We start from the raw sequence: 72089 nt of genomic DNA, 5'->3' as shown, positions 1-72089 counted from the left end.
TATGGTAGGAAGGACCAATCTTCTTCAGAAGTATTTAAACATGAAATTGGATGTATATTTTCACCCGCAGATTTACTGGTGCACCCTGAAGAAAAAGTATAATGCAGATTTTCTATTGAAACTGATTCTTTGTCCTTCTAGAGTAGACCTCTGTTCTTCTAGACCGGTGTTTTTCAACCTCAGTTACTGGACTTCAACTCCTAGAATTCTCTTAAAGTTGCCGAGGTGAAGAAACACTGTTTTATTAAATTTAAGGTTTATTAAATTTATAGACCGCCCCCTCTCCCTGCAGGGACTCAGGGCGGTGTACAGACTGTTAATGGAATGTTCAGACGGTGTTCAGACTGTTGGTGGAATTCTGGGAGTTGAAGTCCACAAGCAATTCAAAGTTGCTGAGATTGAGAAACACAGGTGTAGATAAACTTGCCAATAACAAATTACCAGGATTACACATTGACTGGTGATGTAGGAGTGGACCGCAACATGGATGAAGGACTTCTAGGATAAGATGACATCCAAAACTTTCTAAAACACTCTAATAGCAGTAGACAGAACAATGAGGATAACTTTATCCCCATTGTGGGTTGGGCATAGCTTTATGTATAACTATAGGCTACAGTGGTGGGTTGCTCTTACTGTCGCTACTGGTACGTTGCTCGTGGTCTGGTCATGCAGGCACCGGACGTCTGCTGTGCATGTGCTGTGCATGCGCTGGATGTACACTGCATATGCATGCCACACCACCGCCCCTGCAACACCCAGCTGCTTGTCGGAGGTCGCGCAGGCACCGCAAGCTGTGCGTGCAGGCGCAATTGACCCATTCACTTCAAAAACAGGTATGGATCGTGGGTGGGCGGGTGGGCCAAACGAGCCACCGTACTGGTATGGTGGCCGCTGCTCCCAACTACGATCTGTATGGCCATACCGGGCTGTACCGGCTGAAACCCACCACTGATAGGCTAGCTTTAGCCCGACAATTCAATGATTTTTAAAATAAAATGATCACTGCAGTCATTAAAACACATTAAAAGATCAACAACATAAGGAATATGAAACCATAAGAGACATATTGGCGGTTATAACAATCTCAGTCCTATAAACATGCTAGTAGTCCTCAGCTTACAACAGTTTGTTTAGTGGCCGTTCAAAGTTACAGTGGCACTGAAAACAGTGACCTATGAGCATTTTTCACAGTGGCGAACTTTGCCACATCCCCATGGGCAGATGCTTGGCAACTGGTTCATAATTATGGCTGTTGTTGTGTCCCAATGTCACCTGATCCCATTTTGCAAGCTCCTGGCAAACAAAGTCAATGGGGAAGCCAAATTCACTTAACAGCCGGGTTACTAACTGCAGGGATTCATTTAACAACTGTAGCAAGAAAGGTTGTAAAATGGGGCAAAACCCACTTAACAAATGTCTCACTTCACAGAAATGTTGGGCTCAAAATTGTGGTCGCAAGTCGAGGGCTATCACCTGTATTATAATATCACTATGGCCCAGCTGGATAATTTTAGATTCAGGATTTAATAATTGTACTGTGAGCTACTTGAAGAAGCCCATATGTGCAACTCCGAAGACAAACGAAGAAATCACATTTCTTTCCTCTCTCCCTCCCCATTTGAGATGCTGTTTCTCAATTTTTAATGCTATATAAGGGAGGCATTATGAATAATGATTAATTATTCATAACTATAAATAATTCAAACATAAAGGAAATAAATGCGCATATAGTTTTGGTCTCATTCTACCTCTTCCAAGGCCATGCGACTCTGCTTACTGAATGCAAGACTTGACTCAGGAAAGCACTCCTATTGTGACCATCCCTACATTCTTGTAGGAAATAAGATACTCTGATTATCCCAGGATAATCCCTACTCTCACCCAGGGGTGGGCTTCAAAAATTGCAGCAACGGGTTCGCTGCTGGGTCGGAGTGGCCATGGTGGGCGTGGCCTAGCCGGCCTCCTGCACCATGGCGGTGGGGGGCATGTTCGCCCTTCCCAGGCTATGGAGGCTTTGCTTGAGAGTGAAAACCACTTCCCCTGGGCTCCAGAGTCTCTCCAGAGGCCGGAAATTTCTGGAAACTTCGGTAGGCTTATTTCCCCCTGCCCCCATCCCCGAGCCTCTATGTGGGCCCTGCACTTACCTGTCATGATGAATGGGCCGCGTGGAGACTCCTGGGATGGGAGGGGCAGGGTGGGTGTGGCCAGCCAGGAGTGGCATTTGGGGGTTCATCGAACTGGGCAGAATCCTAGCTAGAGGATTGCCCGAACCCGTGGGAGCACCCAGCAGCCCATCCCCGCTTCTCATCATGAACAAATTTTAATTTCTAATACTGCCATTCAATTGTAGTACTTAGTGGAAATAGTTCTTATGCAGTCAGAGGAAAGCCACCAGTTGTGAGATCATGGCCAAAACAAAAGATAGGTGAAAGCCAGATCTTCTGCCCAAAGAAATGGACCTCCAGCCTGTTGCACAGTTTGGGCAGGAGGAATAGGTGGAAAAGAACTTGAAGTGTTATTTCAGTGTATATAGGATTTGCATTTGATGCACACTAATTGCCGGAATTCTTAATGGCTTCTTAGCTTTTCACAATAACATTAATTACCAAATGTTCCCAGATTCTTTTGTGTTTATTTAAATCTTGCAGGAAGTCAGCACCCTACCCCACTAGAGAATGAAATATTTTTGGGGATATTAAAAGAAGCAGAATATTATATTTCCCCAAAGGAGAAATGGGGAAGCATATTCTTAGTTTAATTTATTGTCATTGCATGTGGTACAACAAAATTAAATGCCGTCTTCAGTGCATAAGCTTTTGTTCCCATAAAGGCCCAAACCTCCCCCTTTCCTCCGGCCCGACCCACCACTCCCGTCCTGCCGGTGAGCCACCCAGCTCTCCAGCTCAACAGCTGCACCCAGAATGAATGAATAAAGCCAAGTCTCTGTGATCAGCAAAACACAGCAGTTCCTGATGCACCCAGTTCCCACAACATGCAGCCCCAACTCATCCACCCTGTCAGTAAGAGATCCCCCACTGGCAAGAAACACAGAACTTAGAGGCAGAAAGCAGCTCCCAGTCTTAATAGCCCATTAAGCCCTACAGCAGATGCCCATTAAGAAATCCTGGACCAACCTGTTAGATGCGAACGAAAGGCGAGCCGAGCCGTGAGGAGAATTAACCAACTTTTATTAACAGGACAGTTCACAGTTAAATACAGGAGAGAATCAGTGCAGGGTTCATCTGACAGCTATTTATACGAAGCTGTCAGATGAACCAGCCAATCCCCAAGCCAGAGTTTCCCCGCTCTCAGCCAGGTCGCGTCTTAGCCAATCAGACGCGACCTGGCTGTTGCTAGCGCAGATGCCGGCAGACGGAGGGAACTCCCTGACGTCATCTGCCCGGACACAACACTCCTTCCCCCCCAGTGACTGCGCATGTGCAAGCGACGCACAAACGTAGTCACGTAAATATTCTGGGCGTGAGATGGGCGTGCCCTTATACGCCCCCAGCTGCCCATCAAACACATCAGAAAATCTGGCAAGGACGTCGGCCACGTCGGGAGGCGTGGCCACTACTTGTCTAATCCCGTGCACTGATAGGCCCAGTGCCGGACCCGCCCAGAACGCCTCAGTTCGGCAGGAGGCGTCGGAGAGGAAGGTGGTGTCCGTGGAAGCTCCTCCCGCAAGGGAGTGGAGCTCCGGGCGCCATCTTGGAGGCCCACCCCTGACGGAGGAAAACCAGGCCCAGGTAGGCAGGGCCGAGGGGGCGCGGCCGAAGGCGGGCTTGAGCTGGGCACTTGTTGGTAGGCCTGGCCTGACTCGGGGAAGGCCATTTGGAACCCCGGAGGGGGACGCCAAACGGGCGACACCCCCTCAACAATGGACGGCCGGCAGGCGGCGTCCGAGGACGGAAAAACTCTGGGCAGCTGAATCGGGCGGACGTTTTCTGGTGGAAGGGCACCAGGGAACAGAACGTTGGAGGGCTCAGGCGCAGCGACGTTGATGGTCGACCTTGCAGGGGTGTTGTCGCTGGTGTTGGGCAGGCGGCGCCTCAGTTGATCCAGGTGCCGCCGCCATTCGGTCCCATCATGTAGCTGGACCCTGTAAGAACAGGGGCCGGTTATGGCGGTGATGGTGGCAGGCACCCACCTAACCGCCCCTGAGAACGCCTGAGCCCAAACAGTATCGCCCAGGACGAACACGCGGGAAGGGGGCCCCAGGTTGCCAGGCTGTTCACTTGAATAGAGTGGGTGCAACCTATCCAAGGTGGTCCGTAGGCGCCGGCCCATCAGCAGCTCAGCTGGAGACTTCCCGGTCAGGGGGCAAGGAGTGGCATGCTGTACCAAGAGGTAAGCAGCCACCCTTGAAGGCCAGTCAGCCCCATCCATCCTGCCCAACGCCTCCTTGGCCGAGCGGACCGCCCTTTCCGCCCGGCCATTGCTAGCCGGATGGTATGGGGCGACTGGGGCATGGCGGATGCCCTGAGAGGCCAGGAACAGCTGGAACGCGGTGGATGCAAATTGAGGCCCGTTATCAGAGACAACGACGTCCGGCACGCCATGGGTGGCGAAAAGCCTAGTCAATTCTCTGATCGTGGCCTCGGCTGTGGTGGACCTCATGAGAATGAGCTCCACCCAGCGCGAATATGCATCCACCACCACCATGAAGACCTGGCCTCTGAAGGGGCCCGCGAAATCCACGTGAAGACGGGACCAAGGACCACGAGGCAATTCCCATTCCCTAGGACAGGCAGCCGGTGGCGCCGGTCGGGAATGTTGGCAGGAGGAGCAGCCGGCCACCCAGGCGGCTATCTCGTCATCAATGCGAGGCCACCAGACATAGCTGCGCGCCAGGCATTTCATGCGCACTATGCCCGGGTGGCCCTCATGAAGGCGAGATAGCACCTGATGGCGCAGGCTGGGTGGAATGACCACCCTGTCACCCCACAGGAGGCACCCACTGTGCAGTGACAGCTCCAACTGCCTGGCCCTGAAGGGACGAAGGTGCTCTGGCACCGGACCCTCAGGCCAGCCCCTTTGGACCCAAAGGATGACCTGAGAGAGGTCAGGGTCAGCCCTAGACTTTGAAGCCACCTCTCCGGAAGAGAGTGGCAGAGCCAAATCTGCTATGGCCAAAACCGACAGGCAAGGCACTGTCGGGGGGTCAGCAACGGGCAAGGGGCAGCGGCTAAGGGCATCAGCGTGCCCTAAATGCTTGCCCGGCCGGTAGAGCAGAGTATAGCTGTATGCAGCTAGGAACTCTGTCCACCTGGTCATGCGCGGTGACAGTATGGGAGGGGTCGGCTTGTTACCAGCCAAAAGCCCAAGGAGTGGCTTATGGTCGGTAAACAAAGTAAAGTGCCGACCATAGAGGTAGTCGTGGAACCTTTTAATCCCTGACACTGCAGCCAGAGCCTCCTTGTCGATCTGGCTGTAATTGCGTTCCGCAGAAGTCAGTGTCCGGGAATAAAAGGCTATGGGGGCCTCCGAGCCATTGGGCAGCACATGGCTCAGGACCGCCCCCAAACCCACGGGGGAGGCGTCACAAGCAAGAGTCAAAGGCAGCTTGTCCGAATACTGAACGAGGACTGCCTCTGACGTCAGCAAGTCTTTGACAGCCGCGAACGCATGCGCTTCGCGGCTGCCCCAGCGCCAGGCGGCCGATCGGTCGAGCAACCGATGCAGCGGCTCGGCTAGTGACGCCTTATGCGGCAGAAATGGCGCGTAGAAATTGAGCAAGCCAAGGAACGCCTGCAGCTCCGTCTTGGAGGCAGGCGTGGGGGCGTTCCTAATGGCTGCTACTTTTGAAGGAGTGGGGTGAATTCCCTGGGCGTCAATTGTGAATCCCAGGAAGTCAACCCGAGGCACAGCAAATGAGCATTTGCTGCGCTTTAACTTTAAACCCGAGCCCCTGAAACGCTCGAGGACCTTCACCAGTACTTCGATGAGGCCCGATCGGCTGCTAGCGGCGATCAGGACGTCATCGAAGTACGGAACCACGCCAGGGAGCCCATGGAGCAGCCGCTCCATGAGGCTCTGGAAGATCCCCGGGGCTACGGAAACGCCGAATTGCAAACGGCGGCAACGGAAAGCTCCACGGTGGGTGACGATGGTCTGCGCAGCCGCCGCCTCGTCATCCACCGGGAGCTGCTGGTAGGCCTGCGCCATATCCAGCTTCGCAAAGATGCAGCCCTGCCCCAAAGAGTGGAGCAAGTGCTGCACCACCGGAACTGGATAGGGGTTCGCTTGGAGGGCAAGGTTGATGGTGGATTTAAAGTCGGCGCAGAGGCGAATGGACCCATCCGCCTTAACTGGGATGACCAAAGGGGTCTCCCACTTGGAGTAATCCACCGGCTCCAAGACTCCCTGCGCGACAAGCTTGTCCAGCTCCGCATCAACCTTTGCCCTTAAAGCGAAAGGCACCCTACGGGCCTTCAGCCTAATGGGGGCAACCTGGGGGTCTAGGTTCAAGGAGATGGGCGTGCCCTTATACGCCCCCAGCTGCCCATCAAACACATCAGAAAATCTGGCAAGGACGTCGGCCACGTCGGGAGGCGTGGCCACTACTTGTCTAATCCCGTGCACTGATAGGCCCAGTGCCGGGAACCAGTCAAGGCCCAGTAGGGCCGGCAAAGGCTTTTCCACTACAAGTAGAGGAAGGCATCCCGAATAGTCCCCATATTCCACCCGCACCAGGTGACAACCCAGGGTAGGAATTAGAGTCCCCTGGTAGTCCCGTAGGGTTGCGTCTGGAGGGGCCAGCTGGGTCTTTGCGACGCCTGGACAGAGGCGGGAGAACTCTGTCCACGACAAAAGGGATCGGGACGACCCCGAGTCCACCTCCATGGTGCAGGGGGAGCCCTCAATGAGGAGCGACGCCTTGATGCGCTCCGCACCTGCACCCGTGTGGAAGGCCAACTCTGCGGGGTTGGCGTTGAAGTCCGCGTCCACGGCGTAGCAGCCTCCGCGCGAAGGCTGCTGCTGCTGCTGCTGCTGCTGTCGTCCAGCACGGCCTCCAGGTCGCTGTTTAACGGCGGCTGTGGTCGGGACGTCCTCTGCTCTCTGAGGCAAGGGGAACTGCGCTCGGCAGACCTGAGCCAAATGTCCCTTCTTCAGGCAGCGGCGGCAAACAGCGTTTTTAAAGGGGCACCCCGAGCGGTCGTGGTTGCCTCCACAGCCAAGGCAAGCGGGCACAGCTTCCCGGGCTCGCTGAGGAGCGCGTCTTCTGGCGGACTGGCCAATGCGCGCCACCGCTCCCTCCTCCGGATAGTCGCTTGGCAAGGGAACTAGTTCGTCTACCAAGCAAGTGCGGCCTGGCGGGGGCGGCAGATTGAACATCTCCGCCATTGACTCGTCGGAGAGTTCAGCCGCCCTTGCTTGCTCGATGGCCCCAGTCAGCGTGATGTCCGCCTGTGACAAGAGCCGCCGGCGGAGGCGCAGGTCTTTTACGCCGCTGACGAACTGTTCCGTCAGATTGCGATCTAGGTCGGCAAACTCGCACCTCATCGCCGCGGTGCGAAGCGACTGGAGGAATTGGCTCACCGACTCCTCCGGCTTCTGAACACAGCGCCGGAAAGCGTAGTGCCTCGCCACCCAGGACGGAGTGGGGGCGTAGTGGCGCTGCAGGCGTTCGGTTAGTGTCGCCCAGTCCAGAGAATGAACGGGCTGTGGGGCGGCTATTGAGCGAGCGGCACTAAACATTGGAGTGCCGCAACAGCTCAAGAAGAAACTGCACTTCTCGTCGTCTGGAGCGTCGCGACGACCGTTGGCTATGAGGTAACATTCGAAGCGCTCCATGAACGCTTCCCACGTCTCGCCGTCGCAGCCAAAAGGCACAAAGGTTGGCATTGCCGACATGACTCCTTCAGGAACGGAGAAAAGCCGGCCAGGAAGCAGGTCACCGGTGCGATGGTGACAAGAAGACACGCTCGGTGGCTTTCGGTGGGTTAGTGGCTGGATCCCACCTTCGTCGCCAGTGTTAGATGCGAACGAAAGGCGAGCCGAGCCGTGAGGAGAATTAACCAACTTTTATTAACAGGACAGTTCACAGTTAAATACAGGAGAGAATCAGTGCAGGGTTCATCTGACAGCTATTTATACGAAGCTGTCAGATGAACCAGCCAATCCCCAAGCCAGAGTTTCCCCGCTCTCAGCCAGGTCGCGTCTTAGCCAATCAGACGCGACCTGGCTGTTGCTAGCGCAGATGCCGGCAGACGGAGGGAACTCCCTGACGTCATCTGCCCGGACACAACACAACCTATTCACAAAATACCTTCCAGGTGTTGGGATTAAGGACAGGACAGGACCTTAACCCCATTCATTGAGAAAAGTGGAAACAATAGCTGTCCGTTTAGAAAGACAGCCTAGAGGTAATAGATAACAGGATAAAATCAACTACACATGCCTGACAGGATTAAGACTAAGGGCGTGATAAATAAGACTCATCTTAAGCCTTTGCGAAACAAATAAAACCAATCAAATGATAAAAACACACAAAGCAAGCCTCCAGATTACAAAATGCTGTAAAAAAAAACTGTATAAAAGCCCATGTAAAACCAAACCAATTGGTCAGCTGTCCCAGAACTGCATGCTGTGTGCATGTTGGTTCCAGGGGTGGGAACCAGGGATGACTCTCACTCTGGATGGCCCTTCTTTACCCTCCTATCATTGGGAAGGAGATATAGAAGCATAGCCAGCTGCACAAACAGGCTGAAGAACAGTTTTATCCATGGGCTGTCAGATTCCTGAATGCGAAATAATATCATAACTTCATAGTATGATGGACTTGCAGGGCCGGTGCAACTTGGAAAATGTTCACACTGGTACAATAGGACTGGGGGTTTGTTAATATGATTTATTGGATTAGGGATTTCCTGTCTTCACTGTGAGTTGTATTGTGTTGGGTGTGTGTGCAATGAGGAAGCTCAACCAATCTCATTGTACATATGTTGTGCACTGACAAACAATTGGTTTATTTATTGAATTTGCACTCGGTTCAATCATTGGGATATTTTCATTCTTATTACTAGGATTTCCAAGCTGAGTTTTGGGCTATAAAAACAAGTCTGATATCGGGGGGACTCTACAAATCAGAGTTCCCTGCTATATTAATTCTATTAAGTCCAGCATTTTCCCCCCAGTTTTTCCCTCAGTAATTCCCCAGAAGTGGTTTGAAAGGAACACGGAGAGGCTATATTCACAAAATAGGACCGTGTAGCTCAGGATTGGATTCCGGCTTCTGTTACTGCTGGTTTCCTCAGGGATGTGCCTCACGTGCACACTTAATGCGCACTATGCACGCATGTGCAGTAGTAAAAAAAATGTTTCTGCACATGCGCAAAAGCAAAAAACAAGATGGTGTTACCTATGGTGCGGCTGATAGAACCAGTTTGGGGGCATGGCCAGCCGAGTTACTACCTACTCGGCTGAACCGGTCCGAACCGGTAGGAACCCACGTTGGAACCCATATAGCTCCCCATCATCAATATTAAACCAGGGACTTTTCTGTGGAAGTTAGTTTTTTTAAGAACACTGCTGAATTCTTTCCAGCTTTTATATCCCTGTTCTTTCAAGATGTTGAGTGCCGTGAGTCTCCAAGCAAGAAAATTAATTTCCTTGTGAGATCCATTTTTTTTAAAAAAAAATCCAGTAAAATAAAAACTCCTTGGGAAATGCAATAAAAATAACACAATCACATCTTGGCTGTGAAAGAATATAAATTTACGCTTAATAATATTCATAATTTTGCTTCACAAAAACAAATGATTTAAAACAGAGAAATCCTATTACAAATCCCTTCAAGTTTTTTTTAAAACATCAGAATAAATATAACATTAAGCTGTAATGGGAATTGGAGGTGGATCCCTTCTTGTCTTGCCTTTATAGCTAGGATTTACGTTCTGACATCATGACCCATGTTTCATCTTTTTTTTTTGTCTTAATGGATGTAGCATACACTGGTGTTTCTTTTCAAAAATTCTTCAGCCGGATCTGTAGAGTATGTTAGTGATCCTGCTGTCCCACTGTTGTCCTAGTTGGTTAACAAAATGAAATGTTCTCATTACTGGAGCTGTAATGGCACTGTAGGAAGTTAATACCCACCCCTCTACTAGAAGATGAAATATATTGGGAAATATTAAAAGGGCAGAATATTTCCCCCTAAAAGGGAGGAAAAAACACAGCTCCCCCCTCCCTTTGTCAATGAGCCATTAAGACCTGAGCCAGTCTACTATACATAACAAAGGTAGGATGACCGCTCTACCTATCTCACCACATGGCACCTGGGAAGAAGCAATGCTCAACCAAACCTGGACTCAAAGCACAGCCTACAGAATTGCCCCTCCATGACCCCATGGGAGCCTGACAACCAATCAGAAATACAAGCTCGTGTTCAAGAGCTTGAAGAGCTCTGCCCTCCAGAGGGGGCATAAAACCAGGAACTTTCAGCATCTCTGCCCTTTTTCTTCTTCACCCAACACCTTGAAGCATGTGATTCTCCCTTTTCTTTTCAGGAGCTCAAGCCATGTGGTCCTGTCCACCATTAAAACCATCTTTCCAAGCAGCCTCCATGTTTCCAGTGTCTTTTCCCCCACTTGGAACTGAACCCAGAAGGACATTTCTTTCAACAGCACAGTGGTTAGAATGCAGTATTGCAGTCTGACTTTGCCCATTGCCAGCAGTTCACTGGCTCAAGGCTGGCTCCGCCTTCCATCCTTCCAAGGTCGGTAAAATGAGGACCCAGATTGCTGGGAGCAATATGCTGACTCTGTAAAACCGCTTAGAGAGGGCTCTTAAGCACTATGAAGCAATATATAAGTCTAAGTGCTATTGCTACTGACCAATGAGAATATTTTGAGGCCGCTGATCATAATTATATCAATTGTCCACCTCTTTTCCTGAGATACAAATGACTCTCCAAGGGACCCTACAATGACTGATCAAAGATAGATTGGCATATGTACATGTAGCCCAGAAAGTATGCATTTTGTACATCATATCTTCTTGGCACCTTAAGCAAGAATAATTGTTTAGTGTTACATGATAGATAGGAATAAAACTATTTAAATTATTGCATTGGGCCAGCTAAGCTAAGAGCTTAGAGGGTTGCATGATGTTTAGATGTTAATCATAGAACCAACTCACCTTTTCCCACTCCCATTATGCCATGGCTTACAAGTTAGGCAAACTCATATAATAAGTACCTTAACAGAATAACAGAGTTGGAAGGGATCTTGGTGGTTTTCTAGTCCAAACCCCTGCTTGGGCAGGAAACTCTTTACCATTTCAGACAAACGGTTGTCTAATTTCTTCTTTAAAATCTACAGCGTTGGAGAACCCACAACTTCTGGAGGCAAATCATTCCACTGATTAATTATCCTAACTGTCAGGAATTTTCTCCTTAGTTCTAGGGTGGATCTTTCCTTGATTGGTTTCCATCTATTGCTTCTTGTTCTGCCTTCAAGTGCTTTGGAGAATAGCTTGACTCCCTCTTCTTTGTGGCAGCCCTTTAGATATTAGAACATTGCTATCATGTCACCCCTAGTCCTTCTTTTCATTAAACTCAATTCCCACAACTATTCTTCATATGTTTTAGCTTCCAGTCCCCTAAATCTTTGTTGCTCTTCCCTAGACTCTTTTTAGAGTCTCAACATCTTTTTTTTTATCGTGGCAACCAGAACTCGATAGAATATTCCACGAGTGGTCTCATTAACACTTCACATGATCTTGCATACTTCCCTCCATCTAGATGCAGTTTCATTAAGGAGAATAAGCACAAATGATAACCTTTTCCACAGGTATTATGAATCTATTGATAAAAGAAATATCTCCAATATATTTATCACATTACAAATCATTTTTTCAATCCAAGAAGGCAAACAATTTTGAAAGAACATTGATCATCTCCTCCAAGGGTGTCAAACAAGCATCATCATGTGGCGTATAGCGACTTTCCTCCCCCCGCTAAATTGGACGTGGGTGTGGCCAGTGCATGATGCATGTGGACCCTGAGCTGCGAGTTTGACAGCTTTGATCTACTCAGTTTCCATTGGCTTAAGAGATGCATCAGTTCTAATCACGTCAAGTACTTGAATTACAGAATGAAGCTGGTTTAATTGTCATTTTCTGTTACAAGTAACTACGAAAGATGGAATTGGTAGTGGCAAAGATCTTGTAATTACAGGATTTCTTTTGTAGAGAGAAGAATGCCGCTAAATCTTCAAACACCTGAAAGGCTTTCACTGAAAAAAAAAGGTCTGGATTTGCTTCCAAAGCTCCTGGTGGTTGGATAAGGATGGAAGCTTCATAGAGGGAGATCCATATTCAAACTAAAGAGGAATTTCTTGACTACAACAACAGTTAAGCAATAGCACAGCTGAGCCGAATTTCGAGATGCTCCATCGCTGGAAGTTTTCAAACAAAGATTGGACAGCCATTGGTCTAGGATGGTCTGAGGATTCCTGCCTTCACATTCCCTTCCAGCAATTTGATTCTGCGAAGATCTCACATCAACTGATATAAATCGTTGGTATATGATGAGTGTGGCTATCTCAGAATGCGTAGCCATCGTTTAATCTTAAGATAGCCGCGCTCGCCTCCTCCCATTTCGTCTGAGCGGGCAAGGAATGAGAGATGACAGCCGCTCTTCAAACATAAAAAAACCACCTGGAAGTTTGCAATTAATAAATGAAACAGGAAGCAGACAGGAAAAGGAAAGAAAATACTGACTGATCCTCAGCAACGTAGGAGCTCAGAAGTTGTTGGACAAATGATCATGTCCATTATGAGCGGTGTAGCGTACTATGGGTGGATCCTGTATTCCTACAAAATCGGTAGACATCGGTTGGTCACAAATGCTGGAACTGTGGAAAAGAAAGTCAAAGGAGTAATGAAGATGGTATACAATGTAGGGATGAGAAATTATGCAGGATAATAGGGTCAGCCTACCTAGTAGACAACTAGCTGAAGAACATTAACATTTCCCAATTTGTTTTATGGCAGCCTTCCCACAGCGACTTTAGGTTTTGAGAAGCCTATCACCGCAGACAAAAGTGTTGTCTTTTGGTACATAAGGTTCCTACTTTGTAGAATCTCAGGTAGCAAATTTGGGGAAGACCTACCAAAGACTATGGAGAACTTCCACCACAATGTAGAAAATCTTAGTTAGGTTCATCATCTCCTAGACGAGTAGGTCCACTCCATTCAGTCAGAGTTCAGATTCAGCAAGAATCTTTTTCCCTCATGGTTGGGAGGACTTTCCAGATGGATGTGTTTGTCTATTGTGCTGAGCCAAACGTTTGTTAAACATGGTTTTGAGTAAACCACATTTGGCTGGCCTCACACACTGTACTAAGCTGTAAATAATGGTGTAGAAATCGCAACGGCTTACCTTTAAAAGCAAGCAGATTTTTGTTCTAGTGAAATGTGTGAACTTTCTCACAATGTCAAGAAAAATACTCCAAGCAAGTGAGCTATATCACAGTGTGTAAAGAAAGGACCTTTCTCCATGGGTTCAAGGTACCCAATCGGTCAGGATAAGGATCTTCGTGTGTGTGTGTGTGTGTGTGTGTGTGTGTGTGTGTGTGTGTATGTGTCCATATTTCCCTGAAAATACGACCTACCATATTTTTCGGAGTTTAAGATGCACCTTTTTCCCTTAAAAAAGGGGGCTGAAAATCTGGGTGCATCTTATACACTGAATACAGTATTTTTTGCCTCCCGAAACCCTGTCCCCTTCACCAAAATGGTTGTGCAGAACCTTTAGGAGGCTTTCAGAGTGCTCCTGGGGGCTGGGGAGGGCAGAAATGAGTGACAAATGGGCCGTTTTTTGCTCAATTTTGCCCTCCCCACTCCCCAGGGTCTACAAGCCTTCTAAAGGTTATGCCTGCCCTTTTTAAAAAAAAACCAAATGGGCCCGTTTTTGTGAAAAACAGGCCGTTTTTGGGAGGTATGCAGAGTGCAAAAACTTTTTAAAAAAAATTTGCCTCTTCAAAACCTTGGTGCGTCTTATACTCTGGTGCGCCTTATACTCCAAAAAATACAGCACCCCCAAAACAACCTCTACCCTGATTTTCATGCCTGTGCCCAATGTAAGCCCTACCCCTAAAATAAATCCTAGTTAAGCCATGCCCACTGTCTGGCTGTACAAGTGGGGCAAGGCACAGGCGTAAAAATCAAGCTAGGGTGGTGGTGGTGGGTGGAGCTTCCCCATGCACCACACCCGCTTATGTTAGGACCACCATTGTCAGGCCTCCCATGCCCTGACACCTGTCACACTGCTGCCCAACGTCTGCAGCCATTTGTGGCTGCTCGTGACCAGATGCCACGTGATGTATCATGCTGGTGCTGCCACTCTCAGTGGGACACCACAAGGCTCATCCTGCCAATGCCGCCGCTCACACACACAATGGCACAACGCACCACGCAACCTCCTGCCACATGCGGTAGCACTGGTGCAATGAGCTGCGAATGGTGTTGGCTGCGAATGGCCACAAGCGACCACAGAAGAACTCAGGCAGCAGCGCAACAGGTGTCAGGCATGGGAGACATGGCTGCAGTGATCCTAAAGTTAGTGGGTAAGACATCCACCGAAAAAAATAAGACCTAGTGTTATTTTGGGTCCGAAAAGAAAATAAGACCATGTCTTATTTTTGGGGAAACACAACAGATAGGTAGGTAGGTAGGTAGGTAGGTAGGTAGGTAGGTAGGTAGGTAGGTAGATGATAGATAGATAGATAATAGATGATAGATAGATAGATAGATAGATAGATAGATAGATAGATAGATGATAGATAGATAGATGATAGATACCACATTTTTTGGAGTATAAGATGCACCTTTTTCCCTCAAAAAGAGGCTGAAAATCTGGGTGCATCTTATACACTGAATACAGCATTTTTGGTCTCCTGAAACTCCGCTTCCTTCACCAAAATGGCCATGCATAGCCTATAGGAGGCTTCCAGAGTGCTCCTGGGGGCTGGGGAGGCAAAAATGAGTGAAAAACAAGCCGATTTTTGCCCTCCCCCCCGACCTCCAAGAGCACTCTATAAGCCTCCTAAAGGCTATGCATGTCCTTTTTATGACAAAACACAGCCCTGTTTTTGCGAAAAATGGGCCGTTTTGGGGAGGTCTGCAGAGTGCAAAAACTTTTTTTTCATTTGCCTCTTCAAAATCTTGGCGTGTCTTATACTCTGAAAAATAAAGTAGATGATAGATAGATAGATAGATAGATAGATAGATAGATAGATAGATGATAGATAGATAGATAGATGATTGATAGATAGATAGATAGATAGATAGATAGATAGATGATAGATAGATAGATAGATAGATAGATAGATAGATAGATAGATAGATAGATAGATAGATAGATAGATGATAGATAGATAGAGTTCTGCCCCATGAATCCCAGTAATATGCAGACCCAGGCTTGGCTGTCTGCCACAATTAATTACATAGATAAAGCCACCCCTTGGCTGGGAGCCTAGAAAGTTCTCTTCACAAACACAAAATAACACTTACAGAAGGCTTTCACAATGGCTTGAATATGGACTGTTGTCTCCTGCAAAGATTCCCCTTCGCTCCACTTATAAACTCTTTGGGAGGGGCCACACCCTTAATCAGCTGTCCCTACTTCCTTCTATGACGTCTTCTCCACAGCTTTTCCTGTCTCCTCTCAGCTCTACGTACACGCACATCAGGGACAGCCTCCCTCTGTTCCTCCTCACTGCTCCCTGACTCAGATGCCACCTGGGGGCCAACAGGCTTCTCTAGTTCCTGCTCTGACTCCAAACACCCTCCAGAGTCTTCCTCATCCTCCAGAGCAGTCCCATAATAGTTTGAGCTGTCAGAGTCCAACAACAACTCAGCCGGCGCTGCTGGGCCACAACATATAGATGATAGATAGATGATAGATGATAGATGATAGATGATAGATAGATGATAGATGATAGATGATAGATAGATAGATAGATAGATAGATAGATAGATGATAGATAGATAGATAGATAGATAGATGTTGGACATGTGTGTGCGTGTGTACATATAGTCATAGATATATGAAGCATACTATTTATAGATGAAGGCAGCAATGAGAGCAGCCAGGAGAATGGCAGAGAGGATGGAGAGGATGGTGACAATGATATTCGTCTCAACTCTCCGTCGTCTGGGCTTGGCAACAATTCTGTCAGGATTTCTCCCTGGTGAAAAAACAAATTCATATTTTTATCATGTAATCTTTTCAAGGTGCCGTCTTAGAAGAATTTCCCTTGCTCCAGCACTAGAATAGTTCTTGTAATGCCTGAAATATTTCTTTGAAATCGAGATATGTAGGGAAGTGAACCGGAATTATTCAGAGAGCACCGAAACACCTCCTCCAACAGGATAGATTGATATAATACCAGTCTTCCTGGATTTGTACCGGTAGTCCTTGACTTATGACCACAATGGAGTCTAAAATTTCATTTGCTAAGCAAGACAGTTATGAAGTGAGTTTTGCCCCATTTTATGACCTTTCTTGCCACAGTTGTTAAGTGAATCACTGCACGTTAAGTTAGTAACATGGTTGTGAATCTCGCTTTCCCATCAATTTTATTTGTTAGAAGGTTGTAAAACGGGATCACATAACCCCAGGACAAAACAACTAAGAGTGGCAAAAATCACAATACTAAAACTAACCCTCCCAGGGGAGAAAGGCAGACTCAATAGACAACGGTTTCGTTCCTTTTCAGAAAGAAACCCAGCTGAAGTTAATGCTTATTTTCAGGTTAGTGTATATGACAGTGATGGTGAACCTATGGCACGCGTGCCACAGGTGGCACGCGGAGCCATTTGTCAGGGCATGCGAGGCACTACCCTGCCTGTCAGCTGGACAGGGTGCATGCGCACGCTGGCCAGCTGAGTTCACCCTTTTTTAAAGCCATTTTTCACCCTCCCCAGGCTCCAGAGGCTTTATAGGAGCCTCGGGAGGGCAAAAAGAGCCTCCCCGCCCCCCCGGAGGCCCTCCGGAGGCTTCATGAGCTTCTCTGAAGCCTCCGGAGTGCAAAAAACCAGCCCTATGGGCAAACCGGAAGTTCGGGAACGGACTTCTGGTTTGCTCAGAGGTTCGTTTTGACTGCTCCGGAGGCTTCAGGGAAGCGTCCTGAAGGTCCCTGAAACCTTCGGAGTGCTCAAAACGACCCTCCGAGCAAACCAGAAGTGACTTCCGGTTTGCTCGGAGGTTCGTTTTGACTGCTCCGGAGGCTTCAGGGAAGCGTCCTGAAGGTCCCGGAAGCCTCCGGAGGGCTACCGGGGAGAGCGGGGAGGCTATTTTCGCCCTCCCCAGGCTCCTATAAAGCCTCTGGAGCCTGGGGAGGGTGAAAAAAGCATGTAAAAAATGAGGGGTCGCGCCTGTAGTGTGTGCATGCGCACTGGGGGGGATCACGCATTGCATTATGGGTGCAGCACTCCTGCATACGACCCTCCCCCCACTTATGGCATGCGAGCCAAAAAAGGTTCACCATCCCTGGTATATGAAATATTGCAGAGGTAGGTTCCATGTGTGGCTGCCTGACCAAAATGAATGGGATTTGAACAGGCTGGACCTATGACAGGTGATGCTCTAGTGTGCCCATTTTTGGTTACCTTGAATCAGTGTGATGGGATCAGACCATTTTGATTCCTTTACGACGACGCCTGTTGAATTTATTGCCAGGAACCTGACCCTAGGAAGGGAAGGCTGTGTGTTAGTGACAGTGACGGATGTTGCAAAATTTGTCAGTAATTGCTTTTTTTCAATAAATGGCAACTGTTCCTGCCTGATCTTTTTTCCCCACATGCCCTTGACTTCAACACTCAGTGAGGCTGGGAAGTATGGGGTTTGTAGTGTGATGCTTGTGACCAACGTTGGTTGGGTAAGGCCATTCTAAATTCTACCATTAACATTAACGCTGCTACCTTCCCACCAAAAGTGGACCCTATTTTTCTACTTGCATTTTTTTACGTGCTTTCGAACTGCTAGGTTGGCAGAAGCTGGGACAAGTAACAGGAGCTCACTCCGTTACATGGCGCTAGGGATTCGAACCGCCAAACTGCCGACCTTCTGATTGACAAGCTCAGCATCTTAGCCACTGAGGCACCATGCCCCTTCCCACCTTAGCTGCCTTTTAAATGCCGAATTTCAAAATTCCTGGGGGGGTGGGGGGGGTGTTGCCCAATAACCACACTGCCTTGCTTGTTAATTTAATTAACAAATTTCTACCCCGCGGCTAACATTAATTGAACAGCGTAAGTTGTATTTCTATTTGGTTTTTAAATATTAATTTAATAATTAAACAGAGAAATGAAATACAGATTTGAGAAAATGGTAATGGCGGGGAAGAACCATACAGTGTTATAAGATGAAAATAAAAGGACCTCATTAAAAACAATTGCAACTCAGAACAAGTGTCATTAACAAGAACATCAGCTATAAAAAGAAGGCAAGCACAGTGGGGAATAGGCAGGTGACCAGAGATTAGAGCAGGCGTGCCTGCAAAGTGTCCCAAAAAGTCAAGATGGTCATCAGATAAAAGCTCTGCCTGTTTTTAATGTGCATGGCATACAGGGCAGAGCTTCGTGACCACCCCTCTCCTAAGAACAGAAAAGAATTTTTTTTAAAAAATTAAATAATCAGTAGAAAAGTTAAGGTTTTCCAGGTAAACCTTCTCCCTGAACAACAGGGAGGATGAGAAAGAAAAATGATGTGCTTTTGTGGGTGAAACCGATTCGTAATTTGGTGTGGTGTGGCAGCAGAGGTGGCATTCAGCCGGTTCTCTCCAGTTCAGGCAAACTGGTAGCGGTGGCTGCGGGAGGCTATGCCCACCTGCCCCGACATAACACGCAACCTTCTGCGCATGCACAGGAGGTGTTATGCATACGCAGACCCAGCACGCGCTCACATTTGCGAAGGTAAGTGAATCCCACCACTGTGTGGTAGGCTTGGTGTAGACCAGCAGTGGGATTCACTTACCTTCCCTACCGGTTTGTAAATGTGAGCACATGCACTGCATCTGCGCATGAGCACCATCTTATGTACATGCGCAGAAGGTCACGCATTACGTCAGGCCAGGGGGGGAAGAGCCTCCCACAGGCACTGCTATTGGTTCACCCGAACCAGAGAGAACTGGCTGAATACCACTTCTGGCGTAGGCATGGAGAATGAGTGGCTCCCGGGCCAGTTGAAACCCACACCTTTCTTTTATTCTGGTTTTGGGACCCTCCTCTGAATATGAGCACCAAAACCGATCATTGTCCCTTCATTCTGAGATGGAGAACACATGATTGATAGATTGATGATTGATTGTCCCAGATCAATAAAGGAAGTACCTGACAATTGTAGTGTAAGTTCTAAACTAGGCAAATCACAGTTTTAAAATGAATCTTCCACTGGATTCTCTTCTCACAATCCCCCACCGCTCATGTTGGCTTAGAACTGTGATGGCGAATCTATGGCACATATGCGCATGTCACCCGGCTTGCCTGTTTGTCTTCTGGGTTTCTGGCATGCATGTGCTCGCGATGATCAGCTGTCCTTCTCACACGCAGCAGTGCCAAAAAACAGTGTGAGCATGCCCGCCGGCCAGCTGATTGTTGGGTGTGCATGCGTGTTAAAACCCGGAAATTTAGCTTTTCCGGAGCGCAATCCCTTAACGCGCATGGCAGTGCCGAAAACCAGCCTGTGCATGCACGCCGGCCAGCTGATTGTCAGGCATGCATGTGACAACATCCAATTAGTCATATTTTTTTGGTCCAAGATTCTTGGAGAAATAACCTTTAGACAATGAATCTTGTTGGTGATTTACTGCCTATATTTCCTAAGACAAGCTATTGCAATCTGAATAATTGATTGAGCTTTTTTTCTTAGAAGAAGACATTTTAGATCTATTGTTACAAAACACTGGACAATTCAAGAACAAAAGGGAGTGTAAATAGTGACATCTATACGTCTTGGAAGCAAAGGGAATTTGTAATGGTAAAAGGCTATGAAAAGGTTAATAACGGAATTGACGTAAATCAGATTTCTCTATCTTTTCTTTTTTGTCATTTCATATCTTTTATTTATTTATTTTGGCTTATTGTTTCTTACTTCTTTTCAGTGCTCTGCATAACATTGTTTACCCTGAAAGTTAACTGTGCAACAGATATTGATATTTTCATGTGGAAAATGAAAATACACCTTCCTTTGGATCAATGGCATTTAAAGATGCTTAAAGAGAGGAAATGCTTAGGCTGAAAAACAAAAGCAAAGAGCTTTGAATAATGTCCCAGTGTATTCAGCTGAGTCACCATTCATTAGTAATATTAATAGCTTTATTCTTAACAGAATTGTTCTGAGTAGCAACACTGAGTATGAATGTTTCAAATGTTTGGATTTATACTTGATCTCTCTCTCTCTCTCTCTCTCTCTCTCTCTCTCTCTCACACACACACACACACACACACAAATGAAACCTCATGTTAAAGCCTCATGTTAAAAATTAAAATGCAGAAAGAAGTAAAATAAACAAATTTTGGGGGGGGGGGGAAACAAATGGAAAATTAAAATGTAGGAGATGTTCTGTGTGTGTGTGTGTGTGTGTGTGTGTGTGTGTGTGTGTATCTATACATCTACAGTACATATGTATACCTATACCTACCTACCTACCGACCAGAAGTGGGTTGCTGCTGGTTCGCTCCGGATCGGGTAAACCAGTAGTAGCGGCAGCAGGAACTTCAGGGAAACTTTTAATATTCTTTTCTCACCTGTACGGTCCAGGGCCTGGGAGGGGACCATTACAATCTGGCCGCCAAAGATCCATAACGCACTGGGTTTCACTCCCCACACGCAGGATGGTAATAGCATCGCTTTTTTCTGGACAGGGGTAGTTTGACACTGTGGTGTTCAAAGTCATGTAAAAATGATTCTTGTCAAAAGATTGGTAAGGCAGGGCTGCAGGCGTTTCGGGATTTTCGAAACTTTTCACAGCTAGAGGGACAAAGAGCAAATGATTATTTCTCCATTCCAATAAAGCTGAAGTTGTGAGTGATGAATCCATCACGCCTCATCCACCAAATTGTCATCAAATTTAAATATTATTCATCTCACAATATAAGTGACGTTCGTTAATGTACAACAAAGTTACGTTAACAAATCACAAAGGATTGTTACTGTTACTAAAACCATTAAAAGCAAAGAAGAGATGTTGGGCAAAGGGACGTTTTGTTAGTTGCGATGTCGAGTCCGACCTATCGTGACTCCATGGACAACGTTCCTCCTTCTTGTCCTCTATCGTCCTCTGGAGTCCATTTAAGCTCACGCCTACTGCTTCAGTGGCTCCATCCAGCCACCTCATTCTCTGCAGTCCCCTTCTTCTTTTGCCCTCAATCGTTCCCAGCATTAGGCTCTTCTCCAGTGAGTCCTACCTTCTCATTAGGTGGCCAAACAATTTAAGTTTCATCTTCAGGATCTGGCCTTCTAAAGAGCAGTCAGGGTTGATCTCCTCTAGGACTGTCTGGCTGGGACTTGCAGGCAATCAAACCGGTCAGTCCTAGAGGAGATGACAACCCTGAAGAGACTGAAAATCCCATGGACAGCACCAAAAAATGGGTGTTAATAATCATAATATTTCGCCAGTCTCTGGGAATCCCTGGCTCTGAGGGCACAACCAAGTCTCAAGAGATCTTCTTCAGAAAGTCAAAAGTGATCAAGACGGCATCACTTCAGGGGGAGGATATTCTATAACATGGATGTCACAGCAGAAAAGGTCCATCATTTACGGCCCACCAAATATAGCTCCCTATTTGCCAGAGCCTGTAGCATGTCCTCTCCACTGGATCTGGTGGGACAGGAAGATGTGATCTCTCATATAACCCTACCCCTTTACCACTTAGGGCTTTAAACGTCAAAACCACCATCTTGAATTGGATTGGGAAACAAACTGGTAACCAGGTGCAAGATTTGCTCTGCTAGAAACATATTTAACTGCCCACGCTGCTGCATTTCGCACCCAAATGAATAGGTACTATTCAACAAGTAGAGCATGTAGAGAACAGTACGGTAGTCCAACCAGTAGCACAATGGCACTGTAGGAAGTTAGCAGCTATTCCTCTCCTAGAAAAATGAAATATCTTGGGAAGTATTGAAAAGGCAGAATATTATATTTCCCTAGATAAGAAATGGAGAAACATGTTTTTAATTAGGAAACAGACTCACTCTTAATAGCCCCTGCCTTTGTCAATAAGCCATTAAAAGGCCTGAGTCAGTCTATTCTACATAACAAAGATCTCCAGCTCCAGGGTGATGGGATTAAGGCATGATAGTATTAGCCCTTTACCCATCTCACCACCTAGCACCTGGGAAGAAGCAATGCTCAACCAAACTTGGACTCAAAACACAGCTTAGAGAGTTGCCCTTGCATGGCCCCATGGGAGTCTGACAACCAATCAGAATACAAGATCAAGATCATTGGAAATTATTAGAGAATGTTATCAATGCTAAAATGATTGAATGACTTATACTAGGAGGAAGCATAATAACAATGTATACAAAGATATCTTGATTGTCAATATGTGAACGTTGATAAACTTCAAGTGAGGACTACGGAAAGGACACAGAAAGACTTTGTAGCCAATCGACACACTGTGCATAGTTGAAGAGGCTTTTATGTTATATGTGTTGTGTGTTTGTGTTTGTCTGAAAATAAAAGAAAATATTAAAAAAAAGAATACAAGATCAAGATCAAAGCCCACAGAGGGCATAATACCAGGGTATTTCAGTATCTCACACTTTTTTCTTCTTCACCCAACATCTGGAAGCATGTGATCCCCCTTTTCTGTTCATGAGCTCAAGCCCTGTGGTCCTGTCCACCATTAAACCATCTTTCCAAGCAACCTCTATGTCTCCACTGTCTTTTCCCCCACTTGGAACTGAACCCAGAAGGACATTTCCTCCAACAGCGCAATACAGCAGGTGAATCACCTGGTAGAAGCAGAGAGAATCACCTGGAACAAGGGAGTCACGATAGAAGAGGGGAATCACCTGGAAGCCTTCTTTCCATCTTATTCTGTTATTGTTAAACATTTTAGTGGGTGACAACTGGAATAACCAAAGGCCACTCCCTTTGGGACAGCTTATTACACATATAATTCTGTTTCCAGTGGTTCTGGAAAGTACTGTCTTTTTGATACACTTAGTATTTGAGTTATGACTGTAATAGAGCCTGCCTATTGTTGGAAGAAATATCTATCTGGTTCAGTTCCAAGTGGGGGGAAAGACACCTGAAACAGAGGCTGAGGAGAAACTTCCTGACAGTTAGAACAATTAATCAGTGGAACAGCTTGCCTCCAGAAGTTGTGAATGCCCCAACACTGGAAGTCTTTAAGAAGATGTTGGATAACCATTTGTCTGAAACGGTATAGGGTTTCCTGCCTAGGCAGGGGGTTGGACTAGAAAACCTCCAAGGTGTCAGGCCTGTTGTTATGTTCTTTTTAGGATCTTGGCCTGCCACACTTTCTATTAATTCACTGTGCTGTTTCAATAGTGTAGTAATTGGGAGGGGGGAATAGAAAGGAGTAGAGTTATGGAATGTGTGTTGTCAGTCCTTTATAGAAGCCAAGGTCATCTTTTGTCTCCGCACCTCTGCACCTGACCGGAACCAGCTGGGTGGAGATGGTAGCATGGCCGAAGAAGATTGGACCATGTGATGGATTTATGGGTGTGGGGAAAAGATCATGAACTTTCAACTGGGTGGAGTCCCAGGAAGTTTTCAGATTTGGGATTCCACGGCTTGATGCCAACATGTCTGTCTTATTAAATTGGAACTTTAAGGATAGCTCTGCCTTGGAGTCTGATTTAATTCTGCATGATATTTGGAACGCTGACATTATCCCAAATCTGAACGCTGACACAAGGTCCCTTCCAACTCTGCTATTTTATTGTATTGTATTGGAAAGGTGATCTAATGGTGAAGCAGAATCACCTGTGAGTCTGGGTAGCTGACTGACCACTTGGTTTAATGAATACATGGAGTTTTATGCAGTTTCTGACCACGAAGATAAACTGAGTGTGTGCTGGATGCAAGCTAACCTATTGTGCCTGGAAAAAAGCCAGGACTTTATTATTACTATCATTATAATCTATTTTCAGGCTTCTCTTTTGCAATCCACTGTCAGTGCAGGAATCCTGAACAATTACAACCTCGTAGAGGTCATTTCTGCACATATGCCATGCAATCATTCCTTGCGATAAAATAAATTCCCTTAACATCCAATTGAGGTCCAGTCCAGCTGTTTTCCTTTCATACTCTGCAGTTGTTAAGTTCATTTGGGAACAAGTCTATGCACATTGCCAGAGTGAACCCTGAAATGTCCAAATCTTGTTTGGAGGGTTGTCTCGGAATAAAAAAATAAGATAAAGCTGTTGATCTTAATGATGGCTTAAGGCCTCTTTTAATGCCCACCCTCCTCTAATCCCATTTCTGAAAATCATTGATTTGCTGTTGAATTTTAATTCACCCTGTTGGAAATTGAGGATTGTAATTCCCCATCCAATCCCACCTGAAGCGATATTAGAACTTCCAAAGCTTTATCTAATGCAATGTTCGGTCTTGGAGCTAAACTGGATCATATAGTAGAGACTGTAACCATACATTATCTTTGAACCAAGAAAAATCTTTAAAAGGAGGGATCTTCTATGAAAAAATAGCATTTAGACTTATATACTGCTTTACAGTGCTTTACAGCCTTCTCCAAGCGGTTTACAAAGTTTACAACCTATTGCCCCCAACAATTTGGGTCATTTTACCCACCTTGGAAGGCTGGAAGACTGAGTACCTTGAGCCTGGTGAGATTTGAACTGCCAAATTGCAGTCAGCCGTCAGCCAGCAGAAGTAGCTTGCAGTACTGCACTCTAACCACTGCGCCACCATGGCTCATAGGGCTCAAAAAGCACCGCACAGGAATTTAATTTGCCCAGTAAGGTTACTGACCACCTCACCTGGTTTTTACAGAGTTTAACTGGGGTTAGTATTTTTTCAGTAACAACAAACAAACAAACAAACACGCAAAGAAACAAACAAACAATCTAGTAATTGCAACTGTGATATAGAACTGTTTCTCTAGAAGGGACCACTTGGGGTTGGTTATTCCCTCTCTTTTAGAACTTATTACTAGTACATTGCTAAGAATCATAACACACCATCACTACGAGCCACAACCAGCCATATAACATCAGTGGGATCGACAAGGTTGTTGAAAACACAACGCGGTTGCTGTAGGGCAAAAGTGGAAGCAGTGATCTTCCCTTCCATTTCCTCAGAAGTCAGATGAGGCGTATAGTCAACCAGCTCTGGAAAACAAAGAAAACAAAGTGAGTTTCCCTCTGCATTCAGACCCCAAAGCTTCTCCACATAGTGCAGGGGTGTCAAACTCAATTTCATTGAGGGCCGCATCAAGGTTGTGTTTGACCTTGCGGCCTGGGTGGGTGTGGCCAGGGTGGGCGTGGCCAGCCTGATGTCACTCACGTCGGGGACGTCTGTGGGGGCTCAAGCAGCCTGACAGCGAAAACAGCTCCTGAGCTCTGTTTTCAGCCATGGGCTGCTCCTTTGCTGTTTCTAGGGCAGCCCCACGGGCCAGATCTAAGCACCCCATGGGCCGGATTTGGCCCCCGGGCCTTGAGTTTGACATCCCTGATATAGTGCTTTCTGCAATGGGTTAATCACCGGAGATAAAAAAAATTAAGGCATTCTCCTAACAACTCTTGTTTATCACAATTGTATTAAAATAGATAAGCAGTAGGAAGGGAGATCAGAAGTGGTATTCTGTCAGTTTGGACCGGTTCACCCAAACCGGTAGCGGAAATAGAGGGTGGCTCCACCCACCCACCCCGGCTCTATGGCATCCCATTTAGGCCCCCCCTTTTTTTGCCAAAAGCGCATACACGGAAGGCTGAGTGAACTCACATTTGCGAACTGGTAGGGAAGGTAAGTGAATACCACTCCTGGTTGTAAAGGACCATGGGGGTCTTCTAATCCAACCCCCTGCCTAGCCAGGAAACCCTACACCACCTCAGATAAATGGCTATCCAACATCTTCTTAGAGACTTCCAGTGTCGGGGCATTCACAACTTCTGGAGGCAAGTTGTTCCACTGATTAATTGTTCTTTTTTTAATTAAAAATATAATACTTTTTAAATTTTTGAATAAACACAACCAAACAAAACACAACAAACACCATAAAAACATATTCCATTACAAATTATAAAAAGTGTGTCAATTGGTTACAAAGAGCTTTCGTGCACCCCTTCCACAGTCATCACCTAAAATCCATATCAAATTATATATATTTACATCAAATATATTTATATATATATTGCTATCATCATACCTCAGCCTTCATATGACTATAGTTCTTTTAACATCCCTTTATAACAAATATTCCAAAATTCAAAGCAAAACCACATAATGGCATTCCATTGTCTATTTTCAATATCATCCAACAACATTCTATCTTTGTGAAACGTTCTAAATAAAAATTAATTATGTTTGATAACGAAGTTTCTAAACCTCCTTAATCACTGTTTACAATTTATATCCAATTTTAATATTATAGGCTTTCATACATAACTAAGTTTCAAAACTTCCTTTTATGGTCACCATTTAAAATTTATACCAAATTTCCTCTTGTCAAACGAATATATATGTATACATTATATCATTATCAATTATTTATCTAACTATATCAATGATCAATCCAATTTCAATATTATAGGCTGTGAAGGTTCCAAGAGTTGCCCTAATTAATTTACGAGCCCCGAGACAAAATTCAAAGTAAAACCATTCATTTATTAGGACTAACATCTTGGCACGGACTTCTGTGTAGCTGAAACTAAATCACACTTAATGGCATTTGACCTTTACCCCTGTGCCCCCTCCCCTCTGGCTGAGGTCATCAATCACATTCTCCAACAGGACGTTAAGGCAGGGTTCTGGACATGCGCATTCACATCCCAGTACAGAAATATAAGACTTTTAGTCTGGCCAAAAGTATGCATGGAATTTCCCTCCCCTTCTCAAGGTGATAGTAGTCATGGAAATGCCTTAGGTGTTGACATAGGCTTTCATACATAATAAAATTTCTAAACTTCCTTTCATGGTCACCATTTAAAAATTTATACCAAATTTTCTCTTGTCAAACCAATACATATGTATACATTATATCATTATCAATTATCTATCTAACTATATCCATTATCACTTCATTTTTAACATAATGCTCTAATTTTAACTATTTAGCTAGTATTTTGTTAATAGTTTTCATATCTCAACCTGTGTCTTTCCAGTAGTAGTACAGTCTTATTTCTTTTGCCTTATGTGGGATTAATCTTCTGGTTATTTCCTTAATCAACTTTGTGTGGACTTCTCTTTGCACCTTGTTGCTTGTTGCATGTCTTATAAATTCTTGAAACCCTCCAACAGCTTCTTTAATCAGCTTATCTTTGGTTACCAGTAGTGCTTTTGTCAAAGTTCCTCTCCTTAAATCCATCAATTCTTCTCTTTTTTCTCCTTCTATACCTTGAAATCTGGGGTAGAGCTTCTTTCCATCTCTCTTCCCTTCCCATGTTCCATTCTTTCCATTTCCAACCATGCTCAGATCACTGTCAATATCCACAGTTATCTTGCCTCTTTGTTCATTTTTCCTTTGGGTTTTTGAGACTCTAACCTCCACTTTTTCCATTAGCTGGCTATCTTCAATTTTATCAAATTTTGCTATATTACCATCTATATTTTCCAATTTCTTCTCAAGTCTCTCTGATGTTTCTAATAATTTTTGAATTTCAAACATAATCTGTTGTAATGTTATGGTTTCTTCTTGGTACTGGATAATACAATAGTAGAGTTGGAAGGGACCTTGGAGGTCTTCTAGTCCAACCCCCTGCCTAGGCAGGAAACCCTATACCGTTTCAGACAAATGGCTATCCAACATCTTCTTAAAGACTTCCAGTGTTGGGGCATTCACAACTTCTGGAGGCAAGCTGTTCCACTGATTAATTGTTCTAACTGTCAGGAAGTTTCTCCTCAGTTCTAAGTTGCTTCTCTCCTTGATTAGTTTCCACCCATTGCTTCTTGTTCTACCCTCAGGGTAGATTACGTTGAGGTGGCTGCCAATTGGCTTTTTTTAAACCATGCCTGTGGACATTGGTGTTTGATAATAGGCTACAACTGTGATGGCTAACCTTTTTCTAAAGGTGTGTACAGCCAAAATTGTGTGTGTACTCACACTATCATGTGTGCACACATGCCCACCCCGCTGCACATGTGCAAGCGATCCCCACCTGCACACACGCACATGACCCCGCCTGTGCATGCGCACGTGACCCCCGCGTGGGGGGAGGGATTTTTGCCCTCCCCATGCTCTGAGTCTGGAGGCTTTCCTGAAGCCTTGGGAGGGCGAAAACGGCATGAGGGAGGCCCTCCCTAGGCTTCAGAAAAGCCTCTGGAGTCTGCGGAGGGCAAAAAACAGGTCCCATGGGACAGCCATAAATTCGGAAATGAACTTCCGGTTGGCCCGTTGTGCCTATTTTTCGCCCTCTCTAGGATCCTGAGTCTTTCCCGAAGCCTGGAGATGGTGAAAACGGCCTCCCCCAACCCTCCGGAAAGCCGAAAATCAGCTGGGGAGCTGAGGCCTGCTGAGGGCTGCCATGCTGGCAAATATGGCTCTGTCTGCCACCTGTGGAACGCACACCATAGATTCGCCATCACAGGACTACAATATTGCTGCCCCATTTGTTTATATCATCGGCTATGAGCATGCTGGAGGATGAAGACACAAAATGGGAGACCCTAACTCTAGTCTAACCCCAACTTCATTAAGTTCACTAAACCCTAGCATTTCTGTGCATATTTTGGGAAGTGGGCTTTTCCTTGGCATCTAGTTAAAATGTTGTCTGCAAGTTCTTGAGTTAGCAAAAAGCTTTTTGTGATGTAAAACCTATTGCTTCACGGCGGATCCCTATTCAACTTCAGGCCCTAGGTTAGCAAATAGTTTATGTTGATTTATGGGGTAGAGGCATGTTAAAACTCAGCGATCAGCTGAGTTTCTAGTTTGTTTCCTTCCTCTCTCACCAGACATTGCCATTCTGCAGAGAAAGATCTGAAGCAAATACTCCAGAAGATAGGCTCATTATACAGAAGGATCTTTTTTAGATATAAAAGTTTTTTTAAAATTTTTAATTTTCAAAACAAACACAACACATCCTTCTTTACATACTGTAGAAAGTGTATCAGTTGGTTACAAAAAGGCTTTCGTGCATCTCTTCCACAGTCAACAAACATAATTCATATTAACTCAAGTATTTTAACTCAGATATTTATACATGTTACCATCATCATACCTCCATTTTCATTTGACTATAATTGTTTAAACGTCCTTCATCATAAAATATACCAAGATTTAATACATAACCACATACTGGTATTTCATTTACTATTTCTAAAATCCTCCAATGACACTAAATCCTTATGTCCTATTGTAGTTAAACATCCATAATATTTAATACAAAGTTTTCTAATCCTTCTTTCCAAATCACTGTTTACAATTTACATCCCATTTCCTTATGTTGTACCCATACATATATATACGTTGTTATCATTATCCCTCCTTTATTTGACTATATCCTGTATCATATCATTTCCGCCCCTAATAGTCAAGACTTAACTGAATCTAACTTAATTCTTTTTTTAATTAAGCTTTATATATAATCCAAAGGGATTTCTAATCTTCCTTTCATGGGTACCATTCAGTATTCATATCCAATTATTACTTATCATAACACTACACATTGTATACATTATTATCATTATCAATTATTTATTTAACTATATCTATTGTCACTAAATTTCACTAAGTTTAACTAGTTTTAAATTATACTCTTCCATCTATCAACCTGTATCCTTCCAGTAGCAAAACAGTCTCATGTCTTCTGCCATTTGTGGTATCAGTCCTCTAATCATCTCCTTAATCAAATTTGTATGACTCCTCTTAGCAACTCATTGCTTATTAAGTCTCTCATGTAATTTCAATGCCCTTCTTCTGTTTCCTTAATCAGTTTATCTTTAATTGTCGGTAGTGTTATCTATAATATTGCTAATAAAATTTCTCTCTTTAAATCCATAAATTCTTTTGTTTTCTCTTCTTCTGTATCTTGCCATCTAGGGTAGATTTCCCCTCCATTTAATTCCTCTTTCAGTATTCCACTCTTTCCCTTTTCAGAGACAAACCAATCACTATAAATATCAGCAATTTTAATTCTTTATATTCATTTTCCTCTTCGATTTTTAGGATTTTAACCGCCACTTTTTCCATTTGATAAACATCTTCAATTTCTTCATCATATTTTTCTGTTAGATGCACTAAGTCTTCCAACTTCTTCTCTATCCTCTCACGTGTATCTGATAATTTCTGTATTTCTGAGAATGTCTTTTGCAGACTTAAAACTTCTTTCTGTTGTTGAAATTGTGCCATTATCTCCAACTAACAAACACTGCTGCTCTAGCTTAGAAGGATTTAACAGGATTAAGCATAGATTCACAATAACCTTTCATTTTCACCTTTCTCTGGTTAAAAATACTCTTCAAAGGAACATTTATGTGCTTTTCTTCTTATCACTCTTTATAAACAAGCAGTGAGACCTTGAAGTGCCAAGCCAAGATAATCAGTGGGAAAAAAATAAAAGTGTTTCATTTCCAATACACAAACCTCCAGCCTCTGAGTAGCAGTGTTATTGTTGCAATGTTGCAATTTTCTTTGTTTCTTTTTGTATCTTTTTTGTATTTCAAGTTAAAAAAGTCTGATTCTTAAATGAGTTAGAAAAACACCCACAGTAATGAAAGAGGAGAGTTTTAGTCCATAGGTTACAAAGAATAATGAAAGAAAAAAAATAGAAGAAGAAAACTTAATCCATTCGTTTTAAAGGGCTTGCATAAATTCCATCCGTGAAGATAGCATTTAAAAAGTAAGATAACCCACTGTCCAAAACCATTCCAAATTTAATTCCACCACTTATTTCTTCTGTTCTCTAATTTAAATTAATTTTAAGTTTTTTATAGGAAGTCACTTTTAAAACAGTAAAAATTCCTCACCAGCTGAAAACACTTTCTCTTTCCATATCCTTCTGTTTTGGAGCTGCCCCGACTTCATCAGCCAAATGGCTGGATTTTTTGTCACCGGCTTGAAGAACTTCTCTTGGATCAATCAGGGACTTTGCAATGTCCCCGAGATCAGCAAGACATATTCTTCCTGTTCACCATCTCTGCGGGACGGTTTAGGTCCATTTGGACTACCCAGCGGCAAAAGTATCGATTGCAATCTCAGAGCATTGAGATCGCACATCGTCTCGTCGTGACTTCGGCTCCTCCCCACTCAATATACAGAAGGATCTTGACAGGCTTGAACGTTGGGCCCTATCTAACAAAATGAAATTCAATGGTGAAAAAAGTTAGGTTCTACATTTAGGCAAGAAAAACCAAATGCACAGGTACAGTATAGATGGTACCTGGCTCAAAAGTAGTAACTGTGAGAGGGATCTTGGAGTCCAAATGGACAATCACTTAAATATGAGCCAGCAATGTGCAGCAGCTGCCAAAAAAGCCAAGGCAGTCCTAGGCTGTATTAACAGAGGGACAGAATCAAGATCACGTGAAATGTTAGTTCCACTTTATAATGCCTTGGTAAGGACAGACTTGGAAGACTGCATCCAGTTTTGATCTCCACAATATAAATGGTTGAGACTCTAGAAAGAGTTCAGAGAAGAGCAACAAAGTGATTAGGGGACTGGAGGCTAAAACACATGAAGAATGATTGCAGGAAGTGGGTATTTTTAGTTCAATGAAAAGGAGTAGGGGATGACATGATAGCTGTGTTCCAATATCTAAGGAGCTGCCACAAAGAAGAGGAGGTTAACCTAATCTCCAAAGCAGCTGAAGGCAGGATAAGAAGCAATGGGTGGAAATTAATCAAGGAGAGACACAATCTAGAATTAAGGATAAATTTCCTGATAGTGAGAACAATTAATCAGTGGAACATGCCTCCAGATGTTGTGGGTGCTACAACACTGGAGGTTTTAAAGAGGAGATTGGATAACCATTTGTCTGAAATGGTATAAGGTTTCCTGCCTGAGTGGGGAGTGTGTGTGTGTGTTGGACTAGAAGATCTCCAAGTCCCGGAGAGTGCTTCCGGTCACTGAGAGCGACGGACGTGTTCGTCCACCCTGCGCTCTCTTGGTGGGCTCCCCTTGGCTTGGGGGGAGCACAGGGTGCCTTGAAGTGCCGCCTTGCCTTAGGGGCGGCTTGCTGGGGGCCCCCTGGATCGGCGGCGGCCGCGGGGAGCGGTCTCCGGCTTTGCCCCAGGAGCTGAGAGGCGAGAGGGGGCGGGCGACGGAGCTTTTACGCTCCCGCACGCTTTCACTGAGAGGCGGCTGGATGATTGGCAATTTGAAGGCTACAGCTGAAGTGCGGTGAGATGGGAATCCTCCCCAATTCTCTTTTTGTCATTTAAATGAAAGAACATCAGCTTTCTATAAGACTTTCAATCCTTTTCTGGGAAGTGTGATTGGAGGGAGGGGGATTTACCCCCCCCTCGGACAAGCGGCTTTGGATTTATCTCTACTCTCTCGGAGGAGAGAGAGAGAGTCTTAAAAAAGAATCTCACTCTTTATAAGCAATGGCAAAATGACTTCCTTAATGCAATTGTGAAAGAAAAGTGATGATCCGACTTCTTTAAAAACTTTGAAAACTTTTGATCTGTTGTTTCCTGATCTCCGGTGCTGGCAGAGCAAGATGGCACACTTCCTCCTTGCACTTCATGCACTTTGAAATCAGACTCCTCCTTTGAAAAATCTTTCTGGCTTTGTACTTATGCCTCCGTGACTCCCAGAAGCATCTCTTGCCACTCAGTATTTTGGACTTGGAATAACTGATTTAATTGATTGGATTTGAACTATATAAAAGGTTTCTATTCCTGTCTGGACTGTCTGCCTCGTGGCCTCTCTTGGTTGTGCTTTTCCACAGTCGCCATTTCTTTGTATGGACATAGATATCTCTGAATTTTTATGATGGCCCCGAAGAAACCACCGCGTGGGAAGCCAGGATCTGCTCCAACATCTTCAACATCCAGCCCAATTGGACAACAGCCACTAACTTCTTTTCTACAACCAAAAGCCCCTGAAGAGGACTCAGTAACTTATCAGCTGCTTCAAAAGATTTTAAAAGGGCAGGATGAATTGAAAAAACAATTGATAGAAATGAATGAACAACTCAGAGAAAATCAAAATCAAACTGCACAAAACAAACAAAGAATAGATGTTCTGAAGGAGGGGGCAACTGAGATGAGGGGGGAGGTGAGGGTAGTTCAGAGAGGGAACCTAGAACTTGAGAACCACATGATAAAAATGGAATTTGAAAGGATGTCTTTTTTTCTTAGATTTCAAAACGTAATTGAGACTGATAATGAAGATTTGAAGGAGATTATGACTACAATGTTAGCTGAATATATTAAAAAAGACAAACAGCAGTTAGGATGGGATATTGATTTGGTTTATAGAGTTAATTCAGCTTATGCTAGAACACACAATGTTCCAAGAGAGGTTCATATTAAATTTCTTAGAAAGGCTACAAGAGATGAGATTCTGGGGACACAAAGGGGGCAAACATTAAAATACAAGGACAAAGAGATAGCCATCCTGAAACAGATCCCGAAGAAAGTAAGAGATAAGAAGAAAAAATATTCTTCTTTAGCAAAAAAATTATTTGAAAAGGGTCTCTGGTTTAGGTGGCTATTGCCAGAAGGTATGTTGATTTTCTGGGAGGGCAGTAGAGTTAGAATTAATACAGTTATGGAGGCAGAGGCCTTCATGGAAAAAAACAAAGCACTCCTAGACAAAGCGGAGGACAGTACACAAGATATGAAGGAGGGAGGGGCCGAGGCTCTGCTGGCAGGCGGAGGGGAGGAGGCAACAATGAGAAGACTCAGAACACAGAAGTAAGTTGGAAAAATATTGCAATTGTTGATACAATGAACTGTTTGTTAGATACAAAGTAAATGATTGAAACTATTGAAAGATACAATGTAAAAATAAGCTGTCAAGATTTAGTCAAGCAATAATATCTTGTTTATTATTTTGTAAAGGTTATGAGACTTGGGGGGAATACCATTTTCTGCACGATGTAGCTGTCAAAATTTTTTATCCATACTTATTACCCTAACCCCTAAAATTCTGTAAAACCAATAAAAAACTTTTTTCAGGGAAAAAAAAAGATCTCCAAGTCCCTTCTGACTTTGTGGGGAAGAGATGAATTTGAATACATGGATAGACCATCAGTTTTAACCATGGGCACCCATAGGGAAGGAGGGCCATGATCTGTGATGCTAGCTTCACTATTTTTACACTTGAGTCAGGATACACGTAAATAAGGAAAGAGCTGGCATTATGCCATCGTGATTTTCCAAAGCCTCTGAAGGCCAGACAAGGAATAATGGATGGAAACTGACCAAGAAGAGATTCAACCTAGAAATAAGGAGGAACTTCTGGGACAGAAGTTGCCTTTGGAAGTTGTGGGAGCTTCATCACTGGAGGATTTTAAGAAGAGATTGGACTGCCATTTGTCAGAAATAGTGTAGGGTCTCTTACTTGAGTGGGGGCGGGGTTGGACTAGATGACCTACAAGGTCCCTTCCAACTATGTTAATCTGTTAATATGCTGTTTATAATGTACATATCATTCTGGGGAAAAAATCTTGACTTGATCCAGAAACGTCTGGTTTAGAAATCTTCAAAACTCACTGCACTTACCCAAGTGTCCTTTGTATGTGCATTTGGGGGGGGGGGGTCTGACTATAAGCCAAGGTTGCACATAAGCTTGTGCTGACTTAGATGCACACGAGGGAAGCTCAGAATGTCAAGAATCATCAGCCAACCATCCATGAGAAAGGTGGCTGGGATAGCAACAGCAACAGCACTTAGACTTCTATACCGCTTTATAACCCTGTCTAAGGAGTTTACAGAGTCAGCCTATTGCCCCTGATAATCTGGGTTCTCATTTTACTGACCTCAGAAGGACGTAAGGCTGAGTCAACCCTGAGCCTGATGAAATCCAAACTACCAAATTGCAGTCAGCTGGCAGTCAGCAGAAGTAGCCTGCAGTACTGCATTCTAACCACTGTGCCACCAGTCAAGCATAGCAATCGAGACTATGAACACTTGGAGGTGGTCTTAGAATATTGATCCACAGTCTTAAGAAAACTGCAGGGACCTGTCTAGGCCAGTGGTTCTCAACCTTCCCTTTAATACAGTTTCTCGTGTTGTGGTGACCCCCAACCATCAAACTGGTGTCTCGGTTCCTAAGACCATCGAAGATATGTGTTTTCCAATGGTCTTAGGCGACCCCTGTGAAAGGGTCGTTTGACCCCCAAAGGGGTCCTGACCCACAGGTTGAGAACCACTGGTCTAGGCAATCACCCAAAGTAAACACTAATTTAAACACCCTGTAATAAATGAAGGTTATACAACCTTGTTTATTATCTCACAAACCATAACTTTAGTTCTCACTCACAAAAATAGAATAGAAACAAAGTCTATTGGGAAAGAAATCTTACTTTTAAAATAGAAACGCTTTGTCCATTTAGTTGTTTGAATGAGCTTATTACCAAAAAAATTAACGAGGATATCAATCAGAAAATTGTCCATGTAAATCTAGGGATTCTAGGACATCAGTTAGATTACGATTACTAAATATATTACAAAGGTTCTTCGTTGTCTTAATTATTAAAGAAGTGGGGACATTTTCCACTGGTTGACTTTAAAGTAGCTTTTCCCCTTTGCTTTCATCTATTCCATGTCAAGATCTGCTGAATCAGTTTGCTGCCTATGACAGTTTATGCTATTTGTTAATTTAAAATTTTCTCAAAAGTGTAAAAATGCCATTGAAAAATGCCCATTTTTCTTCTTTAAAAACAGAAACTGGAGAATGGAGTGACCTTTTCATAATTAGGTCCTGATTTTTTCCCCTTATTTTAGGAAAGGTCTCTATACAAATCATTGTTCGTTCTCTTTCCACCAAATCACTTATACATTGATTAATATTTTCCCCGTGAACAGTGAAAATCTAGGGCTCTGTTAATAATCTGTCCATTAAAAGAACAAACCATAATTAGCTAGAGGTAGACCACTGCAGTCCAAAGGCTGCCCATTCGCACAAGATGCTTAATTTGATTGCTGATTTAATTAATCTTCTGGATTGGAATAATACACTGAACCATGTATCCACCACACTGACTGGCAAGAAATAAATTAACGAAGCTTAGCATGTTGTGGGAACATTTCCCTCTGCCTTCCATCTTCCGCCAGGTTTCACCCAGTAGATTGACACAGAGCCAACAGTCCCACCTACCCTAAATAATTTGCGTTTTGCTGAGGAATGCCCATTTAGCCTGAGGATGTTGGCTAATGCCCATTTAGCCTGAGGATGTTGGATGAGAGACGTAGCACCTTATCTTTTATACCTTCAATTCCAAATGAGGATTGCATTAATTCAAACGACAGCCAAGCCACGACCCTCTTACCTTGTGCATGAGCGGCATTGATTGTTATCCCAATCAAAAGTACCATGGGGACTGCCAGCGCGTCCATCATCTTGCCTCCTGCAAAAGTGTCTGTGGAAGAGTTGAGTAGAGTAGAGGTTTTTTCCCCTCTCTTCGCCACCCCACTTGTGGTCCTGCCTTATTAGGCCTCGCCCACACATCTCATCCATTTTTAGAACAACCGTGTATTCTTCGTCTTCCTCCTTCTCCATAAAAAGGGGCACGGGAGGACTGGCAGCAAACAGGTAAGGCTAGTTTTCAGGAGGGAGAGGTAAACTGAATGTGAGCAAGCAAGCGAATCGACTGGAACAAAGAAGTCAACAGGGAGTGGGGAGTTGTAAAATGCCTCACCTGGGCTGGCATTCTCTGGATGCCACTTTAGAGGTGATTTATTTCAGGAAAAGAATGAGGACGTATGCTCTTTGTCTTGGGGATCATGAATTGAAAGGGTAGGGATTTACTGTGGAAATGGATGTGTTTTTCAAGATGCTGCATGTTCCAGAGGTTGGCCTGACATTAAGTAGATAAAAGAAAAGCAGTTAAGGTATGTGGGTTAAAGGACTGGACTGGCACTAGGAAAAGCCAGTTTCTGGTTGCCCTCACTGGTAGATCCCTTCTTTTCAGCCCAACCTATCCCGATGGTTTTTTTTTTTGAGGACAAAAATGAAGAGAGAGGCTGCCTCTGAGACCCTGAAGGGAAAGAAACATACCGTATTTTTCGGACTATAAGACACACCGGTGTATAAGACGCACCAAGATTTTGAAGAGGTAAGTAAGAAAAAAATATTTGTCCTCCCTGGCCCCCAGGAGCACTCTGCAGGCTTCAGCAGGGCTGGGGGAAGGCAAAAACGCTCCCATTTTTGCAAAAAATGACTCATTTTTTTGCCTGTTTTTATCAAAAATGGGATTTGGGGGGGCGGGGCCGCGGGAGGCCAAAATTTGCTGTATTCAGTGTATAAGACGCACCAACATTTCCACGCTCTTTTAGGGGGGGGAAAGGTGCATCTTATACTGCGAAAAATATGGTAAGTAATAACATTCATAAATTAATGAATATTATCTATCCCTGAGATGAAGTGCTTTTTATCTATCTTTAAGCTGGCAAAAAATTATGCCAGCATGAAATTTGTTCCCTCCGCTACTCAGTTTTCTGCCTCAATAAACTCCATTTCAAATCCCTCAGTCACCTGACTTTCGCTTGGATGTCAAAGCTTAATATACTGTATCTTCTACATCCGGGACGGTCCTTGGATCGTGTTGAACATTGGGCACTATCTAATAAAATGAAATTCAATGGTGAAAAGAGTAAGGTTCTACATTTAGGCAACAAAAACGGAATACACAGGTACAGTATAGGTGGTACCGTGCTCAATAGTAGTAACTGTGAGAGGGATCTTGGAGTTCTAGTGGACAACCATTTAAATATGAGCCAGCAGTGTGCAGCAGCTGCCAAAAAAGCCAACACAGTTCTAGGCTGCATCAAAAGAGGGATAGAATCAAGATCACGTGAAGTGTTAATACCACTTTATAATGCCTTGGTAAGGCCACACTTGGAATACTGCATTCAGTTCTGGTCGCCACGATGTAAAAAAGATGTGGAGACTCTAGAAAGAGTGCAGAGAAGAGCAACAAAGATGATTAGGGAACTGGAGACTAAAACATATGAAGAACGGTTGCAGGAACTAGGTATGTCTAGCTTAAGAGAAAGAAGGACTAGGGGAGACATGATAGCAGTGTTCCAATATCTCAGGGGTTGCCACAAAGAAGAGGGAGTCAAGCTATTCTCCAAGGCACCTGAGGGTAGAACAAGAAGCAATGGGTGGAAACTAATCAAGGAGAGAAGCAACTTAGAACTGAGGAGAAACTTCCTGACACTTAGAACAATTAATCAGTGGAACAGCTTGCCTCCAGAAGTTGTGAATGCCCCAACACTAGAAGTCTTTAAGAAGGTGCTGGGTAGCCATTTGTCTGAAACGGTATAGGGTTTCCTGCCTAGGCAGGGGGTTGGACTAGAAGACCTCCAAGGTCCCTTCCAACTCTACTATTGTATTGTATTGTATTGAAGATGTGGGCAAAGACGATTTTAATACTTTCATGGCAATGGACCACTTAAAGCTGTGTACTTAACAGGCTATACAAATGAATAAAACAAGTAGCACATAACAAACGGGCTTTTTATCATTAAAATTAATAAAATGAAGGCAACATCAAGAAGAACTGGCAGAAAGAGATAGGTTGGCCTCTGTTCCTGAAATTTTCAATTCCAATGATTTTTATTGCTTGTTTAATGTTCATTTTAGATGATATCATGAGCACTGAGAGGAATTTACCCCTCATCAGTATGTCTGACCCAGGGGTGAAATCAACTTACCTTTGCTACCAGTTCGCAAATATGAGTGCGCGGGTGGGGCCCTCCCGAGCTCCGTTTTCACTGGAAGAGGGTTGCAGGAGGCCGTGGCAGCCAAAAATGGATCTCAGGAGCCCTGTTGTCAGGCCTGCAGCCATCTTTTCTCTTGGATCTTTGGCCTGCCACCCTTTCTATTATTCCGCTATGCATTTTCTATTGTGGGAAAACGGGAGAGGGGGTTGTAAGGAGTTAGATGTTACGTAGCCATAACAAAATTCTTTCTAGAAAGCCAAGGTCATCGTTTGTCTCTGTACCTCTGCACCTGACCGGAACTGGATGGGTGGAAGCTGCCAGCATGGCAGTGGGAGATTGGACCATGTGATGGACTTGTGGGTGTGGGGGGCAAGATCTTGAACGTTCAACTGGGTGGGGGAAACCGGGAAGCTTTCAGATTCGGGTTTTCCCAGATGTGTGTTAGGGTGTAACCAACAAGTTGGGTAGACAATATATTGCACAAGGCATGTTATGTATCTTTAAGAGAGGAGGTCTGCTAATTAGTAGATTACAGCATTTAAATTGCAGCTGATGTTGCTGCTCTCTCTCTCTCTCTCTCTCTCTTGATTGATGTATGATAACTGCTGTCTAACTGTTACTACTGTGGCTACTACTTACTGTGTGTAAGTTATTTGCTACTTGTATCCAAGTTATCTTGGTAGTATTGGACTGTTTTTTCTGTGTATGACTTTTTGGCTGTGTTTATGGATTTTGCTATATTCTTCAAAAAGTAAAGTTTATTTTGTTACTTTACTATCCATTATTCAGTGTGGTTGCTTTGTCTATCGCACGCTGCGTATACTTTACAGGGTTGCTCTGTTATAACCTCGACCTGGGGTTCATTGCTAGTGCTTAATCGCACCAGTACCTAACAATGTGCCAACATGGCTCTCTTAATAAATTGGAACTTTGAGCAATACTTCGCCTTGGACTCTGATTTACTTTTGGATGCTATTTGGAATGCCGACACCTGTTTTCGCTGACAGAGCACGCGGGCCAGTCCTTTGCTGTTTCCAGGGCGGCCCCACGGGCCAGGTCTAAGCACCCTGCAGGCTGAATCTGGCCCCCGGGCCTTGAACTTGACATCCCTGCTCTTCAAGTTTGAAAGCCTTGCCAGAGAACCAGGTTTTAGGAAGGAAAGAAAATGGGGAAAGAAAATTAGCAACACAGTGTTTTGGAGATGATACGGTCCCTATTATTTTGAAGGACGTGTCTATGGAGATTCTCAACCATCCGGGTTATCGTCAATGCAAATGGTTGTGATGGACTTGGAAAGTCCCATTGCCTTTTGGAAACCACCTTTATTTTGAAGGACTTTTAGAGCAAATATCCTCAATTCACAAACTAGTCCGCTTTCTTTTCACTGTCCCCAGGCCCCCTCTGCTTGTTCACCACTCTTGGGCTTAATTCACATCCCTGTTCAGAAAGAGGAGAGGCAGGTAAGGTTAAAAACTCAAGCATTCTGCATCAGACAGTAGCCACCCAGAGGCCCTCAGGAGGGTAATAGCTTTTCTTTTCTAATGTTTCATAATGCTAGTTCATAAAGCACATTGTTTCTGATTTTCGAGGCAGGAATTACCTAAGGGTTTTGCCACACTGCAGCTTTCATCTAATTCTCTCTTACCTGTAATGCATGTGGAAATGAATCTGGCTTAAGAAGTCCTTTTCTATTTTTCAATTCCTTCCTTTGCTTTGATCAGAGTGATGGCTTGATGATCTGACCGGACCATGTTTGCCCTGGCTGTAAGGGATGAGTTTTCCTGCTTCTAAAGAAGCCCTCCAGGACTGGGGTGAGGTTGGGTGGGGTGGTTTATAGGAAACAAAACACGATGGTTCGGCCATTTTTCTATCCCATAGGTCAGAAGGAGAAAGCATCTAGATCAGTGTTTCTTGACCTTGGCAACTTTAAGATGGCCGGCTGGGCAATTCTGGGAGCTGAAGGCCACACATTTTAAAATTGCAAAGGCTGAGAAACGCTGATCTGGATTGTGGTCAATTTTGCCTGAAATCTTGTCAATTTCACGGGTCAAAAAAGAGGCTCATCTTTGCACTATTTCATTGAGTCTTGTTCAAATTGGCAGTGGGGAGAGTGACCAGAGGGAAGAAGAAAAGTGGCATTCCTACAACAGCTCCAGCAGTCATTTGGGATGGAGAGTCGGACAGTGAGGAGGTTGGGGAGGAACATGGGCCAGTCCTAGAGGTTGAGGAAAGCTCAGACGAGGGCTCTGCATCAGAGGCAGAGAGGGAGCTAGACAGCAGTGAGGCAGAAGAACAGCTGGAGCCTGTTCCCAGTGTGTGCAGGAACGAACGAGGAGTGGGCTTTTGCAGGAAACAATTCGTTCCTCTTGTTTCCTATGGGAGGGGTCAATCACCTCCAAGGGGTGGCTTTACTCCCAAGTTGACCCTGCTTTCTTAGTTGTTCTTGTTCTCTGGCAGCTCCGTGCATTCACACACTGGGAACAGGCTCCAGCTGTTCTTCTGCCTCACTGCTGCCTAGCTCCCTCTCTGCCTCCGACGCAGAGTTCATTCAGTCGGTTCAAAAGTTGAAAGTTCTGTTTGTAACTTTAAGAGACTCTGTGCCAAATGCACCTTGCCCTGCATTTGGAAACTAGTTATCCGGCAGCGCTCCAAGTGAGATAAGGCGCATGTGGATAAACATTCCTCTGAAAGACAGTTTACTAAAACTTGCTGACTGTGAATGAAAGGGACTCTCAGTCGTGTAAATAAAAGAGGCTTTGCAGGGACAAAGACTTTGCTTCTTGCTTTCTAAGGAAGCCTGGGTCAGAACAGCTTTAATTATAGGGGAGTGAAATTTAGCACACAAATTGAACACTAGTGGGGTTTGAGCTGGCATACGACATAAAACCCTACATTTGATGCAGAGAAAACTCTGGCAGGGCCAGCATTATCAGCTGGCTGGGGAATTCTGGGAGTTGAAGTCTACATATCTTAAAGCTGCTAAATTTCAGAAATGACGCTCTAGTCCAAATGAGTAGATACTGAAGTTTACTCATCCAAACATTGATATCGAGAAGCCCATATACCAGTGGTGGGTTCCGGATCCCATTGCAATCTGTATGGTGCAACCGGGCCGAACGTCCACCACATGCATGTGCCCAGTCCTTACCGCCTGCAACGCTCCGTGTTAGTCCAGCTGCTCAGCGGAGCATTGCACGGGCATCGTATAATCTGTGCGCATGTGCGGAAGCCCTGATTGGCTCAAATACCGGTAAGGAGGATGGACTGGTGGGTGGGCCCTCCAGAGCACCGTACCGGAACGGTACCTGATGCTCCCAGCAGGCACCGGTATGCCAGTACCGGGGTGTACCGGTTGTATCCCACCACTGACATATACATTTAATAGAAAAAGAGTGATTACTCAAAAAAACTGAATAAAAATATATGATAACTGCAACAATATAGACACCAATCAGCATTTCAAAGATCAACGGTGTACTAAGAACTAGTAATGTGATGTGCCCTCAGCAGCTGGCAAACCTGGAAGTGTTTGAAGGCAAGTGGCACAGCTTCAAAAAAAAAAAGAGTTTCATAGCAATGTTGCCATATCATCAAAGGCCCTTCTTGGCTGATTGTTCCCTGGCCATGGCCATGTGATACAGCATGGAAAAAAAGAACATTGAACTGAATTCTCATAAGGCATGATAGAGGCGCAGTTGCCCTCTATACGTGGGGTGAAATAGCATCACTGAATTGTGACTGTGGAGCTGAACAACCAACTATCCAACACACAGTGACATTGTCAAAACAAAGCCTATAATGGAGATTTTGCTGATTTCCTGGATGCGACAAATGAAGTAAAAAATCTATATTTGCAATTTAGATACACACTTGTAGTCTTCCTGTTAAGATCTCAAATTTTATGTTCTCTGTTTTGTATTTTACCCCTTTTTACTACAATATGGTGTGAATGTGCCATAGATCAGTGATTGCTAACTTTTTTGTTGTCGCGGGCCAAAAGCGCGCCCATGTGCGCCTGCACCCATAACAGAGGTGGTTATTTAGCAGGTTCTGACCAGTTCTTGAGAACCGGTAGTGGAAATTTTGAGTAGTTTGGAGAGCCAGTAAATACCACCTCTGACTCGCCCTGCCCCCATCTATTCCCTGCCTCCCAAGTTTCAGTTGATCGGGAGGGAATGGGGATTTTGCAGTAACCTTCCCCTGCCACGCCCACCAAGCCATGCCCAACCAAGCCACACCCGCAGAACCGGTAGTAAATTATTTTGAATCCCATACTGACCCATAATGCAATGTGCACCCGACCAACAGCACCCCCGCACTCCCCTGTGCGTGCTCTTTGCCCCCCCTCACCCATTTTTGGTTTCCAGGTTGTGCAGGAGGCCTTCCAGGCCCACAACGGGGCATGGGGTGCGCGCGCAAGGCTCCAAAATTCAATGTTAGTGCCCTACCCGTGCATGCACCTCACCCCCCACGCATGTGCAGCAGTGACCTGAAGACCAGCTGGCGGGAGGTGTGTGCACATGCGCGATGGAGCTGGGCTGGCATTCCTGCAGAGAGGGGTCTGTGGGCCACTTGTGGCATGCGTGCCATAGGTTCGCTATCACGGCGATAGTTAAATACAGCAAAAGTTTTTCCAGGGCTGTGAAAGGTCAGGCAGATACATAATGGGACATTCCTACGCTGTATATACTAGTCTTATCCGCATCTAAATTGGTGGTTTCCACCATATCATAGTTTAAATATGCATTTTCATACATGCTATGTAACCAAGTGCTTTCTGCGGGGGAATCCTTTGACCTCTCTGAACTTGCTTGTTTTCTTGCTCAAAGAGTGCCAAGGAACCCACCATTCAATCCTGAGCTACAAATAGTCCTCAATAGTCTTCAATGGAACTGCATCTACATGGAGGGAAGTATGCAGTGGAGAACCCCAAGGCTCTGTTATAGGCCCAGTACTCTTCAACATCTTCATCAATGATTTGGATGAGGGAATAAATGGGGAACTCATCAAATTTGCAGATGACACCAAGCTGGCAGGAATAGCCAACACTCCAGAAGATAGGCTTAAGATACAGAAGGATCTTGACAAACTTGAACATTGGGCACTATCTAATAAAATGAAATTCAATGGTGAAAAGAGTAAGGTTCTACATTTAGGCAACAAAAACGGAATGCACAGGTACAGTATAGATGATACCTTGCTCAGTAGTAGTAACTGTGAGAGGGATCTTGGAGTCCTAGTGGACAACCATTTAAATATGAGCCAGCAGTGTGCAGCAGCTGCCAAAAAAGCCAACACAGTTCTAGGCTGCATAAATAGAGGGATAGAATCAAGATCACATTAAGTGTTAATACCACTTTATAATGCCTTGGTAAGGCCACACTTGGAATACTGCATTCAATTTTGGTCACCACGATGTAGAAAAGATGTGGAGACTCTAGAAAGAGTGCAGAGAAGAGCAACAAAGATGATTAGGGGACTGGAGACTAAAACATATGAAGAAACACTGGAAGTCTTTAAGAAGATGTTGGATAGCTATTTGTCTGAAACGGTATAGGGTTTCCTGCCTAGGCAGGGGGTTGGACTGGAAGACCTCCAAGGTCCCTTCCAACTCTGCTATTGTATTGTATTGTATAAATATTCTCTTCTATCGGCAAGTGTTTTCTATTGCCGGGTTTTATTCCATCTCTATTATCTTTCAATGGGTGAATACGAACTGTCTTGGTAAGAAGGAGAACAAACGGGGTATTATCTATCAAGCCACACCTAGCTGCACAATATTTTCCCCTGATTTAAAACCATACCATTAAAAAGAATACATACAAATACCTAGAAAATGTTCGTGAGTGCCTGCCAATTCTCAGGCGTGGACAAGCACCAATAATAAGCAGAAGTTTCGGAGAAGGTGGGACCAACTGATTACAACATACCTAGCAACACTTCTGATTTTTAAAGAATCGTAGGACCATGAAATTCAATGATTCCTTAATAGAGAACAGCCCTTTGTGAAACAGACTGTTTTGACAACCTCCTGCTCAGAGCATCGCAACTTAGCAAGCTCCAGGTATCCACCTTCCGCAATCAGCATCTCAAAGACAACTGATGGGAAAAGGGTTGGTTTGTATAAACTGGCATTTTTACCCTGCTTTTTAAAATAACTACAGTAATAAATGTAGTTGAACGGATGACCTCCAAGAACCCCTTCCAATTCTGTCGTTGCTACTGTTACTGACTGTATTACATTAATAAAGAATCATAAAAATCAAAGTATCTACAAGATTTGGATATGATTTGGATATGAACACGTTTGGTATTTCAGATATGGGGTTCAATGGAATAATATTGGAGCAATTCCAGGAAACACCAAGGGAAAATTAGAATAGGTGGGGTGCAGTGTTGGGATTCCATTTTTTTACTACCGGTTCTGTGGGCGTGGCTTGGTGGGCATGGCAGAGGAAGGATACTGTAAAATCTCCATTCCCTCCCCACTCCAGGGGAAGATTACTGCAAAATCCCCATTCCCTCCCGATCAGCTTGGACTCAGGAGACAGAGAACAGATGGGGGCGGGGCCAGTCAGAGGTGGTATTTACCAGTTCTCCAAACTACTCAAAATTTCCACTACCGGTTCTCCAGAACTGGTCAGAACCTGCTGAATACCACCTCTGGTGTAGTGTACTGAGCTACGGTGACTGGCCCAAAGTCACCCAGTTGACTTTCATTCTTAACGAAGACCTAGAAGTTATTAAACTAGACTAGCATTTCTAAATCTTGACAACTTTAAGATATCTGGACCAACTCCCAGAATTCCTCAACCAGCATGCTAGGTGGAGAATTCTGGGAGTTCACACAACTGAGATTAAGAAACACTGCCCTTGTCATAACTTTCTGTTTGAGTCTGGGAAACAAAGTCCATGCTTCTTAAAGTTGTGAAAGTTGAGAAACGGTAATCTAAGCAGCCATATTGCCAGCACTTGCAAAAGCCCTGTGAGAGTCAGTTGGCAGACCCACACAGGTACTCTGGGAAACTGGAGGAGGAGGGCAGGTAGTGGGGGAAATATGTTTGAGCCAACCCTGCAAAGCCAGAATCTCATTGATGCCCAAGCCAAGGCTTGGCTCCAAGCCTTAGAACCAACCCCATATTAAGATACAGGTAGTCCTTATGAACACAACTGGGACCTGAATTTCCATTGCTAAACAAGACGCTTGTTAAGTAAGACATGCCCAATTTTATGACCATTTTTGAGAACTTCTATAGCTATGATATGACTATAAGAAAATACATTTCAGATGCTTCTCGCCTCTTTGGGAGGGCTAATGTAAATTGAGCCACAAGTTTCTCACGAGTGGGTGCCCACTCTAAATGCAATCCCCACCCCACACGAATACATATATAAAATTCCCCAAGGATGCAGGAAGAGAGAGGCCCTCTTCCAAATTCAGGTGAACCTCAACCGATGCTCTCTGCTAACTACAAGGATCAAAGCAACATGACCTTAAACATGAGATGGGCAAAAGTTTTATTAAACGAAGACCCAGGGATATCTCAGAGAAGGAAATTAGCACCCTGCTTTCAATTCAGCAGGAACTATAGCAAGCTACTTTGACCTGGAAATGATGACAGTTCTCAAATACCACCCTTACATACTTGCGTGCTGATTCTGATGAAAATACCTAAGCTGCAGCATTTGTGCATGTCTCTTCTTTGGTGCCCTCCCCATGGATTCCTCTATCTTATTCAAATCTGAATTTATCTATGTGCTGTGGGATGTAGGGTGTGTCCAGGCTGTGTGCATACGTATTTGTAAGCATCCAAAATAATCAAAAGGACAGTCATGATCACACCATGAAGCCCTACCTCCTTGCACATGTGTGCAATCTTAACGCATGCATCAAAAGAAAGGAATTTGATGGTGCAATCATGGTTGCCTTCTTGACTTTTTTGATCCGATTCACCTTGGCTTCAACAGATTGATGCATGACTTTGGGAGGTCTTTCTCTCAGGTGCTGATGGCATCAGGCTACCTTCCATTGTTTGAGAGAGATTCCAATTTGACACAATTTGTGGGAATTATGGAGTTTAAGAGAGTGGCAGAGGTCAAAGTACTTGTAGAGAAATGTTTCTCTACCATGGAGACTTTAAGATGCCTGGACTTCAACTCCCAGAATTCCCCAGTCAGGCTTCCACTCTGGGAATTGAAGTCCAAGCATCTTAAAGTTGTTGTAAATTTGCCAAGGTTGAGAAAAACTGATCAATATACTGTGTTTCCCTGAAAATAAGATCTCCCTGGATAATAAGCCCAATTGGGCTTTTGAGGGCATGGGCTAAAATAAGCCCTCCCCGAAAATATTGCAACACAGCAGCAGCCATGAGGTGACCACGCTTGCCGCCTCCTGAACCTCAAAAATAATAAGACCTCCCTGAAAATAAGGCCAAGTACTTATATTGGGACTCTGTCTTATTTTCGGGAAACACAGTAGTATACATTTATACAGTACATGCACAGGTACAGTATAGGTGGTACCTTGCTCAACAGTAGTAACTGTGAAAGGGATCTTGGAGTCCTAGTGGACAACCATTTAAATATCAGCCAGCAGTGTGCAGCAGCTGCCAAAAAAGCAACACAGTTCTAGGCTGCATCAACAGAGGATAGAATCAAGATCACGTGAAGTGTTAATACCACCTTATAATGCCTTGGTAAGGCCACACTTGGAATACTGCATTCAATTTTGGTCACCACGATGTAGAAAAGATGTGGAGACTCTAGAAAGAGTGCAGAGAAGAGCAACAAAGATGATTAGGGGACTGGAGACTAAAACATATGAAGAACAGTTGCAGGAACTGGGTATGTCTAGTTTAATAGAAAGAAGGACTAGGGGAGACATGATAGCAATGATCCAATATCTCAGGGCTTCCACAAAGAAGAGGGAGTCAAACTATTCTCCAAAGCACCTGAGGGTAGAACAAGAAGCAATGGGTGGAAACTAATCAAGGAGAGAAGCAACTTAGAACTGAGGAGAAACTTCCTGACAGTTAGAACAATTGCTTCTTGCCTCCAGAAGTTGTGAATGCTCCAACACTGGAAGTCTTTAAGAAGATGCTGGATAGCCATTTGTCTGAAATGGTATAGGGTTTCCTGCCTAGGCAGGGGGTTGGACTAGAAGACCTCCAAGGTCCCTTCCAACTCTGCTATTGTATTGTATTATTGTATTATTTGTCTGCACATCCAAAGCAGACTTCATTTATCACATGAAATGCTCTCATTTCAATAAAGCAGTGTCCTTCCCTGCTTCACCAGGATTTATTAAAATAACATTTATAACCAAAGATACAAATCCATACAGATTTGAAGCAAGCAAATCCAAACGGAATTTTCATGCATCTCTTTTGAACATTCACCCTCTATGACAACAAAGCCAACATGATTAATTGCAATTTGGAGTTGTTGACAATATTGTTTCAAGGCATAAGTTTGTCCTAAATGATACTTCCTTCTGATGTGGGCTAAGAATACTGGGATTTCCATATCCAGATTATGATGGATTTGTTCTTTTAAAAACGTGTGTAGAAAAGAAATTCTTTCTATTCTTTTCGTCTGTCAAATGCAGTGTCATATGGGAACTTAGGGAAGGTATGAGTCATAAAACATACAATTTAAGATGGATCTGCCTTGGATAAACAAAGGCAACTCACCTATTGAATAATTTCAAAAGTCCTCTGAAAGTGCCAGATTATTGCCAAATGCAAGCTCTCCCTTTTCTGGGTAAAGAAAGAGAGAGAATGTGAGGCTGAGTGATGAACGAAAAAAGATTTTCGTAGCTCTCTTTCAAATACTTGATAGTATAAAAAATGTCAAACCATATTTTGTCTTGCTCAAATGTTTTGGAGTTATTTGGGAAAAAGATTAAGGTGGGATATAAATAAATATTAAAGATGCTAACCTATAGAAAAAAAGGTTAAATTGATTAAAATCTAAGGGGAAAAAATGTCAACAGGAACTCTTTGACAGGTGAAACTAATCATCCAAAGAGATTGATGTTTCTTCTTTGTTTGGCATGTGTATTCAAGCAGGGGCAGCCACTAGACTATTCTTGCTTTGGATTTGATTTGGTTTCCTGCGGTGAGCAGTTAATTCCAACTTTATGAGTGTGTGTGAGAGAGAGAGGGGGGGGGAGGGAGGAAGAGGGAGGGGGAGGTGGAGGGAGGGAGAGAGAAAGAGAGAAAGAGTAAGAAGAAGAAGAAAGAGAAAAAGAGAAAGAGAGAAAGAAAGAAAAAAGAGACAGAGAAAGAGAAAGAAAAGGAAAAAGAGAGAAAGAGAAAGAAAGAGAGGGGGAGACAGAGAGAGGGACAGACAGAGAGAGGGGGACGGGGGGGGAGAGAGAAAGTAAGAAGAAGGAGGAAGAGAAAGAAAGAGAGAGATAGAAAGAAAGAAAGAAAAAGAGTTATAATATATTATAATATATTTATCATAGAAAATGATTTCTGAAGATTTTTTTTTTGCTTTGGCTTGTAAAGGTGTTCCATAAAAACAAGATAATTCATTAATTTGAAAACATGTTGAACAGGAGATATACAGCTATACACAGTCACAATGGAAATATGTACAGAATCCACTGCCCTCATGATTCATATATATATATATATATATATATATATATATATATATATATATATATATATATATATATATATATATATATATATATATATATATATATATATATATATATATAAACATCAACGAAACGTAACATATTATGTTAGGAGAATAAGCGTCTGATTTATTTTGTTTACATCTTGCTTTATTTCTGTATAGGAGGCACGCATAATGCTTCCACCTCCTATTTTCCCTACAATGGCAGCCCTGTGAGGTATGTTGTATTGAGCTATGAAAATCCGCCCAAAGTCACCCAGCTGACTTTCATGATTGATGAAGACCTCATTAAAGCAGACCAGCGTTTCTGAATCTTGACAGCTTGAAGATGGGCCAACTCCCAGAATTCCTCAGCCAGCATGCCAGATAGGGAATTCTGGGAGTTGAAGTCCACACAATGTGAAACACTGCCCTTGAAGACTTGCCCTAAGCCATAATTTTCTGTTCTTGTCTGGAAAGAAGAAAGAAAGAAAGAAAAAGAGAAAGAAAGAAAGAGATGGGGAGACAAAGAGAGGGGGAGGGAGAGGGGGAGGGAGAGGGAGAGACAAAGAGAGAAAGAGTAGGAAAAAGAAAAAAGAGAAAGAAAAAAGAAATGGAAAGAAAGAAAGAGGGAGAGAGAGAGACAGAGAGAGAGAGAGAAAGAAAGAGAGAAAGAAAGAAAGAAAAAAGAGACAGAGAAAGAGAAAGAAAAGGAAAAAGAGAGAAAGAGAAAGAAAGAGAGGGGGAGACAGAGAGAGGGACAGACAGAGAGAGCGGGACGGGGGAGAGAGAGAGAAAGTAAGAAGGAGGAGGAAGAGAAAGAAAGAGAGAGAGAGAAAGAAAGAAAAAGAAAAAGAAAGAGATGGGGAGACAAAGAGAGGGACAGACAGAGGGGGAGGGAGAGGGAGAGACAAAGAGAGAAAGAGTAGGAAAAAGAAAAAAGAGAAAGAAAAAAGAAATGGAAAGAAAGAAAGAGGGGGAGACACACACACACACACACACACACACAGAGAGAAAAAGACAGACAGAGAAAGATGCTATAGAAAAGGAATGGAAAGGAACACACTTGGCCATCGTTCACCCTTGTGTCCAGTAGTTTCAGAAGTAGTTTCTATTTCAATTTGTCATATAGCAGAAGACATGTGGGGAGTGGCAAATGCTTTGAAAATATGCATGTCAACTGTGCTTCACGATTCAAATGAATCAATGTTTTTTCATTCAGGACAATCATTACTCATCAATTCAGGCACAACCCTAAGAATTATTTCGGGTTTCAGTGTGGGGAAAAATGACCTCCATATAAGCTGCAGACTATATAAAGACTTGTTCCAGAGGATGTTTCAATTGATATTCTGCCCCCACCTCTCAAAAATGTCCATGAGGGTTGAAAAACTGAACATTTAAACTTCATTATATCAAAAAATCAGCCGAGAACAAAAAAGGATAGAAAACTGAATTGAATTGAATACTTTATTTGACCCAGGGTGATTAGACACACAAGGGATTTGTCTCCGGTGCAGAAGCCATCTGGTTCCCTTTCCCCATTTTATTTTATTTTGTTAAAACTAATCAATGTGCAAATATTGTACCACAAATATCAAGTGTGTGGCCTACAGGCAGTTGTTTGCTATGTTTATATAATGTAACAACTTAATGAGGCTACTGAATTGGTTGAATCATAAATTAATCATAGATGTTGGCTTTACACATCATGCTAAGCCAGTTGCGCGCGCGCACACACACACACACACCAACATTAAGCATGCTAACAAGGGTGGATCAGTGGCTAAGACGTGGAGCTTGTCTATCAGAAGGTCGACAGTTCAGCGGTTTGAATACCTAATGCCACGTAACGGAGTGAGCTCCCATTATTTGACCCAGCCTCTGCCAACCTAGCAGTTTGAAAGCACGTAAAAATGCAAGTAGAAAAATAGGAACCACCTTTGGTGGGAAGGTAACAGCGTTCCATGCGCCTTCGGCGTTTAGTCATGCCGGCCACATGACCACAGAGACGTCTTCGGACAGCACTGGCTCTTCGGCTTTGAAATGGAGATGAGCACCTTCCCCTAGATTTAAGAATGACTAGCACATATGTGCAAGGGGAACCTTTACCTTACCCTTGCCTTATGCTAATTATTAAGTTCAGCATATTTGGAGAATGGCTGGTATCTAACCAAAAGAATCATTTTCTCTTTTAAACAAACAGAGGAGATTATTACTACAAAGTACATCAAAACTTCAATAAGACCGAATATACAGATATATAAAATAAGGGACTGAAATGCATCAGACTCCCTATTTTAACCGGGGTGGGTGGGTGGGTGGGTAAAAATAAACCCAAAGTAGATATTGTAGTAGGAATGGATTTCTTGTAGATGGAAAGCTGGAGAGATCTACAGGTCCACATAGCAAATTAAACTGGAGGCATCTTGAAGGTAGCAAAAACTTGGTGCCCCACAAATGATGTGTGTCACACTTCTGCTGCTTGAGTTGCTTTGGTGGTCGTTTGATTGCAGGTTCAATTCAGGGTGTTGGCTATGAATTTTAAAGATCCATGTCTGCATGAATATGATATTTATATGATTTATGGTTCTTATGTTTTGTGTTTTAATTCTACATCGCCCAGAGTCGCTTTGTGAGTGAGATGGGTGATCTCTAAATTTGATACGTGTATAAATAAATAAAAATGTTGTTTTCACTATAAAGAGAATAAGGTAAAGGTTCCCCTCGCACATAGGTGCTAGTCGTTCCTGACTAGGGGACGGTGCTCATCTCCGTTTCAAAGCCGAAGAGCCAGCGCTATCCAAAGATTTCTCCATGGTCATGTGGCCGGCATGACTAAGCGCCGAAGGTGCATGGAATGCTGTTACCTTCCCACCAAAGGTGATGCCTATTTTTCTACTTGCATTTTTACATACTTTTGAACTACTAGATTGGCAGAAGCAGGGACAAGTAACAGGAGCTCACTCCGTTACGCGGTACTAGGGATCCGTACCGCTGAACAGCCAACCTTCCTGATTGACAAGCTCAGCATCTTAGCTACTGAGCCACCATGTCCCTTATAAAGAGAATATGGCACCATTTACGGTCTCAATGTTTGTTGTTCTCTTCAAAGATGGGCTTTCATTCAATTGTGGGGAAAGACTCCAGAAAGCAAAAACTGTGTTATAATATATTTATCATAGAAAATGATTTCTGAAGATTTTTTTTTGCTTTGGCTTGTAAAGGTGTTCCATAAAAACAAGATAATTCATTAATTTGAAAACATGTTGAACAGGAGATATACAGCTATACACAGTCACAATGGAAATATGTACAGAATCCACTGCCCTCATGATTCATATATATAAATATATATATATATATATATATATATATATATATATATATATATATATATATATATATATATATATATATATATATATATATATATATATATATATATATATATATATATATATATATATATATATATATATATATATATATAACATCAACGAAACGTAACATATTATGTTAGGAGAATAAGCCTCTGATTTATTTTGTTTACATCTTGCTTTATTTCTGTATAGGAGGCACGCATAATGCTTCCACCTCCTATTTTCCCTACAATGGCAGCCCTGTGAGGTATGTTATATTGAGCTATGAAAATCCGCCCAAAGTCACCCAGCTGACTTTCATGATTGATGAAGACCTCATTAAAGTAGACCAGCGTTTCTGAATCTTGACAGCTTGAAGATGGGCCAACTCCCAGAATTCCTCAGCCAGCATGCCAGATAGGGAATTCTGGGAGTTGAAGTCCACACAATGTGAAACACTGCCCTTGAAGACTTGCCCTAAGCCATAATTTTCTGTTCTTGTCTGGAAATTAAAGTTCATGCATCTTAAAGCTGTCCAGGCTGAGAAACAGTAATCTCGGCAAAAGATGGGAGTTCGGAAGCAGCCATATTGCCAGCACTTGCAGGAAGCTTGTGAGAGTCAGTTGGCAGACCCTGTTGTAGCCCACTAATGGCCAGCAGAGCTGGCAGCAGAGTCAGACAGTAAGGAGGTTGGGGAGGAGCATGGGCCAGTCCTGGAGGCAGAGAAAGCTCGGACGAGGGCTCTGCATCGGAGGCAGAGACGGGGCCGAGGCCATCTGGCAGTGATCAGATGCCTACAGAGCTAGAAGCAGTGAGGCAGAGGAAGAGCTACAGCCTGTTCCCAGTGTGCGCATGCGCAGAGCTGCCAGAAGAAAAGGACAATTCAGAAATCAGGGTCGACTTGGGAGTAAAGTCATAGGTGGGAAGGTGATTGGCCCCTCCCATAGGAAATAAAAGGGGAGCAAAAGGGGAGTGGGCTTTTGCAGGAAACAATTCATTTGTTTGGTGGTTAGATTCGTTTCAAGAGTGTGAAGATCTGCACAGCACCTCATTTGGAGAATATTTACCCAGCAGCTTTCCAAGATCGATAAGGTCTGTAGTCATAAATATTCCTTTGAAAGACTGTTTGCCAGGCCTTGTTGAATGTGAATGAGAGGAATTCACATTGGTTTAATAAAAGGGGTTTTGTTGGGACCAGGACTCTGCCTCATGCTTTTTGAGGAAGCCTATATCAGAACAGACCCACAGAGGCAGCCTGGGAAACTGGAGGAGGAGGGCAGGTAGCGGGGGAAATATATATGAGCCAACCAAGCAAAGCCAGAATCTCGTAGTTGCCCAAGCAAAGGCTTGGCTCCAACCCAGCTGCTCTTAGAGCCAACCTCATATTAAGGTACAGGTAATCCTTATGAACACAACGGGGACCAGACTTTCCACTGCTAAACAAGACGATTGTTGAATAAGCCATGCCCAATTTTATGACCTTTTTTTGTCCCAGTTGTTAAGCGAATCATCGCAGTTGTTTGGTGAATCAGACAGTCGTTAAGCAAATCTGCCCTCCCCCATTGACTTTGCTTGTCAGAAGCTGGCTGGGAAGGCTGCAAACGGCGATCATTGGACACCCCAGGCTACATATGCAACCAACACAAATACATGGCAGTTGCTAAGTGCCTGAATTTTGATCACACCACCACGGGGTTGTAACAGTTGTAAGTCTGAGGAGCAACCGTAAGTTGCTTTTCCCAGGGCCATTGTAACGCTGACTGGTTGCTAAACAAATGGTTGTAAGTCGAGGACCATCTGTAAGTGAATTTCCTGGTTGGGCAGAGCCAGTTTTGATTGTGTTGCATCCTCTTGGCCAAAATGCTGCTACCAAAAGCCAAGGAGATGACAACACACGGAGCATTTATTGCAGCGATGGCGAACCTTTTTTGGCTCACGGGCCATAAGTGGGGGGAGCACAGGGGGGTCATGTGCAGGCGTGCTGCACCCATAATGCAATGTGCGACCCCCCCCAGTGCGCATGCACACACTACAGGCGCGACCCCTCATTTTTTGCATGCTTTTTTCGCCCTCCCCAGGCTCCAGAGGCTTTATAGGAGCCTGGGGAGGGCGAAAACAGCCTCCCCCACACACACCCACTCCGGAAGCCCTCCGGAGGCTTCAGGGACCTTCAAGATGCTTCCCTGAAGCCTCCGGAAAAGTCAAAATGAATCTCCAAGCAAACCGCAAGTCACTTCCGGTTTGCTCGGAGGGTCGTTTTGAGCGCTCCGAAGGCTTCAGGGACATACAGGACACTTGCCTGAAGCCTCTGGGGCAGTCAAAACAAACCTCCGAGCAAACCGGAAGTCCGTTCCCGAACTTCCGGTTTGCCCATAGGACTGGTTTTTTGCACTCTGGAGGCTTCAGGGAAGCTCATGAAGCTTCTGGAGGGCCTCCGGGGGGCGGGGGGGCTCTTTTTGCCCTTCCCAGGCTCCTATAAAGGCTCTGGAGCCTGGGGAAGGCGAAAAATGGCTTTAAAAAAGGGTGAACTCAGCTGGCCAGCGCACGCATGCGCCCTGCCCAGCTGACAGGGCAGCGCCTGCGTGCCCTGACAAATGGCTCTGCGTGCCACCTGTGGCACGCGTGCCATAGGTTCGCCATCACTGATTTATTGCATGTAGCAGCAAGCAATAGCAATAGCACTTAAACTTATATACCGCTTTACAGTGCTTTACAGACCTCTCTAAGCAGTTTACAGAGTCAGCCTATTGCCCCCAACAATTTTGGGTCCTCATTTTACCCACCTTGGAAGGATGGAAGGCCGAATCAACCTTGAGCCTGGTGAGATTTGAACTGACAAACTGCAGGCAGCCGGCAGTCAGCGGAAGTAGCCTGCAGTACTGCACTCTAACCACTGCGCCACTGAGACTCAATAGGTTGCGGGTGTGAGTGGGGTCTGACTGCCATGGAAAGACACATAGATCCAGTTAGGGGGCTGTTGGTGCAGTTGTAGGTTTTATGACGATTAAGGGGTGAGATGAGGGCCAGGCATATCTGCAGCAGGTGGTGGAGGAGGGGGCCCAGGTGGGGCAGGGGGAATGTGGTGGGTGTCGTAGCGGCTTCCTTGGAAAGGCTCCGGGCGCTGCTCCTCTTGATTCTCGGATGGATCGTGGCGCCAACGCTTGAAGCTGTCAAAAAAAAGAGGAAATTGGCTTGAGCAGAGAAGCAGCTGCATGTTAATTTATTTCTTTGATGGACCATCCTGAGTTTTCCATGAGATGGAGGCCACATGTTCATCCGTGTCCTTTTATTCTCTCCCCCCCCCCCCCACATAAAAAGGGCTCAGGGAACTAAAATATGCTGAAACTCCACTGAAGTCATCCAATGATATAACACGAATTTGACCTCAATGTCTTCAGTCCTAGGACCACTGTACCGTATTATCTTGCCAATCATTGACAGAGGCAGAGGGAATATGATTTAATTCTCACTTGGATTCAGTGATGTGTGCAGGAAGGTCAAAAAGTCAAGCTGGTCAAATCCCTAACTTTTTTTTTTGATGTGCTCAGTTGCACAGCCAGGGTCCCCATCTTTTGACCCTCTTCACTGTATACAGGTAAGGGTAAAAGTTCCCCTTGCACATAGGTGCTAGTCGTTCCCAACTCTAGGGGGCGGTGCTCATCTCCGATTCAAAGCCAAAAAGCCAGCACTGTCAGACGACGTCTCCGTAGTCATGGGGCCGGCATGACTAAATGCTAAGGCACACGGAACGCTGTTACCTTCCCACCAAAGGTGGTCCCTATTTTTCTACTTGCATTTTTTATGTGCTTTCGAACTGCTAGGTTGGCAGAAGCTGGGACAAGTAACGGGAGCTCACTCCGTTACGCGGCACTAGGGATTCAAACCGCTGAATTGCCAATCTTCTGATTGACAAGCTCAGCGTCTTAGCCACTGAGCCACCGCGTCCCTCACTGTATAGAAGGGATCAACTAATCAAACCCCCAGATTATACAGGTAGTCCTCAATTTACAACAGTTCATTTAGCGACTGCTCAAAGTTGAAATGACCCTGAAAAATGTGAATTATGACCCTTTTTTCATAGTTATCACCTTTGCAGCATCCCCGTGGTCAGGTGATCAGAATTCAGATGCTCGGAAACTGGTTCACACTTATGACCGTTGCTGTGTCCCAAGGTCATGCGATCCCCTTTTGCGAACTTCCGACAAGCAGAGTCAGTGGGGAAACCAGATTACTTAACAACTGGTTTACTACTTATCAGCTGCAGTAATTTCAACTGTGGCAGGAAAAGTCATAAAATGAGGCAAAACCCACTTAACAAATGTCTCACTTAAGGACATAAATTTTGGACTCAATTGTGGTCGTAAATTGAGGACTACCTGTACAGTCCTAGCCAGCACTTGGCTCTGTTGATTCCCCCTACAGAGAGATACCTGGTCTCATCGGTGCTTCTTTCTCCTGCCAGCAGTGCAGAAGTGGCCTTAAACCTTGCAATGGTCTCCTCTATTAGAGTTAAGAAGGATCCTCAAATGCCACCCGTACTCCCCATTCAGAAAACCTCTTAACGGGGTAAGTGCAAGTCCTGCAATCAAGGTCAGGTACAGGTAAAGGTTCCCCTTGCGCCTATGTGCTTGTCATTCCCGACTCTAGGGGGTGGTGCTCATCTCCGTTTCAAAGCCGAAGAGCCAGCGCTGCCCAAAGATGCCTCCGTGGTCATGTGGCTGGCATGACTCAACGCCGATGGCGCATGGAACACTGTTACCTTCCTACCAAAGGTGGTTCCTATTTTTCTACTTGCATTTTTATATGCTTTCAAACTGATAGGTTAGCAGAAGCTGGGACAAGTAACAGGAGCTCACTCCATTACACGGCGCTAGGGATTTGAACTGCCGACCTTTCTGATTGACAAGCTCAGCGTCTTAGCCACTGAGCCACCACGTCCCTCGCAATCAAGGTCGTCTAGTGAAAAGAAGGACTAGGGATGACATGATTCCAGCATTCTAATATTTGAGGAGCTGCCATAAAGAAGAAGAGGGGAAGCCAATCTATTCTCCAAAGCACCTGAGGGCAGGACAGGAAGCAATGGATGGAAACTAATCAAGGAGAGAAGCCACCTAGAAGTAAGGAGAAATTTCCTGACAGAGAGAACAATTGACCACTGGAATGGCTTGCCCCCAGTTGGTGCTCCAACAGGGGAGGTTTTAAAGAAAGAATATTGGAAAGAATGTTTTAGGAAAATATTGCACAACCATTTGTTTGAAATGGTATCAGGTTTCCCTGCTTGAGCAGGGGATTGGATGCATGTGCCTCAGGTGGCACGCCAAGCCCTCTGTGTGGGTACGCGAGCCATTGCCCAGCTCAGATCCACTGTGCATGCACACATTCCTCCCGCTAACCAGCGGATTTTCAGATTTCTGCCACACATGGGGGAGACGCGTGCGCATGGAATCACGTGGGGGAATGCGGTGCGCCCAACCCCTCAAGGCCCGTTTTTGGTCCCAGGAGGCTTCAGGGTGGCAGGGGGATCATGTGTGCATGCACGGTGGAGCGTGGGGGTGTGTGTGTCACGTGTGCAGGGAGGTGTCACACGCACATTGCATTATGGGTGTGGGCACACACACTTTCAGCACACTAAGACAAAAAGGTTAGCCATCATGGGACGAGTCACTGAAAGACCTCCAAGGTCCCTTTCAGCTCTATTATTCCGTTAAGCAACAGTCAGTTAAGAGAAACCTCAGCCCACACCGAAGGGATTCAGGTGGAGAAAATGCCTCAGGCTTGACCCTCCCATAGTTCCCTTTAGGATGAAGGAAGGAAGGAAGGGGAGGTGTTTTCAGACTTGCAGGATTCTGCTATTGTAAACCTATAATAAAGGTAGCTTTAGTATTCATTCATTTGCAGTTCAAACCTTACCTACTGTATTTTTCGGAGTATAAGACGCACCAAAGTATAAGACGGACCAAGATTTTGAAGAGGCAAATTTTTAAAAAAATAGTTTTTGCACTCTGCAGACCTCCCAAAACCGGCCCTTTTTTTGTCAGAAAAAGGGCATGAATAGCATTTAGGAGGCTTGTAGAGTGCTCCTGGGGGCAAAAACGAGCAAAAAATGGCCTGTTTTTCACTCATTTCTGCCCTTCCCAGCCCCCAGGAGCACTCTGGAAGCCTCCTAAAGGCTATGCACGGCCATTTTGGTAAAGGACTTTGGGAGGCCAAAAATGCTGTATTCAGTGTATAAGACGTACCCAGATTTTCACCCTCTTTTTTGAGGAAAAAAGGTGCACCTTATACTCTGAAAAATACAGTACTTAAAGGGATGACCTTTGGGCTTTCTCAGACAATTCAAAGTTTTCTGTATACAGATAAGTCTTTGCCACCATCTGGTGGTCAGCTGGATCTCTGCATCTCAGGTAGGTTACCTATCCCACATGAAAGGTGTAGAGCAGGGCAGAGGTGGGTTTCCATTTTTTAAATTACCAGTTTGCTCGCGCACATGTGCAGAAGTGTTCGGGAGGGTGGGCAGAGCCTCCCGCCACCGCCACTACCGGTTCACCCAATCTGAGCCGAACTGGAAGCAACCCACCTCTGGAGCAGGGGTGCCAAACTCAATTTCATTGAGTGCTGCATCAGGGTTGTATTTGACCTCGAGGGTGGGAGGGAGAGGGCAGGTGGGTGTGGCTAGCTCAACGTCACTCATGTCAGGGGCACCTGTGGCGGCTCAAGTCCTCTGGCAGTGAAAATGGGCTCCTGAGCTCCGTTTTCAGCTGCAACTGTCTCCTCCAACCCTCTGCCAGTGGTGGGTTTCAAATCCCGTTCCAACTGGTATGGTTGGAACCAGGCCGGCGTCATCCTCATGGACGCATGCAGCGCGTGCATGTGTTCAAGCGCCTCCGTGACTCTCCACGACGCTCCAACTGCTCCACGGAGTGTCACGCAGGTGCTGTACGCACCATGTGCCTGCACGGAAGCACAAAAGCCTTTAAACTCTGGTAAGGAGCTCAGGTGGGCGGGTGCGCCCTCTGGAGCACCGTACCGGAACGGTATCCATTGCTCCGGGTTGGCTCCGGTATGCATGTACCGGGACGTACCGCCTGCTATCCACCACTGCCCTCTGCCAGCATAAACGGAGCTCAGGAGAGCCACACATGACCCGCACAAGCTCCATTTTTCACTGGCAGAGGCACCGCAGGCCGGTCCTTCACTGTTTGCAGGGCAGCCCTGTGAGCCAGATCTAAGCACCCCACGGGTTAGATCTGGCCCCCAGGCCTTGAGTTTAATACCCCTGATGTGGAGGAAGGTATGATCCAGACGTTAAGAGCTCTCTGGGCTTCCCAGTGCTAGTTGGCCTCCCCTGCCTCCACTATATTTATGCTACTGTCTTCAGCATTGTTTTCACCCTTCAACCTCGTCTACTGTTTTAGGACTCCAACACCTCATTTTTCTCTGGGTGAAGCTAGGATGGATCACCTGTCGTTTGCAGCACCAAGGTTCTAGGTGTGGGTACTTACCATTCGTAACAGACGGTGCTCAAGAAGCCAATGGTGACAACTCCACAGAGAGCAGAGAGAATGACAGTGATGACAATCATGTCTCCACTACGTCGTCCAGGCCAAGTGTCTATTGTTTTCCAGATTTCAGCTGAGAAGAATGATAATATATAAACACTATTCATTAATGAAATTGCTATCTGATATCGGCGGGGGGGGGGGGAGCAATATCATATGTCTGGACATAATCATGTAAATGAACCAGATTATGCAATATGCCTGGCACCAATTACTTAATTTGTGTATGTGAAGGCTGATGCATTGATGCGATCATGGCTCTTATCTAACCAATGTACCTCGGGTTTTATCTTCTTTCCAGTTGGCTGCATTAGCTTGCTTGTTAGATTGTGATCTTCCTTTTGTTCCTGGGATCAAGTGGCTTACGTACATAAATCAGAATAGCTGGCCAGCATGACAAAAAATGGACAGAGTCCGTGTGGTGACTTCACAATGCAAACCCTGCTCTTTCACACTTGAGCTTAGGATTGGACACCAATATGTAAATCCTAGGGTTGCATCATGATATTAGGACACACAACTTATCATTTCTTCCTTTGCTCTCAGACCAGGGTGGGTTCCGGCCGCCATTACTACCGGTTCGGTAGTAAAAAAATAATAATCCGTGTGCATGTGCATTTCCATTTAAAATGATCTGCACATGCGCACAATATTAAAAAGCGAATAAAATTTACATTTTTAAAATGAAGATTATTCTGCGCATGTGCAGAACACAAAATCAAGATGGCGCCGCCAATCATAGAACCGGTACAATAGGTAGGAACCTGTTGTGGTCCAGCAGGATCCGGTTGAGCTGCTGATGAACTCGGATAGCGAGGAATCGCATGAGTCTGCCCGGACGATGTGGAGGACCCTGTGCAAAGTTCAGACTCAGAGCAGGGACCAGAGGGGCTGGTTGGTCACCAGGAGGCGCCTGAGGCATGGAGCAGTGGGGAGGATCAAAGGAAGTTTGTCCCTGATGCTAGATTGAGAAGGGCTAAGAAACGGAAGCAGCAACTCTGTAGGCAGGCTCACAGAAGATGATTCAGCACAGGTGGTTGTGGATTGCCCCCCCCCCGCCCAAGAGAGATTATAGGTGAGGCGTTGGGAGGGGACATTTGCAGGAAACAACCGTTTGAATTAGTAGTTAAGAAAATCTATGTATTCTAGTCGTGTCTGCTCATTGGGACTATCTGCGGTGCTTCATTCGAATTATCTGGGTTGCTCTATTGAATGTGAGTTGTCTGGGCCCTCAACCAAAGGATTTGTTTTCTCAGTAATTAAACAGTGGCAAACAGCCAAGCCTGTGTTCTGGCTTATTCACAGGTGTGGAGAGGGGGGTCAGAACAGGAACCCATCTCTGTCTCAGACATACATGGATGCATAGGGATCTCCTTTCATTTTATCCTCATAAAAAATAACCCTACAACGAAGAGAAAGTCTTCCAGTGAACAGTGAGGTCCAAGTACAAGAGTAGACTTGAGCTTAGATCTCCCCAGCCCTTGTGCAACACATCAATCACTACATCACACTAGGTCACTTATTCTATATATTAATTGTAGTTTGAGAGTGAGTGGGTTCAAGATTACAGAATGAAAACATACATGTGAGGAAAAAAACATGGCCCCAGTAGTTGGAAGAGATGTTATGGAGAGTCCTAGCTAGCTAATAAGTCCTAACATTTTCCAGTTATTTTATTTTTCTCATCTGGGTTCCCTCCTTCCCAAATAATTCAGAATTGCATAATTTGTTCTCCAGGTGTGTTAGTTTACAGCTCTCCTATCTTGGCTAGGAATGAAGAGATTGCTGCAGTAATTCACCCATCAATAGAGCAGTAGCTTGGGAAAAGTTGCTCTACTCATCATTTTGGAAGCCCTGCTACCCATGAAAAGTATTTTTGCCCATTAATATTTTGTTTGTATGCTTCTGAAAGCATACAAACTGCCAGACCTCCAATCCTGCAAATATCTCTCTTTCCCCTTTGCGTTTTCATTTAAGATGTTAGCCATAAAAGAGAATATTTGTAGCTCAGGGTTGCAATGAGGAGTCCTTGGTGCTCTCTGAGCTTGCTTGTTTTCTTGCTGACACTTCATTACCCAAAGTAGGTAACATCAACAACACTGACATTACTCAATTTGGGTAATGAAATGTCTGCAGGAAAACAACCAAGCTTAAGAGAGTGCAAAGGACCCCTTGTTCCAGACGTATACAGTTTAGAAAACCAAGTTTGCTTTTAATTTTGAACAAGGGATTTTTTTCCCCCTGCCTACGTAGATATCCCACTGCCCTTGCTTTTTGTGCAGTGTTTTTTCAATGGATGGGGACAGAGGAAAATAAATCAAGAACTAGAAGGATTATAGGCATGGCACTGCTCTTGGCATCATTTGAAAATAAAAGAGTGATGGGAGGTTCCACCATTTTTGGATGATGGATATCATGCCTCCGTCGGAGTCTGAATCCGAGGGGGAAGACAAACAGCTGACAAAGAGCAGAAGAGTGGCTCAGTTGGCTATGGAGGAAACTGGGGAAGGGCAAAGTCAGGCTGGGCAGAGCAGGAGAGAGGTAGAACAAGGGAGAAGGGATTCAGATGAAGACCAAGGCCCACCCCCTCCTCATCCTAGGGAATGCAGGGAAGAACGGAGAAGAGAGCAATGTGGGTTATGAGGGAGGAAAGGGCCTTGATTCCCTTCAGAAAGCACACCTGGGGATGGAGTTTAAAGGAGAGGAAAATGGGAGGGGAGGTTGTCGGGAACAAATGCTGAGATCATCTGGTGTTAACTGCTTATCTGAGTTCCTGGCATCCTCCCAAATGGTTTGATTTACTGCCGTGCTACTTCTCTTCTTCTGCAACTCCTTATCTTGCTTGCCCTGTGGGATTAATTACCTTATCTTGCCTTGTTGGGTTTATAGTTGGAAGTTTTCTGCTTACAACGTTTGAACTGAAGTATTTTCAACCAAAGGCTGTTACAGGTTGGTGGAAGAGTTTTTCTCCAGGCTGGAGAGTTTAAAGGGATGTTGTGGGCACCGTTGGTATTAATAAAGGGACTCATACTAGTTCTCTGGCTGTGTTGTCTTTGCACCATGCCCTGGGTCTTCACAATGGAGATTATTTCTGTCTTCTAGAATAGCTTTTTCCAACCCGATGCAACTCCCATTATTTCCCAGGTCCACAAAACTTTACATTACCATACATTTCTCAGCTTTTTAATGGGCAGCAAGTTCCTCCCCTTGTATACCTTTAGTCAGCCAGATTGGGGAAGACCATCTTGTTTCTGCTGTCGAACCCGAGGAGTTCATGGCGAGGAATTTTACTCTGAAAAGTATAAAGTGAAATTAAAATACTGGGAGAAGGAATGGAAAGAAATATCAGTGACATTCCAAGTGCATATCAACTCAATTAATGACCAGGGGTTTCCATAGAATTTGGCTAAAACTGTCAAGGTGTTGGACATAATGGTGAATGAACAAAGCAGGGAGGTAGGTCCAGAAAGAGAATAGAGGACCAATCTATTTTGGGCTGCTTTGATCATGACCATCCCGAATGAAAAACTGCAAAATTTTCTTTAAGCTACCAGCTTAATATTAATAATGTTAATAATAATGTAAAACTTAATAATAATAATTAATATTGTGATAAATATTTTATAATCCTTATTCAACAATTAAATTGTTCTATAATTCTTGATTGAAGATAAATCTTGTCCCTTTGGAAGTAATATTGGCCCCTTTCCAAGATTTGGATTGAATGATTGATTAAAGGGGAGGTTATGTTAACACATAATGTGGGGATTTAAAAATCCTTCCATGACTTTATTTGATTTTGTATGAAAAACATAGAAAGTCTCCCTGGAAAAGATTGATGGATATTGTTCTGTCTGAGGCTTCCCAAGAGCATGAAGCAAACTCCTTGTTCCGACAAAAACCCCTTTTATTAATTCTGCTCATTTACATCCGGCAAATTTTTCAAGGGAGGATTTACAGTCACAGACCTTATCTGGCTTGGAAAACTGACAGGCTGATATCTACAAAACTTGGCAAGGAGTCTCGGAAAGTCACAAACCAATTAAGCGAACTGTCTCCTGCAAACTCCACTCCCCTTTCACTCCTCTTTTATTTCCTCTGGAAAGGGCCATTCATCGTCCACCTGTGGTCTTACTCCCAAGTCGACCCCTGTTCTTCTGGCAACTCTGCGCATGTGCACACTGGGAACAGGCTCCAGCTGTTCATCTGCCTGACTGATTTCTGACTCTGAAGGCAGCTGATAACTATCAGACAGCTCTGGCCCCCTCCCTGCCTCCGACACAGAGCCCTCATCAGAGCCTTCCTCAGACTCCAGGACTGACCCGTGTTCCTCTCCAACCTCCTCACTGTCTGAGTCAGCTGCCAGCTCCGCTGGCCACTGGCAGATATTTGAAAAAATGGAATTTACCCAAACTTTCACAATCTCAAACAAAATATAAATAGCCCAATAACAACTTTTGAAATATCAGAAGCCTTCATGCCATTTACGGATGTCATGCAACCCCTTGAGATTCCTGGAAGGAACCAGAAACACACATACACCTCTGCCCTCTGAGGCTCTGTAGCTACAAAACCCATCATTATCTGATCAGAGCTGTAACTTCCTTTTGTATTATTCAAGCCTGCGAAACCTTCCCGCCTTCATGGACTTCATTCCATTCTCTTACAGGGTGGAAAGTCTGGTTGAATGGGTCTGCATTCCCATGGCTGTTTTCTCAAGGGATGGGCCCCCCAAGTGTTGAAAGCTGGTTATGCCTCCAGCTTCAGAATCAATAGGGTTGTTTTTCCCCTTGTTTTTTTCCCCAGAATTGTGACATTTGGTTTCATTCTTCCTTAATTTCTAAGGCAGACGCAGGTTTGAGTGTCTCAGGGTATCAAAAAAGGTAAACAAAATGGCAGCTATACCTGTGCAATCAAAGGGGTGTGGTTTTGATTGCATGGTTATGGCTGCCATCTTGATTTTTTGACATGGGTGAAAAGGGGCGGGGATTTGATCAATGAGTTATGGCCATCAGCGTGATGTATTTTGTTTTTCCGCCCTTCCCTCCAAAAAGAGGTTTTTGGAGAAGTGGCTGCTCACCCCAAATATTTATTTCTCTCCAATTGGAAATTTTACAGAAAAAAGATCAATGAATGCAGTCGGTTAAGAAAATTGGCTATGGGGAGCGGGGTGGGTGGGTTTAAAAATAGAACATAATCAAAGTCTCTCAATCATAAAATGCTGTAGGAAGTTTTGTTTGTATCTCTGCAGGCAAAGATGACTTAAAAAATATTTTAATTGCATTGTTGGAAGAAATGTCCTTCTGGGTTCAGTTCCAAGTGGGGAGAAAGACACTGGAAACATGGAGGCTGTTTGGAAAGATGGTTTAATGGTGGACAGGACCACATGGCTTGAGGTCCTGGGCAAAAAGAGCACATGGAGTGGAGAGAGGGATATATTTATACACTCTCTTGGTCCCTGCCTTAGAGTTTCCTGTTCCTGTACAAGAAATGTATCCCATTGGCTGTCAGATACGCAGATGGGGGGGGGGGGGGCTTAGCTAACTTTGTAGGCTGTCAGTGTCCCAGGCTTGGTTGAGCCTTGCTGGGTGATGTAATCTTCCCAGGTGCCATGTGGTGAGATGGGTAGAGGGCTAATCCTACCATGTCCTGGGGATCATGTCTTAATCCCATCACCTTGGAGCTGAAGGGCGGGGGGGGGGGGCAGGGAGCTGCAGCGAGCTGCTTTGTCTTTTAAAACATGTTTCTCCTTTTCTCATCCAGGGAAATATAATAGTCTGCCCTTTTAATATTTCCTAGAATATTTCATTCTTCTAGGAGGGGGGTGGGTGCTAACGTCCTACAGCAGGGGTATCCAAACTTGGGAACTTTAAGACTTGTGGACTTCAACTCCCAGAATTCCCCAGCCAGAATTCTGGGAGTTGAAGTCCACAAGTCTTAAAGTTCCCAAGTTTGGACACCCCTGTCCTACAGCATTAAGAGAGAGTTTGGCCTCGTGGTTAAAGCCTCAGCCAGTCATTCTCTCTCAGCCCAACCCACCTCACAGGGTTGGTGTTGTGGGGAAAACAGGAGGAGGAAGAAGGTGTGTTGCATATGTTTGCCACCTTGAGTTACTAGTAAGTAATAAAGGTGGGATACAAATAAATAAATAAATAATCTATTCTTTAACAGGAAGCCTCTTCAAACTTCTCTTCCTACCATCCCTGAAAGGGTGTGTGTGTGTGTGCTGAAATTCTGCTGCAAAATATATGCATTTTGTCTGAATTCTCCCAAGCTTGCAAAATTCCAAAAAGAAAGAGCCAAAGATTGCATTGCTGCTCTGACCCTTCAAACTGAAGGAAAGAGGGAGGAGAAAAGAGAAAAGCCCTTGCTAAAATTATGGACATCATTCTTTGATTTACATCTTGCCTATCAGTCCAGTAATCAAGGAAACTTCCTGTTAGATATTAGCATATATCGAGATAAGTCTTCCCTCAGGTCCGCTCCTACAGCGGGAAACAGGTATTCATCTGATTGGTCAATGGGCGTGCCTCATCCCTATAAAAGGGGAACCCTCCGACCACAGGTTAAGCTGGATCACTACTACTACTAATAAAATGAGCTGTTGAGTTACTTCGTGTCCGCAGTCTGTCTCTCGTTGCCCAGATCTAACATTGGCGACGAGGATGGGATTGAGAGACAGATAGGACGAAGAGCGCACTTCAAGAATCTCCGGATTTGATCCAGCCCAGGAATTCGGCAGAAATTCCGGCAGCCATCTCAGATCACCGCAGCGCGGCAAATTCAAACTGAGAAAATGGCGATGCATGCTCCCCCCGCTCCTTTCGACCCAGCAACCGACGAATGGGAAGCCTTCATGATTCGCTTCGAGTGTTTCCTCGAAGCAAATGAGTACACGGGGATCACCGATGCAAGAAAGAAAAATATCTTCCTCGGCTACTGCGGAAAGGAAGTCTTCAATACGGCCAGAGACCTCACCGCGCCTACTCCAATACAAGCAGTACCGTGGGCGACGCTGAAACAAGCCTTGGAAACACATTACGCGCCAAAACCGTCCCGCCATGTCAGCCGCAAAGAATTCAACACGAGGACTCAAATGGCGGGAGAATCCATTAACCAATTTGTTGCAGCTCTACGAAGAATAGCAGCCCACTGTGAATACAGGGATTTGGAAGAGCATATCTTAGAGCAATTCATCTGTGGGGTAAGAGACATTTCGTTGCAAAAGAAACTGTTAGCCAACCCGAATCTAACCCTACAGTCAGCATTGAACAAAGCAAGAGCGTCGGAATCAGCGGAGAAATCAGCAGTGACCATACAAAGAAGGGTCAACGAAACCCAGCCGGCACCGAGACAAACCAGAGTCCACTACGAAGACGCAAGCCCCGACTACGTGGATCCCGAGTTCGAGGACAGTCACCTAATGCAGAGCAGTCACTGGAGGCCTGGGGGGAAACCCGGATCCCGCTTGCCGCCCTGCGCAAGCTGCGGAGGGAATCACCCCAGGTCTACTTGCAGGTTCAGGAACGTTGTTTGTTCGCACTGCAACAAACTTGGGCACATCGCACGAGTGTGCCGGAGCGGAGTCCCTGCCTCACGGCAGCCACCCATGTACCACCAACAGAAGCCCAACCCAGGGGCTTGGCGAAATCAAAAAGGGCGCCCAGAGAGAAATCCACAAGTGTTTACCCAGAGAGAAACTCCCCAAAGAGCTGAACGAGCGTATTCCCAGAGAGATTACTCACAAGAAAGTGAGCGAGCGTATCCCCAGAGAGAATTCACACAGAGAGCCGAAAGAGCGTTCTACCAAGACGCTCAACGAGAGTATTTTCAGGATATAGACGATGAGATAGAGTTGACCCAGAGAGAGGAGTTGCGAACGTATCTCACCACGATACATCAGGTCCGCCCTAAGCGGCCCAAAAGGCTGAAAGTCACAGTCCTCTTGGAGGGCTCACCCTGCGAGCTGGAGGTTGACACAGGATCAACCCTGACGATCATTTCATGGGCATCCATGAAACAGGCCATTCCCGGCCTCAGAAAGAGCCAACTGCGCGCTCCTGACGTCCTGCTACGAGACTACCAGGGGAACCAAGTCCCCATCGTGGGCCAAGGCACATTCCACATCCAGTTTAAGGACATCGAAGCCCAGCTGCCCGTGACCATCTCCAGCGCGCCATTGCAGAACCTCCTGGGGCTTGATTGGTTTGAAGCCCTGGGATTAGAAGTCACCGGAATCAACGCCGTGAGAAACAGCAGCGCTGAAAAGATCTTTAAGGAGTTCGAGGATGTGTTCAGCTCCGGTCTTGGTAAGTATGTGGGCAAACCAATATCGTTCAATTTAGATCCAAATGTGGCGCCAATCCGACTTAAACCGAGACGAGTGCCTTTTGCACTCCGCCCAAAAATAGATAAAGAGATAGATAAGTTAGTGGAACAAGGAATCCTTGAGCCGGTAGATCACGCGCGTTGGGAGACACCTATCGTGACCCCAGTTAAGTCAGACGGATCAGTCCGCTTGTGCGCAGACTATAAATGCACAATTAATGTCGCGCTACAACAGAGCGCATATCCGGTGCCCGTAGTACAGCACCTATTGCACTCATTGGGGCCAGGAAAGGTTTTCGCTAAGTTAGATATGGCACAAGCTTACCAGCAACTGCCAGTAGATAGCGCCACAGCGGAGGCCCAGACTATAGTGACGCACAGAGGAGCGTTTAAATGCAACCGGCTACAATTCGGCGTAAGTATTGCTCCAGGATTGTTCCAGAGCGTCATGGAACGACTGTTGCAAGGGATACCGGGAGTCGTCCCATATTTTGACGATATCTTGGTGTCCGCTGCAAACGAGGAGCAACTAAACAAAAGAGTCAGATCTGTTTTGGCCAGAATCAGAGAGAAGGGCCTCCGCCTTAAAAAAGAAAAATGCCAAATTAACGTGCCTAGTGTAGAATTCCTGGGTTATAGAATTGATGGTCAGGGAATTCACCCCACTGAAAAGAAAATTAAGGCAATCCAGGACGCCCCCACACCACGAAATCAAACCGAGTTGCAGGCCTTCCTCGGACTACTTAATTTCTACAGCGTTTTTCTGAGACAGAAGGCGACCGTTGCTGAGCCACTACACCGTCTACTCCAGAGGAACGCACCATGGAGATGGGGACGAGCCGAAGCTGCAGCATTCGCCGGGGTAAAGCGCCTGCTCACCACTGACTCACTACTTGTGCAATACAGTCAAACCCTCCCGCTGGTATTGACCTGCGACGCATCGCCTTTCGGGGTTGGAGCAGTCCTCAGCCACAGGATGCCCGACGGGAAAGAAGCACCCATTGCTTTCTACTCCAGAACTCTTTCATCGGCCGAAAGGAACTACAGCCAAATGGACAGAGAAGCATTGGCTGCCGTTGCAGGTGTGAAACGTTTCCATGAATACCTCTACGGCCGCGATTTTGAACTCATTACTGATCACAAACCGCTGTTAGGACTTTTGGCGGGAAATCGCCCCACTCCGGTCTCCCTTTCTCCACGTATGACCAGGTGGACTGTTTTCCTGGCTGCGTACTCTTACAAGTTAATTCATCGACCGGGCTCCACTCTAGGGCACGCAGATGCGCTCAGCCGTTGCCCATTACCAGACATTTTGCCAGACCCCACTCCAGAAGTACCGGTATTGCTCATTGACTGTTTGGATTCGGGACCGGTTTCTTCTTACGATGTCGCAAGGTTCTCCTCGAAGGACAATTTAATAAAACAAGTGCAAACTTGGGTATGGAGGGGGTGGCCGAAGGGAAATGTGGGCCCGGAATTCAAAATGTTTTGGTCTAAACGGGACGAACTCTCCGTGTTACAGGGATGTTTGTTGTGGGGGGATCGAGTTGTTATTCCTTTTGCTCTACGAAAAAAGGTATTGAATGCTTTACATATGGGTCATCCGGGGATCGTGAGAATGAAAGCGTTAGCGAGAAGTTATGTGTGGTGGCCCAATATGGACAAAGAAATAGAGGAGTGGGTGGCCACTTGCGACCCATGCCAGGAGTCGAGACCAGCACCCCCGGAAGCGCCCGCCACAGAATGGGAGAAACCCAAGGCACCCTGGTCACGCATTCATATTGATTTTGCAGGACCATTCCAGGGTCAAACCTTCCTCATAGTTGTAGATGCTTATTCTAAATGGTTAGATGTAGTCCTAATGACATCAACCACGGCAGAGGCAGTTATAAAGGTTCTTAGGCGGCTTTTCGCCACCCATGGTCTACCAGATCTGTTAGTATCGGACAACGGGCCCCAATTCACGGCCATGCAGTTCGAAACATTTTTAGCGGGGTTGGGAATCAGACACGCCCTCATCGCGCCATTCCATCCAGCGTCCAATGGTCAGGCAGAAAGAATGGTGCGGTTCGCGAAAGAGGCCCTCGCCAGGATGGGCCCGGGGGATTGGCAAACACGCATTGACCATTACCTCCTCATTCAACACATTACCCCGAGCGCAACGACGGGTAGAAGCCCCGCTGAACTACTAATGGGTCGCCGCCTACGGTCTCACCTGGACAGGCTCCACCCGAATTATTCTACCTCGGCTCCCCCAGACTCTACAAGTAAGGTCAGATCTTTTAGAGAAGGAGACACTGTTTATGCTCAAAATTACACAGGGGGGACATTGTGGATACCGGCGAGGGTCATTGGCATCATGGGCCCTCGATCGTATTTGTTAGAGCTTGAAGATGGGCGGAATTGGAGAAGGCACATCGATCAGCTTCGAGGTCGCCTAGCACAATCCAACTTACGGGATGAGGGCGAAAGTTTCCTGTCCACAGAAAGACAACCGCAGGGAAACTTCATCCCAGGAAACGACGACACCGGCGAGCTAAGCGGGGGACAGGACATCACGCACGCAGCTGAGCAACCCCCCGTCATCACAGCCGCTGAGCAACCCCCCGTCATCGCAGCCGAACAAGATACCAGGGAAAAGAGCATCGAAAACGCAAGACCTCCAGAAACAGAAAAAGCACCCGATCCTGCAACCACTTCAAACCAACAGGAAACCAGTCCTGCAAGTACTTCAACGCAACCTGAACTCCGACGTTCCTCCCGAGCAAGACAAACACCCACCTACCTAAAGGACTATGTCACCTACCGCAACGTCCCATCTAGGAGGGGAGGGGTGTTAGATATTAGCATATATCGAGATAAGTCTTCCCTCAGGTCCGCTCCTACAGCGGGAAACAGGTATTCATCTGATTGGTCAATGGGCGTGCCTCATCCCTATAAAAGGGGAACCCTCCGACCACAGGTTAAGCTGGATCACTACTACTACTAATAAAATGAGCTGTTGAGTTACTTCGTGTCCGCAGTCTGTCTCTCGTTGCCCAGATCTAACACTTCCCTGCTTTTAAACTTCATATACAGCAAACAAAAGACTCCAAATCCGATCATCCTCACTCTCCTAATGACTTTATATGCCTCCCCTTCCTTCCCCAAAATAAAAGGTTTCTGCAGTGAGGTTCCCAGATTCTCCAATGTTTTTTGTTTC

At 45.0% G+C, this 72089-nt stretch overlaps 2 protein-coding genes across 2 annotated transcripts in view; both read right to left on the bottom strand.

The window, feature by feature from the left end:
• Positions 1–11755: 11755 nt before the first annotated feature.
• Positions 11756–36717, bottom strand: LOC309387958 (uroplakin-3b-like). Its single transcript, XM_081944905.1, has 6 exons — positions 36609–36717; positions 25193–25342; positions 20761–20983; positions 17623–17702; positions 16070–16199; positions 11756–12863 (listed from the first exon to the last, which is right to left on the bottom strand). Exons 1-6 carry the CDS (start codon positions 36676–36678, stop codon positions 12752–12754), a joined length of 765 nt encoding a protein of 254 aa, XP_081801031.1. The 5' UTR covers positions 36679–36717; the 3' UTR covers positions 11756–12751.
• An 18817-nt stretch (positions 36718–55534) lies between these two features.
• Positions 55535–72089, bottom strand: part of LOC309387871 (uroplakin-3b-like) — a 25894-nt gene continuing 9339 nt past the window's right edge. The window contains exons 4-6 of the mRNA XM_081944791.1: positions 63775–63851; positions 60503–60632; positions 55535–56167 (exon numbers count right to left, since the gene is read on the bottom strand). Of these exons, the coding sequence (XP_081800917.1) occupies positions 56005–56167; positions 60503–60632; positions 63775–63851 (370 nt within the window). The 3' untranslated portion in view covers positions 55535–56004. The remainder of the gene's footprint in view (positions 56168–60502; positions 60633–63774; positions 63852–72089) is intronic.

Source organism: Natrix helvetica, assembly GCF_964273705.1.
Source record: "Natrix helvetica genome assembly, chromosome: 2".
NCBI lineage: Eukaryota > Metazoa > Chordata > Lepidosauria > Squamata > Natricidae > Natrix > Natrix helvetica.
Note: the sequence above shows the minus strand (reverse complement) of the source record. Positions and strands in the feature narration are given on the sequence as shown.

Coding starts and splice junctions, on each gene's coding strand:
- LOC309387958 (XM_081944905.1), bottom strand. CDS start 36,678: ATGATGGACGCGCTGGCAGTCCCCATGGTACTTTTGATTGGGATAACA. Junction 17,703..20,760: donor CCAGGCCCTGGACCGTACAG/GTGAGAAAAGAA, acceptor TTCCCTTCCTAG/GGTCAGGTTCCTGGCAATAA. Junction 12,864..16,069: donor GCTGCCTTCATCTATAAATA/GTATGCTTCATA, acceptor TCTTTTCCACAG/TTCCAGCATTTGTGACCAAC.